At 30.7% G+C, this 72,089-nt stretch overlaps 10 protein-coding genes across 10 annotated transcripts in view; all 10 read left to right on the plus strand.

Annotated features, from left to right (window-relative positions):
• Nucleotides 1–2,751, plus strand: part of TRIADDRAFT_50999 (uncharacterized protein) — a gene marked incomplete at both ends in the record, with an annotated part of 6,691 nt that extends 3,940 nt beyond the window's left edge. The window contains 7 exons of the mRNA XM_002117034.1: nucleotides 200–306; nucleotides 1,009–1,066; nucleotides 1,225–1,287; nucleotides 1,385–1,424; nucleotides 1,535–1,677; nucleotides 1,767–1,988; nucleotides 2,107–2,751. Of these exons, the coding sequence (XP_002117070.1) occupies nucleotides 200–306; nucleotides 1,009–1,066; nucleotides 1,225–1,287; nucleotides 1,385–1,424; nucleotides 1,535–1,677; nucleotides 1,767–1,988; nucleotides 2,107–2,751 (1,278 nt within the window). The remainder of the gene's footprint in view (nucleotides 1–199; nucleotides 307–1,008; nucleotides 1,067–1,224; nucleotides 1,288–1,384; nucleotides 1,425–1,534; nucleotides 1,678–1,766; nucleotides 1,989–2,106) is intronic.
• Nucleotides 2,752–7,344: 4,593 nt separating this feature from the next.
• TRIADDRAFT_64322 (uncharacterized protein) lies at nucleotides 7,345–8,535 on the plus strand. Its single transcript, XM_002117035.1, has 3 exons — nucleotides 7,345–7,385; nucleotides 7,724–8,027; nucleotides 8,168–8,535. Exons 2-3 carry the CDS (start codon nucleotides 7,733–7,735, stop codon nucleotides 8,404–8,406), a joined length of 534 nt encoding a protein of 177 aa, XP_002117071.1. The 5' UTR covers nucleotides 7,345–7,385; nucleotides 7,724–7,732; the 3' UTR covers nucleotides 8,407–8,535.
• Nucleotides 8,536–15,532: 6,997 nt separating this feature from the next.
• Nucleotides 15,533–17,515, plus strand: TRIADDRAFT_64323 (uncharacterized protein; the record flags this gene model as incomplete). The annotated part of the gene is made up of 2 exons (XM_002117036.1): nucleotides 15,533–15,797; nucleotides 17,277–17,515. The coding sequence occupies 2 exons, from the start codon at nucleotides 15,533–15,535 to the stop codon at nucleotides 17,513–17,515; spliced, it is 504 nt and encodes a 167-aa protein (XP_002117072.1).
• A 6,927-nt stretch (nucleotides 17,516–24,442) lies between these two features.
• Nucleotides 24,443–26,116, plus strand: TRIADDRAFT_64324 (uncharacterized protein). Its single transcript, XM_002117037.1, has 3 exons — nucleotides 24,443–24,509; nucleotides 25,024–25,298; nucleotides 25,744–26,116. The coding sequence occupies exons 2-3, from the start codon at nucleotides 25,034–25,036 to the stop codon at nucleotides 25,983–25,985; spliced, it is 507 nt and encodes a 168-aa protein (XP_002117073.1). The 5' UTR covers nucleotides 24,443–24,509; nucleotides 25,024–25,033; the 3' UTR covers nucleotides 25,986–26,116.
• A 13,795-nt stretch (nucleotides 26,117–39,911) lies between these two features.
• Nucleotides 39,912–40,778, plus strand: TRIADDRAFT_64325 (uncharacterized protein; the record flags this gene model as incomplete). Its single annotated transcript, XM_002117038.1, has 2 exons — nucleotides 39,912–40,179; nucleotides 40,398–40,778. 2 exons carry the CDS (start codon nucleotides 39,912–39,914, stop codon nucleotides 40,637–40,639), a joined length of 510 nt encoding a protein of 169 aa, XP_002117074.1. The 3' UTR covers nucleotides 40,640–40,778.
• An 8,346-nt stretch (nucleotides 40,779–49,124) lies between these two features.
• TRIADDRAFT_61150 (uncharacterized protein) lies at nucleotides 49,125–51,014 on the plus strand (the record flags this gene model as incomplete). Its single annotated transcript, XM_002117039.1, has 2 exons — nucleotides 49,125–49,398; nucleotides 50,767–51,014. The coding sequence occupies 2 exons, from the start codon at nucleotides 49,125–49,127 to the stop codon at nucleotides 51,012–51,014; spliced, it is 522 nt and encodes a 173-aa protein (XP_002117075.1).
• A 3,154-nt stretch (nucleotides 51,015–54,168) lies between these two features.
• On the plus strand, nucleotides 54,169–56,811 carry TRIADDRAFT_61151 (uncharacterized protein; the record flags this gene model as incomplete). Its single annotated transcript, XM_002117040.1, has 6 exons — nucleotides 54,169–54,405; nucleotides 54,620–54,679; nucleotides 54,928–55,126; nucleotides 55,442–55,446; nucleotides 56,032–56,236; nucleotides 56,372–56,811. The coding sequence occupies 6 exons, from the start codon at nucleotides 54,169–54,171 to the stop codon at nucleotides 56,809–56,811; spliced, it is 1,146 nt and encodes a 381-aa protein (XP_002117076.1).
• A 2,998-nt stretch (nucleotides 56,812–59,809) lies between these two features.
• TRIADDRAFT_61152 (uncharacterized protein) lies at nucleotides 59,810–61,317 on the plus strand (the record flags this gene model as incomplete). The annotated part of the gene is made up of 3 exons (XM_002117041.1): nucleotides 59,810–60,043; nucleotides 60,823–60,901; nucleotides 61,217–61,317. 3 exons carry the CDS (start codon nucleotides 59,810–59,812, stop codon nucleotides 61,315–61,317), a joined length of 414 nt encoding a protein of 137 aa, XP_002117077.1.
• Nucleotides 61,318–63,365: 2,048 nt separating this feature from the next.
• TRIADDRAFT_61153 (uncharacterized protein) lies at nucleotides 63,366–65,629 on the plus strand (the record flags this gene model as incomplete). Its single annotated transcript, XM_002117042.1, has 5 exons — nucleotides 63,366–63,608; nucleotides 64,126–64,185; nucleotides 64,333–64,539; nucleotides 64,754–64,796; nucleotides 65,100–65,629. 5 exons carry the CDS (start codon nucleotides 63,366–63,368, stop codon nucleotides 65,627–65,629), a joined length of 1,083 nt encoding a protein of 360 aa, XP_002117078.1.
• A 4,568-nt stretch (nucleotides 65,630–70,197) lies between these two features.
• TRIADDRAFT_64326 (uncharacterized protein) overlaps nucleotides 70,198–72,089 on the plus strand; it is a gene marked incomplete at both ends in the record, with an annotated part of 4,125 nt that continues 2,233 nt past the window's right edge. Inside the window, one exon of the mRNA XM_002117043.1 lies at nucleotides 70,198–70,428. Coding sequence (XP_002117079.1) covers nucleotides 70,198–70,428 — 231 coding nt within the window. The remainder of the gene's footprint in view (nucleotides 70,429–72,089) is intronic.

Raw genomic sequence — 72,089 nt, forward strand, 5'->3', positions numbered from 1 at the left:
CGGTAGAGGATACAAATTTCATCCCATTCAATAAAGATAACTGCGTCAATGTTGCATTTTCTAGATTGTACATACTAACAATACGTATAATAGTGCTTGACTGCCAGTTGTGATGGTATTCTAATCCATTATTTGTGTGATCTTGTCTTATTTAGACGTTCTTACATGTTGCTTACTGATTTCCCTGTCAAATGTTGAGGCTCTGTATGATGCATCATCTGATGTACAGATCTTGACTGATGCTGATTTCAGAACTCGTGTTTTACAAAGTGATCAGTTGTGGCTGGTGGAGTTTTATGCCCCCTGGTAAGTAACAGCGCACTATACTCCATCACAATGTGTTTAAAAAGTAGTATTTCATCATTATCATACTGAGTAATCCTATTTTCAACGTGCAGTATAACAAGTCAGCTATCAGTACTACGTAATGTATATGTCACTAAATTCATCATGTCTGATAAAAATACTAACAATAAATACGTTAACTTATGACTGCATCATATTGACGTTCTCTATCACTATTTGTTATTAAGCAAACATGTTAGCTATCAGTAGTCCATAGACATTATTACCCAATTGGGGATGCTATCTGATGGAAACATGGGCGACAAATAGCATAATAGACTAGCTTACTTTTACATTACATCAAAGGCTATTTACGTGTATGATGCTATTAGCCTGTTAGTGTGAGAATGGGTCTGAATTTTTTTAAATCGTAGTCTTTATCATCTGTTCATAGTTTCAACCAGAGATATATAGCTCTAACCTTATATCTCAATACATACTGAACGAAAGAGTAGCTAGATTTGAGGTGTATACCGATTCTAATAAAATAAGCTCATTTAGTAATACACAATTTTTATTATATACTCTTTTAAGAGGAGGTCCTCTTTAGACTAACATACTGTAGAAATGAGCTGCTTGGAAATTCGCTCAAGACTGAATATCGGTTGTATAGCATTTGTGAGCATATTGGTGTTATAATTATCATTATTACAACTAATGCAGGTGTGGACATTGCCAGAGGCTAGCACCGGAATGGTCTAAAGCTGCAACTTCACTAAAGGTAGCTATGATGAAGAAGCACAATTTTCTACTTTTACCCTTAGTAGGATTTTGCTGCTTGAAAAAATTGTTCGGATTAATTTTATCAGAGTATTTTATAGATTTTTTAATTCTAATTATTAAAATTACTTATGAATTGCTTTTGTTTTGTTTCATCAGGGGATAGTAAATGTTGGAGCTGTTGACATGGATAAATATCCTTCTGTTGGGGCCCCATACAATGTGCAAGGATTTCCAACTATCAAGGCATGCTAAACTTTTTTGCTATGAATTTTAATTTAGATAACATGAAAGTAAAGCTAGTTATGCTCTATTGCAGATATTTGCAGCTGATAAGAATCACCCAAGCGATTATAATGGTACATCTTCATTATCACCATGTTTATCGTATTACCGTATTTAAAGGAAACGTAAACTGTAGTCGTGCTCAAAACATGTTCAGAGCTAATTTTATAACGATTTTCTATAGGAGCTAGAACTTCACAGGCTATCGTTGAACATGCATTCAATGCACTTCGAGAAATGACACAAAAACGTGCTGGCGGTAGTAGTGGTGGTAGCGGTAGCAGCGGCGGTAGCGGCAGCAGCGGTGGTAGCAGCAGTGATAGCAATGTTAGTAATTATGAAATAGATTATGTACAGCTGTTAAGTGATTTCCGACAGCATTTCTTATAGCATTTCTTTATAATTAAAATATAAAGTCCTCGGGATCGAACGATGTAGTTGAAATCACTGATGGTAACTTCGAAGAAAAGATTATCAACAGCAAAGAGATGTGGTTAGTAGAATTTTATGCTCCCTGGTGTGGGCATTGTAAAAATTTAGCTCCAGAATGGGCTAGGGCTGCTACTCGTCTAAAAGGTAAAGTTAACCTGGCTGCGGTTGACGCTACAGCTAATACTATTGTGGCTAATAAGTACGAGGTATGGGCAATTGCAATTGTTATAGCCTTGCAATATTAACCTTAAATGCCAATTACCTGTGTGTAGTAAGGTAGCTGTTGTACATAACTTACTTTTTGGCGCATTTGGACTTGATTAGGTCAAAGGATTTCCTACTATTAAGTTCTTTCCTGGAGGCAAGAAAGACTTCAGCAGTGCTGAAGACTATACTGGTGGTCGCACTGCATCTGATATTGTCAATTGGGCTGAAGAGAAATATGCTGAAAATGCCGAACCCCCTGAGATCATAGAATTAGTAAACGCAGAGGTGTTCGATGAAACTTGTAAAAATAAACAATTATGTGTAATTTCCTTCTTGCCAAATATCTTGGACACTGGTGCTAGTGGACGAAATAAATTTCTTGAGCTGATACATGGACTTGGTGATAAATTTAAAAGAAAGCAATGGGGTTGGTTATGGTGCGCTGCTGGTACACAATCCAAGTTGGAGAGCGCTGTTGGTGTTGGTGGATATGGCTATCCAGCAATGATTGCGCTTAATCCTCGGAAAAGTCTGTTTGCGGAATTGAAGCTAGCATTTAGTGAGCAGACTGTTAATGAATTTTTAAAAGAATTATCATATGGCCGTGGATCAACTGCAGCCCTTCGTGGCGAAGGACTACCCGAAATTTTGACAATTGATAGTTGGGATGGCAAAGACGGCCAATTGCCAGAAGAAGAAGAATTTGATTTAAGCGAACTAGGCATAACTGTAAATGCTGATGATAGTAAAGATGAATTGTAGAACACACTGCAGATCTAGTACAATTCACGAACAAGATGACTTATAATAGTTTGTTAACAGTTACTCATGTTTGTGAAACTTCCCATCGTAAATAAATACTGTACTTTAACAATGAATTAATTCAGAAATCGATCAATTATTAGTTTGATTACGTTTGTTTATCAAAGGATTTGTAACGTCTCATTAATGCTAATATCATCTCTTTATTCGAAATTTTAATAAACTCTTCCCTAAATAGGAATACTCGTATTTCATTGCTTTATCATACTTACCTTTAACAGTGATCGTATCCTAAATGATATATCTCATTTAATATTATTTTACAATTTCGTGATAAGAAGCAATGCTGAATACCTTAAAAAAAGTGAGCTTACAATAATAAATGCAAATTTCATCAGCAGACTTTGCTCGTAGTTGGAAGGCGATCCGGTTTATCACATAAGTTGGTTGGGCACCTGTGGAAACATGGTGTAACCAATCTTGATGTACAGGAGTAATAACAAGCAATTAAAAGTGATAAAGTATTTCATTCTTATAAATTCTTTTGGAGCTACAGTCAAAAAAGGCATGTCATAAATTATATTTGGTAGCGTTTAGGCAAGCGTTATAAATATGGTCGTATGGCTACGAATATTATTCTTAATACGTCGTCACGTTAATTATAAGCGTGCATATGAGGTTCGTTATTTTAAATACCTGAAATTAACCGAATTCCTATGTATCGTAAAGAATAGAATATCATCTATAAATTTATCAACAATTATTAGACCAAGTATTACACCTAATCTCGTTATCTACGAGTATCAGACTATAATCGATAGATTATGCTAGTATTATCCATACGACGGTACTTTATACTGTCATGAAATCAAGTTCTTAAATTTTTGCTTAGAAAAATATTAATAGTGGATGAGATTTCGCAAACCTTGAATTGCGGATTTTGTATTTTGTTTGTTTGCTTATCTAAATTAATGAGACACTTTGCAAGTGGTTGAAAAACTCGGTAGTAAACCCTAGATAGGATGAATTTTAATTCTACCTTACGATTAAACATTGTAGTCTGTTTATTTTACCTGATTTTGGGCTGCAATACTGTGAAAATATGCTTACATACAAGAAAATAGAAATTTTGAATTGAATATATGAAAATTTGTTCAGTTTAATAGCGAAATAAGCGAATTTTAGTGGCCTACGAACTTAATAGTGGTAAGAGAAAATGCTCCTGTAAATGCAAATATTGTACTCACGGCTTTCTTGTTTTCTATCAAAAGAGTCAAAATCGTAAAGTAATAACTATAGTGCTATGAGCACATTGTATCAAAATTTGTAAGATATACATAAAACAATGTAAAATTAATAATGCTGTTTCTGTTATATTCTAACTATTCTACACTAATATTTCTATTATACATATAATATTAACCAAGTGTATCATATCCATTCTGTGTTGTATGATTAGATTTACAATCTAGATTTAGTATCTGAGATCTTGCGAGAGGAATCGATTCTGGTTATCTATTTATATGAATCAGTAATGTAAAAAGATACGAGAATATGTATCTTACCTGTCAAATTAATTTATTAAATCATTCAACACAGTACTCGTGGATAATATCAAGAGAATTTTGCTGAACCTTAGTAATGATCACCATATTGTTACGGTCGTGCTGTGGAAATAATATACTGTACTCATTAATGACAGCATTTTTGTGATGGCGAACTAAAATTACATCCTGTTGTACTTGGTATACATGAGAAATTAATCCTAGAAATTTCGAGGGTTTATCTTGTATTACATCAATACCTTTAGGAAATATAGGAATTTCTGAATGTAGTTTCGTTATCCTTGATCTTAATTAATGCATGAACTATTTCTTTATTTTTATTGCTTTACACCTCTCGAAATTGTTAGAAGCAAACAATTTATTCTGTGTACCTGATGTGAAAGCCGAATATTGGCGATAGTGATCGATTCTAAAGACTTTGTTCTTCATCAAATAGTTGAAAATAAACTAGCTATTGCTAAAAGTAAGCTACAAGTAAACATTAATAAAGGTACTATTCTCGTAAAGAACTTTCCTTGTGTAATGTAACTTAGTATTGTAATTGTAGACTGTTAGCCATGTTTAGTATAATGTACGGTAGATATTTATCCTAAGAGATATTTGGTAGCCATAACTATAGACTGTAGTGGTATAGACTCTATGCTAGAGTACATATGATTATATACGGTAAGGTGTTGCGTTACTAATAAGGTTATAGGTAAAAATAGAACTGTAAATCATATAGTAGGATATGGTTAATGCATTGTACTTTGGCTGGTGTGAATAATGTCTACGTAAATACTGCAGTCGTATCCATATTGGATTAATAATGGTCCGCAGTAGAATAGTGTTGCTAAGAATAATTTTACTATGTGTAAAATAAGGTGAAAGGTTGCCATGCGGATTGTAGCTGCGAATGCTACGAAAAGTATAAAAGTATGCAACTTTAGATTATTCTGTTAGTTCGTTCTAGAAGTCTTTAGTAGTAGTATTCGGCTAAAGTAGAGCTGTGTGTAGTTAATCTTTGTATAAGATTCAATAAAGCCCTTATTTTTCTAAAATTTGGAATTTCGTGATTGGTATATCTCACACCTTGATAGTATTTTTAGGGAAAGTAATTGCTAGGGAGATATTAAAATTGTAATTTATTAAAAGATAGGTACGGTATCTTAGGGGTAGAGAATTATAAATAAATAAAATGGAAGGATGAACAATGGTGTACGCAAATACTATGAAGCCTAATGTATTCTGAATGGGATGCTAAATATACGAGTACTTTAATTACTTCAGCTTGTATAATAATGAATCCGCTATTTTATTTAAAGCAAACTATTTAGGAGAAATTTTATTAAATCTGCTAACTGTACTCTCTATAGGTGTAGATTATACACCTTTGATAGTCAATTTTTAACAGAAAAAGTTACGCGTGGATATTATTAATATAGGCGAAAATTTAGTAATATTCGATTAGATAACTCTGAATTTCCATAGTTAGCTTAAAAAAATCGATATTTTAACTACATTGTTTCTATAACGTAATTCTAATACAACTTGGCAAAATGAATGTCTTCATTTCTTGAAATATCTTGTTGACTACCTTTAGTATTATTGTTTAGCTTAGCTATCCCCAGGTATTAGTTCTCTTTCATAAATGTTAGCAGCTTTACATAAACTTAAACAATAACTTGCAATATCCTTAAGTAATTACTTATTAACCGTTCTGTAGCAAATTCAAAATGAATGATGGTAAAATTAATAAGTAGTTGTATCCTCTGATGCATAATTTACTCGCAGTACTAGGTATCATCTTATTAGCATAGATTGCTATTTATGTAACGCTTTTATGGCTAGCTGTCATAACGAGCGTTTTTGTTAGAAAGTAGTTTTCTCTTTGAATACGTGCTCTTTAAAAATGCACAAGTCTGTTATTTTCTAAGATTACTTTGCCGATTGCTATTCTATAGGTATAACTTGCCCTTACATAAGTAGTAGTAATCAGGATGGAAAACAATACAGTACAAATAATATGAAATTGTCGTCACCAAGCACGCAAGATTGCTGATGCGTGGTAAATGTTATAATCAATCTTGGCAATGTCAATATTATGGCTGTTTTAATTACATTAATTCAACATCCCTCTAATCAATAATAGATGGCATGTGGATAGTGTTGATTTTTTAGCCATTGAATCAATAAAAATACATTCTATGTAACCTTTAATGGACTAATTTCAAAAGTAAAAGATATTACATAATTTTTAATAGGGAAAGTAGATTATAATCCATTCCTATAGAAACAACAATAAATTCATGCCCTTATGTCTTCTTACTCTTAAGCTTTGAATCAGAAATATGGTTGTAAATTGGAAAAAAATTGGAAAGTTAACTACAAATTGTTCTTAATAGAAGCTCTTTCTATTTTCAAGTACTGCATCAAGACTACTCTCTTAAAGAAATAAATTGATAAGTTAAGCATCTATAAGTAGCAGTACATCATTACGGGTACTTCTTAGACAGGAATAAGAAAACTAAGATTACCTCTAAGGCAGATCAATGTAGAGGTTATTTTAATGAATACCATACCCTAGTAACAACTAATACTTTTAATGTAAATTAATAGGGATAAAGCCTATACATATTAATGATAAGAATTAGTTATTATCCCTGTATAATTGGAATGAGCATTAGGTGATTTGATATCATATTGAATAATTTATTAGCCATTATCTTTATGGAGCATGATTGTATTTGATCACTGAATTAAAATGGAAAATTATGAGGAAGTCTATTTGAGCACTAATGAATCGATGCACCTGTTACCTTAATTGATGATATCAATGTTATTTTTGTTCCATGATCCAGATTTGAGACCTGGTCACCCGTCTCTGGAATATAAGCAGATTGCATAAACAATAAAATTTTTATACTTATTGACGTTGGAAGATTTTGGTCATTAATTTTATATTACAAAGTAATAACATATAAAAGCCATTGATTTACTCTACTTTCTATCAATTATCATTACACATCTGAAGAAATTAAGCCTTCAGCTTTAAGATAATCGACAAATATCTTGCCTACATTAAAAAGGGTACGTGAAGGATTTGATTTTTAGCGTAGATAAGATACAAGAAAAAATTTTTGTCTAGTTATTTTCAACACCGATATTATCTGATATTTGAGCTTAAAAAAGTATTGGTATATTTGTCAGACTCATCATTTTCTCAATTCATATTTCATTAATTTTTATAGGTAATGTAAAATTTTTTAGCTAACTAATATAGAGAGCTGATAAAATTTGCATTTTTACTGTAATCGTTAACATCATTGATGATTTAGTAGGATAACGTGAAAAACTTATTTAAAAGAAACTAGTACTATGGCGTTATATCGAGTTTCACAGAGTGTATTTTGTTATTTTACAATTAGAGAGAAAAAATGGCCGGCAAATTTGTATCTACACTCGTTCCACTTTTGGCTCTAGTCTGCGTCGCAGCAGCTTTAAGAACCGCTAATGATGATTTTGTTATTGGTCAAGATGATTCTAATGTTGTCTTAAATTGTGCTGATTCAAAATCAATTGCTGTTAAATACTGGAATATGTGCGGTCTCAAAATCCAACTGTCATCTTGTCCTCTTCCATCTATTACCAAGAGATTTGCTACCGCTGAAGATGATGAGAAATTTTACAACGCTTTGGAAGCTAAAAAGAATCGTGATATCAAATTTGATGGTAATTTACTTAGATTATAATTTGTTGACATTGTATTCGATAAATAGCATAGCCATTGTCAATATTACGGGCTCGTAAAAGTTATATTCGATACTTAATGATAGCAGTCTAATAAGAACTCCTTTTTCACGTTCATTAAGGTATTTTGGAGTCCATCAAGGCGTCGAATACTTTCTTAATGCACAACAAACGCGCTCATAATGCTAAGCTTCGTAATATCAGGCGTCTCTGTTGTAAGAACACTATTATCCCCAACTGCAATGACCGTAAATTCTTGGAAACATGCCCCGGTGGTTCTAGATTCAAACAAAATTCATATGATGAAATTATCTTCATCGGTTGCGGTTTGGCAGCTGACGAATTAGCCCAAGAAGGTTAAATAGAATGCACGCCATAACTTTGCAGCATGCGAGCAGGACTATTCAATTTACCCTATTAACTTATTATATTCTTGATGATTGGCTCTCCAAAAAACGTGTAGATTATAAGATGTGAAGGCAATAAAAAAATGTACAACAAAAACTGTGATACGAGTATCTTTCTTATTGTTCAAGTATTGAATCTTCCTCACTGCTCATATAAAGACTTTCTAATGTGAAGATTAAGCAACTTTCATTTTTTCTAGTAAAAAACAATCTGGGTAGATCTATTTTATCTGTTAATTTACGATTAGCTACTGTAATAAGATTGCCATAGACCTTTAGTAGCGAGTAGACAGTAAAACGAAAATTCATATACAATTTAACGTCCGATGGGTAGATACGGCAAAAAATTTATTCTATAAACGAGATTCCTCTGTAATAATACTTGAAACTGCCATTAAATGTATAAAGGTCGATATTATAAAATTTTTTGATGGATAACAGAAATCTATAAAATTTAGGATAGATTACAGACACAGTACTTATACATATACCGCTTGCTAATTTTCTTACTCCAGTATCTGTGTATCAAAATTATTACAGTCAATGTTACTTTCATATCCAAACATCCAGAAACTAGTTGGATTGAAAAAAATGACCGCAATGCTCACTAGTTAATCTTTCCATCAGGTATGTATTTAATTTAGTTACATCGTGCTCAGGCAGATACTTAACTGCTACTTTATTAATTAAACGAGATATTCAAAAGACTGTGTCATAATAGCATGCAATCAGAGTAAGAAAGAATTGTCATAAGATATATATAGATCGAACTCAGATCTCGTAACTTCGCAAGATTACAGCCTTAAGGTGATATTGTGAAAATGAATAAAATTACGATCAGTTGAAAAGACAAGAAAATACTTTATTTAAAATCATGTTGATTACAGCTATACGGTATAGGTAAATTGCTGTAGAACTGTAAATTTTTGTATCTTCCATTCCATTTTGAGTTCAATTCAGCCGGAAATGGACTACTAAAAATACAGAAGTAGCTGTATAGATCCAATTGCAGTAGTATACTATACATTTTTTTTAACTTTAATTTTATTTTGAGTTTATTTCAGCAAGAAATAGAGTATTGAAATATAGAAATATATTGTTTCATTGCGTAATAGTCATCTTGAAAGCAAATCAGCATAAAATCATTTCACTATTTCTTATTATATAGCGCAAAATATGATCGAATGATCTTAGCAGAATGCATTCATCTTAAATTAATATAACAGCCGGTGCTGGTGCTTTTGCTCGATTTTTTTTTGGCTATGACAACTACATCATGAAAGAAAAATGCCTAATTATATACTATTACGCTGCTTTTCTTCCGTATTGGCTAATATTTGATGAAAAATATTAGTAAAAGAGCAAATGTAGTATTGAGAAATATTAAGAACTGAGTGGGTATCGAATAGATGCTCTATCGTCGTAAACAATATAATTATGATCTTAAGTCTAACCGTATTCAAGATTAAATATCCATATTTTACATTTAATTGGATACCTAGTGGCAAAAGTCATACCCAGAGTCTATAAATGAAGGCAGGAAATGGCTCATTAATGTATTGATTGCTGTGATATATTTTGCAGCTTTAAACTAAACGTTTGATTTTAATTAATAATATTCTACGTACTATCTTTCAGTTATAATTAGGAGTATATTCAGTAACTGCATATATGTGAATATGAGTAATATAATAAATACTAAGTATTAAGTACTAAATAATTGAACCCGCGTTTTAATAGTAATATTTTTAGTGGCTAAATGAGGATTGAAGATTATTGTTGTAAGCATCTTATTTATTAATTAATAGGATAGGCATTTACATCCTTTTCCTGATGGCTTAATTATTACTGTACCATTAACGCTTGCTATAGCAATCTAGCTAATCAAACGCCTACTCTTTTCTGTTATAAGCTATTGCTAGGAAAATTTAGGCCACGTGTGGAAGTCTCTGAATGCCTAAAGATAACAATTTTTAGATAGGATAACATCCATTACCATTTCAGAAATTTTACTGCTATGACTTCTGTACGCTTTGATTGTTAAGGAATGCATTAACATCGTTAACTTTACCTCAGTCCTATATTTTAGTGTTCATTCGATGTAATACAAATATCTCGATAGTTTCAAAACTAATTTATTACCTACATAATGAGTAATGAAATTTCATCAACATTGGGCTTTTAATGGTGCGAGAAAAATATTACTTGACATTTGAAATTTTCGATTCATAAATTAGGAAGTAAGAAATTATCCTATTTCTAAGTCAGAATTATTAATGCCTAAAGCTGACTATCTTACCTGCTATGGTAATAAAGTCTCCAATTAGCTGCAGACTTCGGTTACGTATAATGACAGTAGCAATTTTAAATTTCGATTTAATGGATGGTATATATTACCGAAGCAAACATTTTAAACTATCTAGAAATAGTTTTGTTAGGCATTGCAGTAAATATAATTACATAGTATAAATAATTTACGAAACAATTAGTAAATAAATTATAATGATTCATGATTAAAGTAATGCTTCATGATTATTTATTACCAATTTTATCAGTTTAATAATAAAGTCAGAAATGGTTCCCAATTTAAACACATATTAGAATAGAGACTATAATACGTATTGAGTAATATACTTAATTATGTTTCATTAAAGCTTAGAACTGTGGTTTATATTTTTGGACGTAGAATGTAGATCTGATATTATATCATTATCATTATTTTGATTTGATGTCAGTTACTATCGTGATCTTTCCAAATATCACTTTGTCATAACTATCCAGATAATATAAAGTTACAGGAATATATTCGTATCTTTTCTATTGTTGACACCTCTAAAACTACCCCTCTGTAGTTGCCTTGCTAACTACTAATCGTTACTAGAGTCTCAAAAATAATTGCTCAAAACAACTATTAAGGTTTTACTTACAAATAGATTATTTTTAGGAAGGACTCGCTCTCACAGTAACAAAATGGAACTCATTTAACTTTATTTTACTCATCATTTTTTGGATTATCCCTCTACAGCATACGAACTTAAAGATAAGATTATAAAAAGTAACCTAATAGGAGGCACCGGTATCTAAATATAGGACGACAATTCTCAAAAAATTTTTTATACATGATATCAATTTAGCACAATCAAAGTCTATTCTTGACCTAAATTGAGAAGAATTGATCAAAAATCAAAATAAAGCTTTATGCATAAGCTTATCTTCCATTCTTCTTGAACAGACAGACATTCTATCTCAAAATTAATAAACTACTGCCATTTAATATTACTGACGGAATACCTACAAATGCCTATTTAATAAAATAATAGACGTGAATAAACAACAGTAGCATATATGATTTGCTAGTGACGGAAAATGTAGTTTCGTTACAAGACTATATAAAACTTTCTGTCACAGCCATAAGAAGTATTTATACTTTTAATAAAGACTTTATTACGTGAATTAAGATAGAAATTAACTGCGATATATAGAAATCATTAGTGCAAGCATTAAGCTTATTTACTGATAGTTACACCTTATTGTAGATAGCATCGTATTATCAATACACACTGTATAAATATTATGAATAGATCCGAAAATATATAATGCTCAAATATTTATTGTCGATTGCAGATGCTTTATAAGTGATCGAGACAGTTTTAGAAATTTAATGTCGTAGAAGCTATTAATGACGTGAAATGTCATTTAACGTGCATTCAAAGTTCCTATATAATGCCATTTTAAGAATAAAATCTAGGTCAATTTAGTAGGCGTGGGTTAAAATGTGATTAATAGTTTACGCTAAGAAAATAAGATTAAATTTGCTGCTTTAATTTTAAATTATAGCATTATCATAAATCATTAGTAACTGAAGGGAAAAAAGTTATCAATTAATAGCAAATCTGAAATTACTCCGTAGTCTACTTTTAACAGCGACAGCTGCAAATCCATCTTAGAAGATTAAAAGTTGCTGAATTAAACTTTCATGAACTATAATGGGCAGCGATATACTCTTTAGATATGATGATAAAATGAAGTATGATATGACTGAACTTTCATTACTAGTAAACACACAAATATAAAGCCTTTTAAATTAAGCCATTAACATACTGAATACATCAGTCTCGTATATTATAATTTTGCAACCATCACTATAGTACGGTTTATATGGATAGCAGAATCAAAGTAGCTAGGCAAAGACACAAATTACTGGTTATAATTGGACACTTCAATATTTGCTATATATGAGAATAGCCAAATGAATTTTATGAGATAAAGCACTTGATCAGATAATCCATCAATCAATGTATCAATTAATCTTGTTTAAAATGATTTTATCTATTATTTATTATTTTGGAAATTGGCTATTAAATTCGTGAGCAATATTACTTGCTGCATATTTTATTATTAATTAATCCGCGTAGCCATGATGCATCCTAGATATTACAAAAAAATAATAAAAAACAAGACGATATCATTACGAAGGGATTGCTCGAATTTAAGCTAAACCTTATCAAATTCATATAGATTGAATAAATTGCAATTTAATAGAGACGCCATTTAGTCATCTACCTAGTATGGGGTACAGAATAAACCATGATGCTAATTTAAAAATATCAAAATCATTACAGTCCTCCAGGATCTCTTGTGTACTTTATAATGATAATTTCGTTTTCAATCAATATCATTTCTACTCTTGCTTCGATTAGGTTAATAAAGAAAAAGTATTCAATATAATACATTCAACATTCTATGTCTTATCTATGTGAAGGAATTGATAATAAAACATTCGATTGCTGTTGTAAATCATGAAATTCGTATCAGCCAACAAATTGTAGAGTTGCAACGTTCGGATTTATATTTTAAATACTGTACTTAAACTGCTCTGCTAGATACGACAATAGAGTCTGGTATTAAAGTATGAATAGTTTAAACTAGCTAGCTGCAAGTTTAAAAATCAGTCGACCGCGAATTAATGTTATTTTTCTATCTCAAAATAAACAAACTATTAAAAACATTATTAAATATTCATTTATTTAAGGCAAATAAATGAAGTCGACCTACTTCTATCAATTCAATTACATTATGTCCTTGTAACAGTATAAGATGGTCTTAAGAAGGTGATACTAAACAATCTGTTGATTAATTCAAGTTTATTGGGATTTATATATTACACCGATTGAGCTGAGTGTTGGTAATTTTACATGGAGACACTATAGCTTGATTTGAATGTTTGTAGCTTCCTTCCGTAAGTCCTCATCATAGAGTGAATTTTAGAGGAATAAATGATTATCTGATGAATATAGAGGATATTCGAATAGGTTGCATGAATATGAATCGATATCTGTAATTTTCAAGTTTAGCTAACGAGATGGTGTATCAAATAATCAACAGTTACTATCCATGATAATGCTACTAAGACCAAAAACGAGGTCAATGAATTAAATTTTTTGATTGTTTATCCAGTTCGAATATTGCATAAAATTTTGATGTACAACTCTTGATTGACTTTTACTTAGAACCTTCTAATAGCTATAGGAAATGCATAAATTATACAATAGTTCCATTAATATTCTACAGAATGAGATTTGCACCTGTTATTTTATGATATTTATTTGTTAATTGAGCTCGGTATATTTCTTGTTAACAATAGAGTTATTAATGTTATATGGCTTGCGGAAAACCTTTAAAAGCTTAAGGATTGACGGCTTAAATTATTGTCTTTGCTTTTCTGGAGGATTGCAGCTTCAGCCAGAAGAATTATTCCACCCATCTTTTACCTACAGGTACCGATAATCTTCAATTTTAGCATAGTTTCTACTAATACTTATGCTATCTAGCTTGGTTTATTTGGAAGATGGTTGTAAATTGTAACTTGCTACATGTGATTTACAAATACGATGACAATTTATAGTAAAATAGTGTTAAACGAGATACTTTGTAGCTTATTTATCTGCCAGTTACTAAACTGGTATTTTAATGTATTACAATTTTATTACTTTCGCATAGTCCTATTTCTGCTTTGATTGCCATGATTACAAAATAAGATAATAGTTAGTAGTAGGATGTTGCTAAAACAGAATAACTTACATCGTAGCGTATTTATCTGTCAGTTACTTAATCAATTTAAGAAGGTATTCTATTATTATAACTTTAATGGAATGCTACTTCCAGCTTGACTACTACAATTACTATAATCAGTAAAATAAGATAATAATTTTAGTATATTGTCAATTATTTAACCGGTATTCTGATTAATTATAATTTTATAACATTAATGTAGTACTACAGTTTGGCTACTAATATTAGTAAAATATTAGGAGGATATGTAGCAAGATGTTGGTAAAATGAGGCACAATATAAGATAGTCTAGTCATCGGCTAAATAATCAATCAATATTCTCAAGCATCTTAATTTTATGATTTTAATGTAGCACTACTTTTGATTCGATTACTATAATTAGCAAATATATCGTGACAATTTGCAGCAGAATGTCGATAAAATGAAGTCATTCTTGTACATATATGCGCCTGCCAAGTAATCGATCGCTATTTTCTTGCATTATTCATCCTTTTATAATTTGAATACTACTTCAAAATGTTCTAAAATACTGTATTAGCTCGAAGCTTATATTCAAATTGTTCGTAAAATAGGTGAATTTTGTGCGATAGCTAGTCCATTTAGGCTGTTTTTAATATAGCTAAGGAAATCCTTTATAGAAAATTCACAGATATTTTCTAAAATATGTACTAATTAAGTTGTGCTAATAACCACTACTTCATTTCTTTTCAATCAACTATTAACTGCCGATATTAAGTAATTTGCTCTTATTGCTACCAAAGCCTTAATATCTACGCAAAATATTCATTCCTCATGTTATTAATACACAACGACCATAGTTAGTGGTTCTCAATTTAATAAGTCAATTTGAAAATCATACTTGAAAAAGAATTAACAGTTCTATTGCTATAGTCCATTAATATTGTTTTATAAATCAGTTACCAATCATTTGTTTACAATTATAAACTCGCTGCTTAAAAATTTACACATTGCTATTTCATCTACTCTAGTTACTATAGGCATATAAGAATGGCCAAATTGAATGTTTTATCGTTGATTGCCTTTTTGGCTGGCTTAGTCGTTGTCATTGAAGGAACGGATTTTATCATCTTTAATGAAATCCCGCCTACTATTCACGTATGCGGCGATCAGAGGCTACAGATTTTAGATTATTGGGCAGAATGTGAATTGAACGTCCCCTTTGATGACTGTCCACTCAAGCGTCGCCGATCAGTTGATGTAAATCTCATTTCTGATTTCAACAAAGAGCCATCTTATAGCAAATTTGATGACCGTAAGTATAAGTCATAATTACTGCTAAATTCTTACTAGTTGTTATTATTCCAGACGAGGTAAACTTGGATATGGTTTCCATGAGTAGTTGCCTTGATAATGAATTTCCAATTCAATTTCAAGATGGTTTAATAAAACTTATTAATTAACTGTATTTTTCTGTTTGTTTAATTATGCATTTGCTACTATCTGTATTAGAGAAAAAAATTAGCAGTGTTTGGCCATTCCATTTTATGGATAGCAAATTTTGTCTCATTTCTTTATAACATGTTATTAATCGTTCATTAGAAATATCTCTTACAAATTGATATTAGTTTAATTTAAAATATGAGTACGGCATAGTCTTTCATTTAATTTCCAGTATACACGGTACGGTATAAAGTTACAGAACCTCTGTTAAATAGCTAAAAATGGAGAGTTACTGTAAGATTAGAGAAATGCGGTATGTATATCAGTATATGTCATATACTCAGGCTTTATCAACCAATGTACAAATGCTGTAGTCGTTACTACTACACAGTACACGGTATAAAGTTACTGAACCTCTGACAGGTCTACGACAAATGGTAATACTATCTGTTAAATGAGCACATTATCGTAAACCGTCAGCAAAGCGACGGGAGTTTGCACTAGTAATAATACGAAGTAAAGCACATAGGACGTATAACAGTCAGTTATACTAAAAGACTAAATATAGATGATAGTAAATAAGTTCTTTATTGGAGTCATATACTGACATGATTCTTAATTCCTGGGTAGAATATTGTAAAGGAATATTTAATCATTTTATGTATAAGTTTTATGGAATGATTAATCTAGAGTTTACAGTAAGTTAGTATAATTATCCAGTTTATCTTGATCGTTTCCAACTGTTCCTATGAGGAGAAAAGGAGTGTAATATTCTCCGATTGACAGACTTGAAAAATGTTACTTTTAAGGTTAAAAAGCGGTCTTGATAATCAAATTAGGGAATTATTCTGTTTAACAACTTAAATCTTGAGTTAGAGGATCGAAAACCTTACTGGTTAAAAATTCATCCATCAAGATTACTTACGCAATGCTTGATTAGATTAATTTGTTATATCATAGAGGCAGCAATGTAGCCTTTAAAAGTTACCAAGGCCTTTACGTGATTTGAAATGACATCTTCACTCGACGTGTTCATTAAATACTTTCGGTATATTGCAGTTGTAAATTCAATTTAGCACCCTTACATTTTTAAATCCATTTCTTTTATATATGTATGTATTTATTTATACGTATTGTCATAAGAAATATGTATCCATATATAGTAAAGCATACAGTACATTCTAAGAAGTAATTTATCAATCTTAAGCAGAGTTTGCTTGATAATTCCGATTCCTGATGGATATTATTTAACATATAGCTAACATTTACAATTTTATAGTTAATTTATGTAGGTGCAGTCGTATAATTAATATTTTTGATTTATCGCTGATATGTATCATTTACTATACAGGATTGATTGAAGCTGACAACGTTAATAATTTCTTAAAATTTGGAAAAACTTTATATGCGCGTCTTCAACCTTTGAATCTTGAAAAAATAGACGAGAAATGCTGTATGCCAGCACCCAATCCAGCGACTGAATGTGGTATGTTGCCTGATTTATGTCCTGGCGGTAGCATGTTTGATGAAACTACCAGAGAACAAGTTATTATAGGTGGTTGCGAAGTTTTTATTGAAGAAAATCTATAATTTTTCTCGCTATCAATCGTTGATTTAAGTAAGCAGAACTATCCAATTTACTCCCTCAAAGTATGATTGCTTACTGCGATCAAATATGTAGACTGCAAGATGTGAAGGCAATAAAGATGATGTTATAAAATCGATTCTTGAATTTCGCTTTATTTATTTTTGTTCCGTTGATTTAAATTTTGGATCATGAGGCTATTTATTTTAATAATAGAGCCTTGAAATAGACATGTTCCATTTCTATTCAGACTTAATCTAAATTAGACTAGTGTAACTAACAGATTATGCAAGTTAAATTGAAAGCTATTGCTGTAGTTTGTACAACAATAAAGTTTAGCTTGCTAAACTTTATTGTACAAAAGTAGATTCGACTGCCAATATAGAGAAAAAATTTCTTGACAGTTGGGCAATCTCAGCTTTCGTGCTTGATGACTGCTAGAATTTCTCGCGGACACAGTAGGTAATTTTTAAGTTCTATATCTATTAGTATATTGTAAATTAAATTACCATAGGAAGAATAATACCAATAAGAAGAAATAGGTCAAATTTGTGATACTGTCAATAAAACTATATTGCGATAATATTCTAATATACCTATCTTATTTACTGTATATGTACGTGTATCTAAGTACAGTATATGAATTATGATCGTCAACTACCCAGTATAAAAATACTGTTGTGCATTATTTTGCTAGCTGGGATCATAAATTGTGAGGTTGATAGATAAAAAATCTTCAAAACTTTAGAAAATATAAGATTTATTGAACAAAACCTCGTTTACGAAGATACAACGTAACCGATTAGCTGAGGACCTCTAACGAGAAAGAACTTTCTTACTATACTAGACTACTCGCTTAATACTTTTCCGCGTTTACAGTCTTAGCACCTTACTTACTACACACTTCAGTATTAGCATCTCAAATACAGACTAGTTTACATCTTTCATGTGAAGCTCTAGTGTGAGCACTGTAGCACTCCTCTTCAAAAGGATTACAGTTACTAAGCTAGCTATATTTAATGCTTAAGCCTCGAACGAGAATATCTATCACATGTTGAACACAACGCCTACGGTAGACATTACTAAATATATCATCAACTTAGAATACAATATTACACTGTCTTATATAAATAAACCCGTATGATAGTTAATAGCCTCTGTTATTGTAGCATACTTTCCCAAAATCTTTTTAATAGTAGTTATTGTATTATATTTATTGGTATATGTTCATCTCAGTGACGAATAGGAATCTCACGTCATTTCACATTATCTAACATCGCCAATAGGCCGTAAATTTATCTCCTGCAGCTTATACCATAACTAATAGATAATTACCATCAAAATTGCCGTTACTTTTCTCTTATAACATGTCATACATAGTATAAGACCAGCTGATTTATTAGTTTCCTCTACTAATAAATTGGTAATGTTACACTGATTATGTATATTCCCTCTATATTCCAGTAAAATGGGTAATTTTGTCTGTAGGTGGGGGCTACTTTTACTCTCACGTTGTTTTATATCATTATCATATTATTTCTTAGTATTTCAGAGCACAAGTATAAATATATAGAAGTAAAAATTTTAGTAATAACTCTCGGAATAGCATATTTTCAACATTGTGGGTTTGAAGTCTAGCTATAGTAAGAATAATGAAATTCATTTCTGAATATCTCTATTCTGTCATTTGCAAGGTGACTCAATCATAGGTGTATGCTATTAAAAATTGAACTTCTGAAATTTTGAATCGGCCTAATCAATGGTATTTGTTCTTTGCTATCGGTCGATAAACATAGTAAAATCTTAGTGCATGTTAGTAATTTGCATTCAATTACTATTAATGAAATAGACATTTCGGAATCGTGCGTTTTTAAAGTTATGGAATTTAAAAGCCTAAATTTACTAATCATTTAGGGATAAATTGTGGGATTATATTCAACTGATACAAACTTAAAATAAATCTATTTTCCGCATAGAAAGTAGTTGCTTGTATAACTTTAATATGATTGATTATAAGAAGGGTACGGTAGTAACTATGAACTTATTTAATCGTATTTTGATAATAAAAACTATAGTCTTTGCCTTAAAAGTATCATAACGAGTCTTATGCCTGATAATGGTAAGCTCAAGCTGAAGCGTTATATTTGTGAACTACGTTGGATAAATTTTTACTAACTTTAGCTATAGGTAAGAGCGTAAACAGATTAGTTTCAGAGGACATATATCACTTTATTAATACGCGAAAAGATTTGAACTTTTAAAAGAATGACTTTATAATATTGTAGTATAGCTTCCTTATGCTAGTATGAGGAGAATTACTCGCCTTACATCAAGCTAAGTAATATTAAGCAACATCTAAGAATTTAAACTGACCTTAATCGGTGCTTTAATCTTGATGTTCGAGGTGAAATGCTCATTAAAATTAGAGCCTATTTAAGAAAGTTAAATCGAAATTTTAATATTCTAAATCCGTAATCACGCTTTGATTCTGCCTTTATATAGACAAAAGTGTTAAAATCTGCAACGATAAAGACTAATTGGTTTAATTGATGCGACACATTAGGCGTGCGCTATATTTAAATTTTCGGCTAATTATATTTTCAGACGGATTAAATTGTAAATAAGCTCTCCGCGAACAAAAGTAGTAGAATAAATAGAGATGAGAGCAATAAAAATGCTAGCAAGTCATATTCTTTTAACAGATAACATCATATAAATAGTGAACTGATATAGCTGAAATTAGCATAGAATCAAACTAGAAGGAATCCAGTTTAGTTTCTAACTCAAGAATGATTACTATTAGACATGATACGTTGAAACAGCTAACCGTTATGCAGCATAAAACTCATCGACGTAAAATAAGCAATCGAAAATTTCGAAATGCGGGCTAATATTTTCTAGTTAATGCCACGCAATAATTAATTAGTAGCGTTATTAATTAATTATCACTTTCTAGATATAATGCTGTCGTTAAATTTATAAAGATAACCGGTAACCAGTATTGCTCTTAATGATAAGTAATATTGTTTCTATTTCGTAATATAAAGCGTTCATGTCCTATTATATAAGAATGCCAATTTTTAAATCATTACCTGCGTAAGAGTGTTGAGATACAAAATGAAAATTATTATGATTTAACTGCGGACAAATTAATAATACCGGTACTCTTCAACAATAGCTAAATTTTCTTATGGCAAAGCAATAGATTAAATTTTAGCATGAATCTTCGCTTTGCAATAAATTTGCAGATAATTCAACAGCTAAGAAAACAAGGACATTCAGAAGGAAAACTTACTATTTTAATAATGGTTTCTATATTATGATAGTAATAAATTATTAGCAACATGCTCTACATAAATACGGATATCTAGGAAATGGAATTGCTTCGGATATTAGGTAATATAATTATATTCATTTGAAAGCATTCAAGCATGGTATTATTTCAGCTCCTTTTGGAATATTTTATCTTTATGACACTCTTACAGATGATCTTCATCAGAATTCTAAACATTGCTATAATAGCCTTATCAATATAATTACTTCTCTCGCTCTGATTTAATGAGTTTAAAAATTCAGTAGAGATCCGCCTATTCTGACAAAAATCTCTATTATCTACATGGCTTAATTATTAAATATATCATTTTAAGCATTATTACAGAGATTATTGACTAATATCAAGTGCTGTAAGTTCATCAATTAATTATCGCCTAGCTATTTGCTGCTAGAGTTCAATTATGTAGTAGATTATTTTGGTTAGAAAGTGGCTACAAACTAGATTTACAATAAAGCTGGTATGATTTGAGTAATGAATATATGCCACAGTACTGAGCGCTACTTTTAGCAATCCGAATTATTAGCCTTAAGGATGTGGCGTTAATGTTAGTCTTGGGAACTGAAATATCTCTATGTTTGTGCTTTATTTTTCTATCAGAGGTAATTGTATATGGTAATCATTAAGCATCTTACAGCACAATAAAATAAATCATTCAACTGTTTTAAACTTTAATTCGTCGCTCAGACAATATGTGACAAAATTCTGCTAACATCAATATCCTGCACCTACGACGGCGACACTAATCATAACATTTCATGTTACGCAGATAGTTCATAATTATCATCAATTCTGCAAGCTAAAGAATAGTCTGATTGGATATCTGAAATCAAATTATAACAAAATTATAATACGTAGGTACCACCTTTCAACTGAAGTATCTTCATAAATGATTTATAACGTTGGAGTACATGGACCAATACTTTAAAATGCAAAACGTATCAGTAAAGTTTAATCACTACTATAAGTGTAAATTTCTATCATGAAATTTGTACACTATATTAGTCAAATTGGATATTCTTTCATGATTATAAGAATTTTTGTATAGCTTTAACAAATATTTACTACACGAATTCAAGTGAAAATTAATGACTATGTCTGGATGCTATAGAGAACTTATGACTATACGTCAGAACAGAGGGTAGGAAGTTGATCTAAGAATTACATCATTTATTTATGGCCTATTGTTTATTTCTATTTCATTTACACTTTGGCCATTCGATACTGCTACCTGCATTAAGTGCAATAGAAGACGTCAACGTAAAATATAATATTAATATGCCGTCAAAAATTTTTACTACATGATACATTATTAACAATGGAATACCAGTACAAGTTAAATTTATTTGAAATGTGTTAATAGGCGTAGTAAAAAATTAACACTAAGAATAGTGTGTTTTAATTTTCAGCTTATTAATTTTCACAGTGTTATAGTGCTAACAAAACGACAGGAAACATACTATATAGGATATAGAGCTATTAAATAATAATTGATTTGGTCTTACTCCTTAGTTGAATTCTGATTCTGGCAGCTGTAATTCTGTGATTGGAAATGAAGATTTGATGAATTAAATTTTGATGAATTATAGAGATTATCGCGATGAACTTACTACACGTTTTAAGATAAAGAAATACTTTATAAAAGGTTTTTCGTGGACAGTAGATATGAAGTTGACTGTTTCTCTATTTTACTGTGTCCAGTATATCAATCTAAATTACATTATTGCTAAGAATTTGCTGTATTACGATAGTTCATAGGATTAAAAGGTCAATATGAGTACATGCAAATAAAAATTACTGAATATAATAATAAACTAATGCGCTAATACGATATTTTATATCTACTAGAATAAAGTTTGATATTTATTCATCAATAGTTAGATAAGCCAATTTATCAATCAATATATCAATTAATCTTGTTTAAAAATGATTTCATTCATTATTTATTCTGCTTGAAGTGACTTATTGGATTCCCAATGGAAGGCACTTAGTGCTTAGTTGGTGTATAATTATCTAGATAGAAATAAAGGTGCATCCTAGGTGTTTCAAACAAATAGTAATATCATTGCTACGATATTATTCGATTTCTTGGCTAGACAATATTTATCAGATTCATTTAGACTGGATTGCTTAGACATAAACAGGGATAGTGCTATTATCTATAAAGCATTAATTATTGAAAAAATCCGTCAAATTAACTTAAAACTAAACAGCGTTACTAATACGCTAAGGCGTCCCACTTCCTATTGTTACATTTTCCTTCATAAGCCAATGCAATATCTATTTTTGACTACGTAGCAATTGAAATGTTACTATCAACATTAAAAATTTATCTTATTAATCAAACGAACTGATTATTTTTATATTAAAAATAGGTTTATTATTTTTTAAAGTGCACAGCATATCGATTAACCATTGCATATAACTGATAAACTCTTTTGGTACTTAATTATTAAGCTTTGCTACCTAGCGCATTACTTCAATGTTTAAGATTATTAGTCATCCTTTATTGCAAAAATTAAATGTATCACTAGCCACTCTTCTTAATCGAGATTACGTAACTGTATTAAACATTTCGTTTCTCTGTTTAGCATCTTTATAAAAGTCTATTTCGATACATTTGCATTGCCAAAATATTATATTATTCAGTTGGTATTTGTCATCTACGCTAATTTTGTACATCATCTTATAAAATTTGAACTCTTGTAATACATAGATTGTAGCAGTTGAATGGCTTAACTAGATAGATGATGCAATATTATATACTTCGGTATGGCGTTAAGGCAAAAGGTGTTCAAGTCTACCCAAGCGAAAACTTTAATGGTGATCACTCACTCAAGTGTGGAGTGATATGTGTCATTTTATATGTCATCGTAATCAAAACATTATTGAATATTTATAAATTTACGGCAGCTATAGGAAATTGATCAAATTCTATCGATCATATTACTCCAATTGAATATAAACATAACGCCTTAGGGCGAAAAGAATTTTAAAACAAATTATTGATTTGTTAAAGTCCGTACGAGATTGATACTTTTATCACGTTAGATATTCGAAGCGATTTTATGTAGAGTTTATATATCTTGGTTGATACAATAGAGCTTCTTCTAGAAAGTTCTCTGCATCTTAAAATGAGGTATAAAAAATAGGATAACTATCTAAGGAATGTAATAGGAATCTAAATAACACGACACAGTTATCAACACCGTTAGTTATCCAAGTGGACTGACGATATCGAATTAAATGATTTACAATTCGAATGATGATGAGACCAAGGCACTAAAATATTAGTTTCGAAATAAATTTCTTGATTGTTTATTTCTGAATACGTAATATTTTAATATTCATTTCCCTATTGGCCTTTAGTTGGAACAGTCCTAATAATTATAATCATTATAATCAGAAGGAAATCCATAAATTACAAAACAAATCGATTAATATTCGACAGGACAGGAAGATTTTGCACCTGTTATTTATGATATTGGCGAATATGCTAATTGCGATTGATCCACTTCTGTTATTAATAGAGGCCATTAATTTTGCATGCCGATAGCTTAAGGGCAACCTTTAAAAGCTAGCGGATTAACGGTTTTACGTTATTGTGTTTGCTTGTCTGGAAGATTGCAGTTTCAGTCAAAAGAATATTCCATCCGCTCTCACCTAAGGTAATCTTTAGTTTTAGCGCACTTTCCATTTGCATTTGTACTATGGAGTCCTTGTCTGTGCTATAATAGACAAAATAGAATGATAATCTGCAGAATGCTATCAATTGAATAGGGCTATAGGTGTATGTATTTTGATTTTTAAATTTTACTCCTACTTTGCATAGCCTTAAATATACTAGTATAATATTCAATAATCTATATTCAAATAGTTAATAAAGCATATTAATACAACAGCAACTTTACTCAGTGCAATATTAGTTTAATCAAATCTTGATAATGTAGAAAATTTACTCGTAATCTTCATATTATCATTGAGTTAACTTACAGCTACTAGAGTACTTAATCTCTAAGCAAAGTAAAATCGAATACCAAATAGTGTTTTATGTTATTAAGATATCATGTAATAGTTTTACTTGAAAAAAGAAGGACTATCATAGCAAAGTCTATTCAATGGTAGAATAAATTGGCTTGCCAATATTTTGTATTTAAATTTTATATGTAAAAATTATTTTAGGTAGATAATAATGGCCAAATTGAATGTTGTATCTTTGGTTGCCTTTTTGGCTGGCTTAGTCGTTGTCATTGAAGGAGGAGATTTCATCATCTTCAATGAAATTCCTCCTACTGTTCACGTTTGCGGTAATCAGAGGCAGCAGGTTTTAGATTACTGGGCAGAATGTGAATTAAACATTCCCTTCGATGAATGTCCACTTAAACGACGTCGATCAGTTGATGTAGACATTGTTACTGATTTCAAGAAAGAGCCATCTTATACCAAATTTGACGACCGTAAGTATAAGTTGCAACTGAAAGATACTACGGCCTCAATGATAATTGGGCTGTATACTTTATATTTATTTAACATCTATCTAATAATATCGCCAAAACTATAATTCCTAGATAATGTGTATATCAACTAGGCATTTCTACCTCAGATGATGCATATGTTGATAGTGTCTTTCATTGTTAGAAAATTATTGATCTATCAATTTAGTAACAGAGATTGGTAAATGGACATTAATTCAATTTTATTTCAAATTAATATACAAATATAATTGTTCTATTAGCCTACTTTAGAACATCTACCCAAAAAAGTATTTAATAATGTAGAAATTGAATAGCCAAATCATTTTAATTCTTACTAGTTGATATGCAACATCTTGCCAGTAACTTATATACAATTCTTGATTTTTCAAGGGGATAGCGGATAATAACTTCTTTCTTTATTATGTAGGATTGATTGAAGCTGGTCACCACACTAATAACTTCTTGAAATTTGGAAAATCTTTATACACCCGTCTTCAAGAATTGAACCTTGAAAAATTAGACGAGAAATGCTGTATGCCTCCACCCATGCCTGCCAAGGAATGCGAAATGTTGCCTCAGCTATGTCCTGGTGGCAGTATGTTCAATGAAGCCCTTAAAGATGATATCATTAAAGGTGGTTGCGAAATTTTTATCGAAGAAAATCTATAATTTTCCCCTCTCCCAATCATTGATATGAAGTAAGCAGAACTATCCAATTCCTCCCCATGCTATGATTGATTGCTGTGATCAAATTTGTAGATCATATGATGTGAAGGCAATAAAGATGATGTTGTAAAAGCATTTCAATACTGCGTAGTTGTTTGTTTCTATTCTATTTCTAATCAGGGTCATTGGTCCATTTGTCGAATGCAGTTTTGAAAGAACTGGAGTTAAAGTGTAGTTTCACATTACTTAAATCTTAATTAGCGCAGGCTGATAAATTTATAGATTGAACTGATTTTCGTAATAATTGTCTATGCTATAATGAAGTTTCATAAAGCTAAATTATACTAATCAAGGTTTATCTCCCTGCTACAAAAAGCTACTGCTGCGAAATAATTTTGAAAGATGCGCGTAATTATTAGTAGTAATCACGTCTATTATCTGTACCAACATAGTGTAATTGACCCTTTTTTAATCTACGATATTTTTTAGCACTCTAGTAGCCTTAGCTAGGTGGAAATATTACCCTACACCGTGTACTGAGCTAATAGTGGGCCTTAAGATAAATATGGTTGCCCGTAACTGAGTTGATATGTTTTGTTCCATTTTAGTGCATACTTTCCTAAGATTACTGTCATTAATGAAATTTATCGTAAATACAGGTGGATTTATACCTTTCTGATAGGCGCTAATCTCTCATCCATTCGGCGCAACTTATAGACTTAGATTAATTTTATATATATGTTACGGTTAAAACCCGATATTAACCTATATATAAATGATAATACTTTCATTTAGCAAATTAGTCGTAAAGATATACTGTAGATGAGTGGATGTATACCTTATCTGGTAGGTTATAATCTCTCATACATTCGATATAACTCATCAATGCGAATCGATGTAACTGTCGACTCAGAAAAGAAGATAATTTTGCATGAGTATATGCCTATAACTGTGTCTAACGGTAAGTTATCTGGATATAATACTCATAAAATATAGGAATCTGACTAAAGTTTGAGAGTGTCTTTCATTCAGTGCTATTTTCATGTAGACATTACTCCAACTTATCTAATCAGGAGCTAGTGTGATAGAGTGGAGAGTTTTTGTGAATGAGAAGGTAGTTTGGCTATGTAAATACGTGCTGTTTCGCTTTTGTGGAGCAGGTGCAATATGATTTTATATGATATCTAGGAAATATCCTGATAATGGGTTTATCTGTAATGCATATATATTTTTATAGATAAGTGAGTACTTTAAAAATTATACAAATATTGATAGCGGATGTTTAGGAAGCAATACTACGTCAATTGGTAGACTTTTATTGAAGTTTAAACTTAGCTTATCTGTAGATACTTATAGCTTATCGTAATTTCCTGACGATAAAGAGATTGCAAGTATTTAGAGTCGTACTATACATGGATACTGAGAGGTTAAAACTTACACAAGATAGTCTTTAATTTAGTGATTATAGTTAATTTTCTAGCTACAAATTTCGATTTGTACTCATATATCATTCTCAAGCCTATCAACCTTACTATGCTAATAATGGAATAGAGTAAAGGATAGCACAATATAATTGCTGCTTGTAGTTACTACTCTAGATAAGCTTTTCTAAAACTATGCTTCGAGATTGCGCATCCCTCAAAGTCATTCTTTCAACTATTAAAAATTAAATGTTGGTACTATGAAAAAAAAGCTAACCCATCATGAGTTTACTTTCAGGTTTATCCTCTTTAATAATTGCATACATTACGATTCCATACTGATTTTTATCAGCTAGAGACCATAGTAATGTTACAGAACTACGTTTCCGATATTAAGGTTGTGTTATGTCCGTAATTTATGATACGTAAGACGATTGAGTCATTACGTAGGTGTAATAGAAATTCTAATGTCCGTAATTTTAAATGACAGTAGATAAGATACATTTTAGGCAGGAATTCTTGCCTAGCTCATACTATGAGCTATATTTTTGAGTTAACATGTAATAATTCTTATAGTACTTAAGTTAATAATACGGTTCGACTAAGTTACAATCTATCATGTTTGTAAGGCTTTAATTGCGTTGACCTCCTTTAATTGGATATCTGTTGTTCACTTGCTTTATACAATCTTATTTTAAGTCTAGGTATAAAAGCAAGTTCTTGTAAATTGTTACTGCTCTTTCTTTTTTCTTTTTATTATAGATTGCTAGTGAGAACTACTAAAATAAAGTCGTAACCTAACGTAAGTTGCACTTTTTACGACTATTCTTTTGAGTATATCTAGGAGGGCAATTCTAGATAGTTTATGCTACTTAGACAGTTGTGACAAGTAACTACAAGTTTCTCTTGAAGTAAATCATGAACCCAATTTTATTAAAAAATCAACCCATTCATGCGTCTCGCTAAGTAAAATTAACCGTCGTTACTGGTATTATGTAAACAGGCAGTTATTTATACAAATAATTAAAATATCATAGATAAAATGGTTATCTGTAAATTTCTAGATCAGTTATCTAATGGTAACTACTACCTGTTCCGGGTAATTAAATAAAAAAAATTGCTTTGAGGTAATAACTAGTACAAATTTAATTTCATTCCTTTGAAAATTTAGACAATTATTCAACTATTGCATGATGGATAATCATAGCAAAGGCAACCTGTAGGCATATTAATAGTCAATAAAGCTGATTATAATTATTAAGCATGACGTTAGTTTACTATTGACACGCTTAGTATTATAATAATGTAGTAGTTTAAGCTAATTACAGTATTAATTGCAGTACAGTAGCATTAAAAAGTAGGATTGTCTACTATACTTATAAGGTAATTTCATAGTTGCTGATGATGAAATGATGTACTTATACTAATCGTACTATGTGTGTGTGTGAGACCGCAGTAATCGGCTATATTAGGCAAAATTTTTGTGTAATGTCTTAATATAACTGTTCGATAATATGAAATTACCATCGTGGAGACGAAGTCGATTATTCGGTTTACCTTAACCACTTTAGACTATTATTATAAGGGAAGAAAAGTGGATTCTTCTCTAGTCAAGCGTTTTATTAATAAATGGATACATTTTAAGATTAAACACGGTATTTGCCTGATCTTGTGTCAAGTCATGTTAGAGGTTTGCTCAAATTTAATAACTCAGATTTTGAATTAGACGATTGCGAAACTAAGGGGTTGTAAAACTTAATTACTACAAATAAAATTTAAACTTCATAGTTCAGTATGACTGTGGTTATCTTATGATAAGAAATCATTCGAATCCAAGTGACATATCGAATTAAGTGATTGAAAGAAAGTATCAGGCTTTAACTACCTTATTCACCATAATTACAAAGCTACATTCGTTAACAGAGAGATAATGTCTGAACTCAACTGTCAGTAGCATTTCTGGGCCTATTTGATACCTTAGAAATAACACGATGTAATATTAAATATTTATTGCGATAATGGAATGGTATAGATTAAAATGATAATGAATGATGTTATTTACATTGATCTGGTATTTTCAGGATGAAATTGGAATTAATGGTAGCTAGGTAAACAACATTTATTTCTTTTATATAAGGAATAGGTCTAGAATAACTTCTAATTGTTAGCCATAAGTTGTTTAATTTATTTAAAGGTGTGTGACAGCTAAAAATTCTCATAGATTGTACTTAAAGGGATAAAAATCGTCTTTTATGGATAGTCAGTCCAAATTATTGTTACTGTTACAGAAATTTCGATATTTTGATAGAAGAACGGGAAAATTAAAATAAGCTAGAATTAAATAAACCGAAAAGCGATCTAATTGTAATATAGAATATTAAGAATTATGACCATAGTCTTTGATATTTTTTTTGTGTTTCAATGCTGAATAAATCGTGATGACTAAAGTGCCGTAACTATGTGAAGGGAGTTGTACTACAATTTCCTTTAGGATATAATGGTTATAATAACATCAGAGCTGTTAAAGTTGAACCTAAAATCTAAAATAACCATTATTCTTAATTACGGTACAGTATGGATTACGCTTACGGTAATATGCTGATGTAGCTGGACATTCTATTCGAGTTACGGTATTACTTTAGATCATTACCTTTTATTTTATGCAGAATTGAGTACATTAAAAAATCAATAATCATATCACGGGCAATTTTTAATTTTTAAAGGGATACTATAGCAATTTATTGTTTTATGATAAAAGAAAAAATGACTAATTATTATTTACAATTTACAGATTCTGATAAAGATCAAAAACACACAATTAATTCTTGTCTGTAAGTATTAGACTAAGTAGTAAGTAAAGTATGACTTTTACTCCATGAAATTATCAGATAATCAAGAGGCTAAGTAACATGAAAACGTTGATGGTTGACGAAGTTCAGTTTCTGAATTGCTATGCCATACAGTTATGTGTTTACATCTTCTGCGTATCTAATTAGCTCAAGATATGTGCGAGAAATAATCATATCTGGCTATCCTTATATGATTCATAATAAAACCAGACAATGTTTATGAAATGATACGATGACCTTTTTAAGAAAGGCTGTGTTATTAGGATTACATAATATTTATATTACGTTGCATTACCTCAATTTGATCGAGGACGGAATTAACAAATAATTTATTTTCACCAATAAATTGATTTCATTGCATAGTTTTCGTGTAAGGAATTTTTTAATTGTTTAGCGATTAAAATTAGATATCGCATGATCTCACTGTAGTAGATGACTAATATCCTTTAATATCCTTAATCAGTTATATCATTTTCATCTGGAGCCTAATCATTTCATCTTATTATAGCAACACGTGCACGTATTTTGTTTTGTCTTTACAATTATTACAATATTACAATACGGGTTTTATGATGTTAAACTTCGACAGTTTATAATTATTAGCAGTTCTTTCTTTCTTTCTAAGTATTAAAATCATAGTCTAGAGATCATAGGTCATTTTAACTATAGACGATTAACGTTTAGTATGATAACAGAGCAACAATAATTATTTCTTAGCAATTAACAAGGGCAATGAAACGAAGAAATTTGTTTCTTACTATAAGAGCTAATGGATTACTTTTTAAATTTTATATGTTAATAATAGTCAGCGCTATAGTGAAAAAAGAATAGGGTGAAATCGAAGCTCGTGTAAATACAGTTTTTGAATTTATTGATAAAATGTTTACTAATCCCTCCTCTCCAATATTGTAGATTAAATTTTCGAAAATAAAAGAAGCAAGATGGGAGTTATAACCGATTTCTTACTTTTGACATGCGAGATTCTATACTATAGATTTAATCCGGGCCTTTTGATAATCTTGGATTGAGCAATAAATTAAGTCTATATTAACGATAAAGAGCGACAAGGATGAAATTGGAATGCTTACAAATTAAAAAAAAAAAAAAACTGTTCTTACGTGACTTGAAGGAACCTATAGTAAAATCATGATCATATTTCAGTTATTAATGATGAAAAATATTTTCTAACTAGTTTTTAATTTGATAACGTATCGTAACGTATCATCTGCGGTGCATATGTAGAAAATATTATAATCACATTGATTTTTTTAATTGTAATTGATTTTTACGATCTTCAATAGATTTACTTTTATAAGATTATTAAAATTGTAGCAGGATAGTTGCTTTATTGTTATTGCAGGTAGTAAATACCATCAGACACTGATAATATAATCAAATTCATACTTGCTGATTAAGTGTCTCATTAGTACTGGCAAATGCTTCATTCAATTTAGACAAAGAATATTCAAAGTTATTTATTTATGCAGGATTGATTAATGGAAATCAAAATCAGTTTTCATCACGATCAAATATGATTCACATATGTGCTTAAACGATAAAAATGGGCATATTCTAAATAGTTATAACAATTAATACAGTATTGTAAAATGAGTCTCACGAAAGATCATTTATCCAATATAGAAACTAAATGTTGCAGGCTGATAAGTTTTATTAATTATATCACCGCAACTATATATATACAATCTAGAGGTTGTAGAAAAATACGGAAAAAATTATTATTATTTATTATAGAGCTATGCATAGCTACCGCAATTGTGCTGATTATTTTATCCCAACTATTAAATCAGTTTAGGATTTTAGACTTAATAACTTCAGGTAATCATCTACTGGTCTATACTCTTAAAGAAAATCGACAGGAAAATGTCTTATTACTAGGTTTTGCCAATGTATGCACATTTAAATGGCCAGATCACTGTTGAAAACTGTCTGACATAGATTAGTCATTATGTTATTGCTTGAATGTAAAATCTAAAAATACTGATGTTGTTTTTGTGTATCATATTTTCATATCTACCTAATAATGCTTTATCATGAACAACGATTAATTGCAAATTTCAAGTTTTCTGTAGGGAGATGAAATGCTTATTAGATATAAAGTGAAATATGTTTTCAATTATCGGCATCGGTAATAATTGGATTTCTGTATTAAAATAGAAATTCTATTGAATGAATAGCGAATATTTTATGTTTTATAATATAGAATCACGATAATTGATAAAGGATTTGACCTTTGCTGTACACCATAATTGATGAATAGATTTTTAAAATAACCGAAACGACATTTATATCTTTACTTATTAATAGCACTCAGTGTTTTTTCAGAATTACCGCCGTGTTAAAAATATAGTAATTCTGGACTTCTCAAAATTTGTTAATGTTAACCAAGTAAATCTACTGTAATGCCGGTATAAAATTAGAATGGTAGAGCTTAACTGCTATTTCATAGACAGTTGTAGGGTTGCATGATTTACGGTATCTGCGATGTGATGCTAATAAAAGTCGAAGCCATATTAGCAAAAATTTTTTTTCAGAATTATTTTTTAAAGATTTTATATTTATAGCACCGAGATTAATATTTTATGCTTTAAAATGATTAAAAATTAAGGAGGAAATAAAAGTAGCAAGATCTATACGGATCAGATATTTTAATGTACATCATGCATCTGTTACTGAAAATCCTTGTCTCAAATAATCAAATAATCAATTTGAAACTATTTCGCAATTGCACACATAAAGATACATAAATATAAGCGAATTGAGATACCAGCAGTATTGCTTAAATTATTTGAATACATTGTTAGCTTAAAATTTCATATCGATTGTTTACATAGAATCAGTAAATGCCATAGAATTGGTAGATTTTTAATGATTTGAGGGACTGGATTGCTAAAGCCCCAAAGCTGCGATTTTTTGCCTAGTTTTGCAAGGAGTTTATTTTTGTTCGGAAACAAGAATTTACTATTGCAGATAATGCTAAGGAATTCACAGCTTAATTTATTAACGGTAATTCCCAGCTAAGCGTACGAAATTGGTAGAGATAAATCGATTAGGAAATAATCGGTAAAAAGAAGTCAATATGATTTTAATCGATATTTAAAGATCGATAATATTTTGCCTAGATTATGAATATCGCTGAGATTATCATTATTTGTACGTATAGAAATGTTTGTAAATATAAATTGATATTGGTAAATTACTTATAGAAATAGTAGATGGTAATAATCAGTGTTAATTTCCTCAACGATTTACTTGAAGCAAGCTGATGTAATTACTGTACGCGCATAAAATTCGAAAATGATAGGATAGTGTTGCGATCATAAGCCGTTATCAAATATAAATTGATATTGGTAGCTAAATTGTGGAAATGGTAGACACTTATAAGCAGTGTTTCTTTCTAAAGGATTTATATCAAGCTAGTTTCTATGCTTACTGTATGCGCATCGAATTTGAAAATGATACGATATAGTTACGATCAAAATAGTTATTGCATATGAATTGATATTGTTAGATACCTTGTGGACATATTAGACAAATAAGCAGTGTTACTTTCTGCAAAGATTTAGTTAAAGATAGCTGCAATAATAACTGTATGTATACCAACTTTGAAAATGATAGGATGGTGCAAAAATCAAAAACAGCTGGGTATTCTCGACCCCGTATCAACATGTTAGCGAGTATCTAATTGTAATAATACGAATAATTATATTAATTCTGAGATCTTTTCACAATCCTCAAGTGCGATAAACTACTTAATACTACCATAACTCAGAGTTATGCAGCTAAATGCAGCGAGTCTACTGCAGAATACGCTCATTTCAGCGTCTTGTCTGCCGTAATCAAGTATTCATTGAATTACGTAATTAGGCGATCTCAATCAAAATTTGATTCTTAATCTCCGTCATAACTCTAAAGCTACGAAAATATAACTAAAGTCACTATTTACAAAGTGCTGCTGAATTATATGCAGCAATCTAGTTATGAATCATTTTTTAGGTAAAATTAGGTAAGAAAATTGAAATTTTTCATCCAAAGTGATATCTGATATCGTATCAGTACAAGAAAGCATGCAAGATGGTAATATGCCTCTATTGGGGTCAATCTATGAAGAATACTCTGTACTCAGTTAGCTAATAGTAAGTAGCATATTACCCTCCGATCAGTTTTGCTAAGATATTCCATGCAAATTGGTAAAGCCAAGGCTAAGGATCTATTTTATTTATGATCAGAATTGTTCCAATAAGTGGTCATAAGACATTTTACATAAACCCGCAAGTACAATTTTGATTTCATAAAATACTATGCTAATAGTGTAGGCTGTAGCATGTTTAACATCATATATTTAGCATTGTTCTATAAGCTAAAAGAAGACATATTTTTGTATAAGACCGATGAAGGCCACTGCATTTAATTTGAAATTTTGAATATTAATAGATTAGTTTACTAGATAAATCCGTTGGATGTAAAAATTTTAATTTATAGTCGGCTAATTGTACTCATGTATTTCCAGATACGGCGTTTGTAAATCACTAGGCTTTTTTTAGTCACAACGGCAATTATCCTATAAGCAAAATCTACATTAACAAGCTATGTTGACTGATATATTTAGAAGTGCATACTAGAATTAATAAATTATTGTTAAAAAAATTCAGTTGAGGAGACGTACTCTATAACGAAAAATAAAATTTCTATGTAACTGTTGAGTATTTATTAAATTCAAGAAGCTTTTTATATATGAATCGGATGTAAAGATTATCGTTGATCGGATGTGAAAATCGCTTTCTATCGATAGCGTTTTATAAATAAAGTAATATTATACAGATATGTAATTATCTATTAAAAATACGTAAAATGTCATAGATAAATTAGTACCAGCACTTTCTTAGATAAGTTATATTATGTAAAATTTGTTACAACAGTTATACAAAAGTTTTTCTTCAACAGTTAATACAACATTAACTTGATATACAAGACCTTTAATGATGGGCTTTGCCACCGTCATAAATAAATTTGAATTTATAAAAGCTATCAAACGCCCCTTCTCTAAGTAAAAGGAAAGGCAATTGGTAACTCGTGTTTTTAATGAAGTATTACAACTAAAATAAGTACAATATTTTTTTTAGTACTGACTTCATGCGTATCTAATACTTAATTATCCCTCAGAAATTTGGTAAAAGTTAACCTGGCTATTTATATGTTATATTTCATAAATTTAGCTCTGAATGGTTATAAATTATTGTGACATGTATTCATGCACTACATTTACTTGACTTTAACTTAGTTCTCGATACTGTTTAAGGTAAATTCTTTTTATGGAGGTTATGTCTATATTGTAGTCGAATCCATTAGCTATCGTTAAATCTACGCTTGCATTCTGCTTATGAATGCCAAGAACTATACAGTATACTTGAAACAGTCCTCTTATCACATATTATTAACGTAGTCGTTATCATTTCTTACTCTGAGAAGCATGTGTGGTCCCGATCTGATATCCCTTGACATTTGTAGATTAACCGAATTCATGATTGCGATAGTTGATTTATTACACTCGCAATGTGATAACGTGAGATCTAACAGATGTGACTATAATTTTAGTTATTTGCAAATTTTGCTTTACTAGACAAATTTTTCTTCCGTAGAATGGTTTGCTAAGGCTCAGAATATGCATAATGTATAGCTACATAGAAATAGTGTTTATTTCAAAGATTAAATGAATCAGTTGGTTGCAATAATTATATAGAAAAGTCGTATCATTGATTATTCTTATTGTTAAGACTCAGTTTTTTATTAGATAAATTTGCCACTAAATCAATACTCGTTATTAACTATCAATAAATGAAATCAATTTCACTTGTATCAAGTAGTAGTTCTTTATTACTATTTTTCTTTAACTACTTTTGCAGTATTTAAAGCCTATCAATAGATCAGTTTAAAACCTCTGCAATAACTTAATGTCTGCGCAAATATACTGACATTTCTTGTATCTTGATCAGGTATCGCGTGTTTACAATTTTATGCCATTATTTTACTATTTCGTTATTAGAATGTATAGATAAGTTCATTCTATTTATGCTATTATATAATTTCTAGGAAATATGCAACAGCTATCTGGTTGATAAAGGTAACATTGACTCATTGAGATCTCCTGCACTTGTATTATTCAACAATACATCTTAAGTAATCTTAAAGCTATTATTGGAATTCAAGGTGATAGAACTAATCTCAGAGGAAGTTTCTTGATTATAATACTAAAAATAGATAGATATATCCATATTATAATCAGTAAACTTAATCTCCCTATTGATTATCATTTTGAAAATTTTAATAAATATTGATACATATTTATTATACCAGTCCGTAGGCCGGCTTTCCTTAAATGAAAGTATACTAATACAAACGTATTGCTTACCAGTACCAGTTCTTGAAAACAGTCTATTATGGCTCTATCAGATATTTAGTATTTTGTAATTCTATGATCAAATATCAATGAACTCTTTCTGTCAGGAGCTATAGATTTTATTACTGGCTAATCTTGGAATACCATGGTACAATCTTGATAAAAGCTTTAATTATATTTGATCCCTTGTCTATTCTTTAATTTGAATTTACTGCCAGATGATATACTTGACTTATTGCTTAAAAATCATCAAATATCAATTGATTAATCTGCTTTAAGCCCAAGACCATACTTAGCCATGTAATTAGTCAAATACAACAGTTTATAACTTAGCGAAGATAATAAATTATCTATTTATTTAACTAAAATTGACTTTCGACCTTTTATGAGTATGTTTAGTGTAGGATTGAAGGGGTTGCGCATTTATGATGAGATAGTAATTAATGTCTTGGAATCTATGAATTGATTCTATACTTCAATGACTGAGAAACATTCGTAAATGAATTGTTAAGATTTTTTAATTTTTTCTACTAATAAATGAACTGACTCTTGACCTCTTTATTTACTCTGACTAGATTAAATAGACTATCCTTATCCTAATCATGCTGTTAGCTCCTTTTGATAAACATTACTGGACCAATATTATGCTAAATCAATAGCCATATTTATTGGATAATGGAATACTTATTTACAGGTTTTGTATTTTGGACTATTCTTAGTGCTAGCGTCACGATATTTAAATATCCAGTTAATTTGTACCAAAAATAAAGATATGTTCGTTTTATGATTGGGAAAGAAAGTTATTTTTCTGTAAAGGCCACGTATTCTGTTTAAATTTTAAAAGGAAAAAGTCGTCGAATTTATTTTCTTGATATTGATTCTGATCAATGAACTTGTTGCTATGAGGTTAAATTGTTTATTTACATCAGTCCAAGATCTTACTAGTATAAATCAGATATCGTAATTTATCATTAACATTTTAATGAGGAATTATTCTGTTCTAGTTAACTCAACACGTAAATGCACTAAATTATTCAACTTACAAGTAACAGACACGAAAATTACAGTTGAATAGATGTATAATTATTAATAATATACCATTAAAATACAGAATCTTCAATAATCTGTATGCATTAAAAGAATCTATGACCTATAAGTATTAAACAAGATAATGATTCCATATGACTTAATTAGCAATAGGTATTACGCCAGCTTTTAAAATCGAATTAATATGTATCTTACGAGTATAGTACTAAAATTGATATATGCCAACTGTAGACTTTATATTGATGTTGATCGAATGCTACTTACAGTTGTAAAGGTAATTTTCATGCAATTCATGATATGACACTTTGTTAACATCAGTAGCATTAGATTTGCTATAGATTAATATCGAAAATTAACGCCAGCCTGTATATTTAGCTGATAAAATTCAGTAGCAGTACAGTGACTAAAGAGCACCTGTGTGGATATAAAAAAATTGATAATTTAATATTTATCATGTACGAAATGGTCGTGATTAAATGAATGAATCTCAGCTTCGTAAAAGTATCTGTTGATGATTCTTTTAAAACTATTTAAAAACATTTCAATTATATTGCTACATCAATAGCAATCGAAGTGAATCATATTCATTAAATACCATGACAATTATGAGACCATTGAATGAACATTTATAACATATTCATCGTTAGTATATTGCTTAGTAATTCAATTAAGTAGAAGGAAAGGGTTATACTACTAACTCCTGCATTAATAATAAATATATTTTAGTGGCCCATAAATTATATTTCCTTATGATAATTTCTTTAGGCAATATTATCCAACTCAAATTATTGCAATGTACAAAACTTAGCTTACTAAATTTTACAATCAATTATTAAAGAAAGCCAGATACAAGAAGTATACTTGTTGTAAAAATAGAAATCAGTAGAAATAAGGTAAAGATAGGAAATATCGTTATAATGATTACGTTAATCGTTATAAGTAGTAACACTGATTAACCATACTCTCTGTTAAGATGGTATTTTTTTCTATAACAATGCTGCTCTGTTCCTATCCGATAATATTTAGTTGTGGTAAATGAGCGGCAAATTAATTAAAATTTATAGCCAAGATGAACAGCAATGTTTATGCTATGAAATACGGAAATTGTATGTAGTTAACCACTTATAGATTATTATGTAGTACAAATCTCATTGAATCAAGCTTAATTGTGGCCTTCCTTTAGTTGCAATATCTGGAGAATGTTCACGTTGTCGATATTCTGCAGATGACAAAGCTAAAATTTAAAATAGAGGTAATAATACAGCGTAAATAGCTTTATTTAGAATACTGGTAATGCTCGGCACTTACAATATACAGCTTCTCTAAGATATTTTAAGCCTCATCAAATATGGATATTCTAAAATCGCTAACTTATTATGCAGATGTTATTATTAAGTATTGTCGTAAATTAAGGCTAAAAATTTAAATAAACGATGCTACTATGTTATATGAGTTAATAATACTGAAATTAAAATAGGATAAAATATTAATAAACCCAAAATTTTCCAATTTTTTAAACCTGACGACAACATGATTAATTTTTTATGCTTTAAACGATAACAAATTAAGGAGGAAATGAAAAGTATATCATTTCACAGATCAATTTTTTTACAAGCCTGATGCACCTGTTACTAAATCAATCAATTAATTAGGCTTGAAACTATTGTATTTATCTACTAAATACATCTATCTATAAATACTAAAATACAATAATTAACACCAAACGCATATCTTGATTAGTTAAAAGAGTATTTGCTTTTATGACCACGTCATCTTGTTTACATAGTTTTACCAAATAGTATTTAAATGCGAGGTTGTTGGCGATTCGAAGGATAATAATACTTAAGCCAGGCTATAGTTTATTAACCAAGTTTGCAAGCTGATCATTTTTTGGCCTAAGAATTCACTACTGCAGGTAAATAATTTATTGCCTTGTACTCTATAGTTTAATTTGTTGGTTATGAAGCAGACTAATGATAGACATATAATTTGGACGCATTACTTGATCTAATCAATGTATCTGTTTTAAATTACGATTGAGAATTGCTATTATTTTGATTTTTTTGGAGTAACAGTCTTAGCTATATGTGTATATTGATGTTGAGGAATAGTTTAAGAATGTTTGTACTGCGTAAATACCAATCACTAGTACTTCCATTAATTCAGTGTACACATTTTAATTATTTTAGATAGAGAAATGGCTTTCCAATTCAAATTTATAACCGTCATTGCGATCCTGTTGGGATTATCTGCTGTTATTGATGCTTCTGATTTCATCATCTTCAATGAAAATCCCATAAGTTTCTTGGATTGTTCCACGCAACGAAATCAAGTTTTAACGTATTGGGATGAATGTAATTTGCAGGTTCCATTCGACGACTGTCCTCTTAAGAAACGACGTTCTATTAGTGATTTCGATCTGGACACCGAAAATAATCAAGCACGCTATACTAAATTTGGATCAGGTTAGCTAACTGCAGTAGCACCGGTTGATTTTAGTGCTACCTATTCTATTTCAATATTTAGATCAGATTTTGCTTTAAAATATTAATCTGAAGATTAAATATTGATAAATGAGCGTTTACTTATAGCTCTTTTCATTTATAGTGCATACAAATATATACAGAACAGCTATCTTGTTTATTTGTTTCTTATTTCAATTTTCTTTTCTCGCACTGTGAAGAATTAACTGCAGGCCGTGGCTCAGCTGATTCGTTTTTGAAATTTGGTCATCCAATGTATGCTCGATTGGCCCCGTTAAATTTGGAAAGATTAGACGAAAAATGTTGTATGCCTGCTCCAAATCCTCCAGCTCAATGTTTGGCTTTACCCTCTCTCTGCCCAGCTGGCAGCAGTTATGATGAATCAACTTATGAACAAATGGTCATCGGTGGATGCGAAATTTTTATTGAAGAAAATCTTTGATTGTAACGCAGTATCACGTTGTAATCGAAAGCAAGCAGACTATCTATTTAGTATAGCTATAATATTCCGCTATAGTTTGATTGACAGTATTAACTTGATTAATAACCATATAGCATGATGATGTGAAGAAAAATAAAATACTTGAACCAAACTGAAAAGTGGTAAATTAATTTTGTTGTTTGGATTTGCCTTTTGCAAGAAACTTGCTGCTAGAAATAACGTTTAGTCATTTTATCAATATTAAATTTTAATTTAAGATATCGACATTTTGATGAAGTTAGTGAAGTTCGTTATTTCTATAAAATTGTACGAGAAATTAATATTCATTCATTAGTTTGGGCTATAATACTATAGTTGTTCATCAAAAATGCCCCAAAATTTAATTTTGCTACAATAAAAATGCATTGATGAAATAGCATCGAGGTAAGATTTTGGATTTATAATAATGTGTGCTGCTATTGATTTATTAAGTACTATTATGATTGATCATAAGTTATGCAAAGGTAAATTGAGAACCCTCAAAGAAAACATTGTGAGATATGTTTGCACTACAGGAAAGAGCGAGGAACTTCGCTATATAAACCTGCGATGAATATAAGCTGAGCACGCATTCGATGTTACTTATCAATTCCTGTATAATGAAAGTTAATTTTTAGAATTTTTAGAATTTTCTTTGATAAATTTCTGATTATAGAAGTGGTAGCATATATGAAGCAACAGGAAGTAGTAATAAACATGATAGCATAAAAATTCGAGGTTTTAACTAGTTTAGTTTACTGATTAAAATAAAGTTTATCTAGTAAATGAGTATACCGTATGATTAATTAATAACCTGACTACTTTATCTGCATCCGCATTTATCATTCTTTATATAGTCGTAATTTTTGTTAAGTATTGTTCTTACGAGAAGAGGGTTACCGAGGAGTACGTAGAAGACTAATTTTATTGTTAAAGATAAAAGGGGGTACAGTGTCTTATATTTTCCTTGTTCACAAGCTGGCGATACAAGTCACAAGCTTATAGAAACTAAAAGGAGCCTTTCTATTGCGCGATAAAGTAAAAACGCCTTATTAATCTTCTCTCATCAGAATAATTTATATTATGAAATAAATCAAGATAAGAATATTTACATCTAGCTAACTTTAATCTCTTAATGAGCAAATCTGCATCTGTTATTACAACTTCTGTAATTCGTATTTCATAGCAAATCATAATTCGTTATCCACTTTGCACCAGTTAACACTAATTAAGATTATATGAAAGAAAATATGCTATTCATAGTAATACTGTTACATGCAAAAATGATATTAAATAAAATGTGATTTAACCGATAAACGTATTTAGATAATGCTTTGAATATGATGAGTTTTCATTAAAATGATTTTCGTAAGATAATTTTGTTGATGAACTACGGTAAAAGTTACTTTACCCTTCCATAAAGTTTAATTGCTAACGCGGTTACTTATCTGTGTTCTAGATGAAGATTTTTTGTCTGTCTTAGTCTTTTCTTTGAACACTATATGCTATTTTGATAATTATAGGCAAACTCTAAAATGAATGCTCTCTTAAAAATACATCTAAAGCTTACAATTGGCAGTAAATTGAAATAAAGAGACATTTTCTCTAAATTGCGTTGCTTTTAAAGTACGATTGCTATAGCGTCACGGTATGAACCACCGTGAAGAGTAAATGACTAAATTTAGTGTTTTACATTTATATATGGAGATAACTAACAATGACTTACGGTAAGAACTACGATAGTTATTATTTTGTTACTGTAAATTATGCTTTATTGTAGTAAGAATTCTCATAAGGTAACTAATATCAATTGATTATATAGTGTTATGACTTTGAACGCTTGTGATGAATATCGTGAAGATATCCAATTATAGATGATACTATAAATAATTCTGTTAGTGGACAGACATACTGTTGTCTAATTATATAGAATCGTTCAGTGCATGTCCAAAATTATGAATAATGTCTGTATTAATTTAGCTGTCCAATATGAGCTAAATTTCATGAACTGTTACGACTCATACGTGATAGCTGCTGCCGAAGGGTATTTAAGCTCGGCAGGTAGTTGAATAAAAGAAGAGTTATATAGTTGTTTTAACAGAAGCAAAGGCGTCTAAATTCTTGTGAGGTAGTTAAGGGATACTAAATCCCGGAGACTATATTTAGAAATTTATTTACGTTATCTTTATCTTTGTTACGAAGCTGGTTTGTGACATACAGTTTCCTAGTAAAGATTTTAAGAATTCTGTTCCAGTAATTCTCATCCGAGATATGCATATATTTAATCATAAATTTTTAAATTGCAGTCATTACATCATATCCTAGTGTCACAAACTAGCTTCGTGACAGGGATAACGTAAAACAAATCTCTAAATTACTATAGTCTCCGGGATTCAGTATCCCTTAGCAACCTCATAAGAATTTAGACGCCTTTGCTTCTACGTTAAACTCAACTAGACAATTGAGAACTATTTTATTCAACTATCTGACGGGTTTATATACCCTTGTACAGCAGCTAACAATCATAAGTCATCTTATAAAAATACTTAGTTGAGAACATCTAGTAACTAATTTTTCACAGTCGGACTACAATATGTCCATTCACAGAATCATTTCAGTGCACATTACAGCACAGCATTAAATTTACTGTAACATATTTATAATTAGAGTAATTCCTATTGTCAGTAACTAGTTGTAATATATTATCGCTATATTATATTAACCAAATTTAGATAGCTATTTCTTCACGGTAGTTCGTACCGTGACACCTAGAATAAAATGTATCTTGCAATGTCATACGATATCACTTGTGTAGTTAGAGTTACGTTATTTATTATTTACTATAACTGGAATTAAATTGTAGCAAAGGCACCATATTTTAGAATCAATATTGATTGAATGTGTTTTTATATAAATTTTTTGTCAATCCTGTGGATTTAATACCTAAAATCTTGGTCGCTCGAATACGAAAGATTTTGCATCGAACATAGCAGTTTTACTTTACCTTTTGGCATTGATTGCAACGGTTTGATAATTAAGAATTATTATTGCAATACAGGCGTAAAAGTTTAAAAATAATCGCTTTTCTTAGGTAAACTAATTTTAGATAGAGATAAATCGTTGCATATAAAAATGGCTCTACTTGTCAATTTCTACAATGGATTTCAGTAAATGAACTAGATATTGATTAACTATAGTTCATCAGTCATAGACAATTATTCTGGTCATAGTGTAATTTAATCTGTTATTTATTTCCCATTTCAATAATATCAAAGACTTATGGTATGTAATTTAACCAAACTATGATCGATAATAGAATCGAAAATTATGTATATCAAATGATTAATAATTACCTCCGCATTTTGACATCGTATGGTCTTAAATTCCAAGATGTAATCTAAATGACTGACTCCTTAAAACGTATTTCTTGCTGTTGGGAATGTTCTAATTCTAGTTCAGGACTTTAACTATGCTAAGTTTTTGAGTGAAAACAACCATATCTTAGGGTATTCCGATTGATGAATCTTAAAAAAATCGGTCTAAGATCACATTTTTTTAATTCTAACATTTCAATCTAAAATATATTACTTGCCTAGTAATTGCCTCTATAAAATAATGACTTATAAACATCGATTTTTTGATAGTCTCGGTAGCCGTTAGGTTACTGCAAACTGAATAAACCATAGTCTTCTAGATTACTTTGGTCTCTTTAAAACTCTAAGGTAGTACCTATAATTTTAGACGAAAAGTTACTTATTTAAATCTTTAAAGCCACTATTTGGCAATTGATCAATGACAAAAATTTACTTAAGTATTACAGTTTGAAAATTGCAATATCCCATCTTGAAGTTGATTTCTGTTCTATAGCCATAGGCAAAATCTGAAGCGTTATACTTGTGAAAATTGTAGTTGTTTGGGTTCCGGATTATGTTATGGTCTGCTAAGTATTATCTCTATTTCTAAAGTATTCCTAGCATACATGTTAAAAACAAGAACTATCTAGATATGTTAGAAGAATATTACGTCATATGGCGTAGCGGCTAATTACTGAAGCACTTTAAATATTACTGTTAAATACAGTGCAACGGGCGGCATTAATGCTAGCTTTAGTAGTGGCATAATTCAATCCTAATTCTAAGTCAGGAAAGAGTCAAAATTTAAGATATAGAACGATTTTTAAAACAATGACAGTAATTTGCACTTTTGCGGCGTCATGTTCGTAGTTATTACAGTAATTATAGTTTAAATTAAGAACAGGTTCCGTATTTATTTATTTTCGCTAGTTTATCTATCGCATCGAAATAGAGCTATGACTATTTGAATAGGGTTACTTATTCGTGCTATAAAAAGATTTGATGAGATAAAACTTTGATATTTACGAACAGAATCATCAAATTATAACCTTTTTTGATGTGATGAGTGTTCATGAAGTATTATCTAAAGTAATTAAGAGGTATTATATCTAAAAAGGAGAAAGCTAACCTAGAGCAAATTCTTGAATTATTATACCATGTTTTGGCGATGGCATAGCTTTCACAGCGGACGGAAGTTAATAATGTCAGAATATTTATTGTCTTGAGCAAAATCTAGGATAATTTATTTTGATATAAACAAATTAACGATCGCATAATTGTAAATTACCGTAATGTTTGCATAAAATTTCCATTAAGAAAAAAGAATTTTCAGGAAATAAAAATATCGTATTAAAAATAGAAGAAGCCTAGCTTATTACATTTCTACTACTCAGGAACATCAACATGAATAATTCGATCTTAGATTTTATCAAAGTTGAAGGATTACACACTGTACTTCATTTAATTACGATATCTATTAATTATGCTGACACCGATATAAATTTGAATATAACATAAAAGATGAATTAGAGTAGATATTAGGATATAGATAAAGTTACCAGAATGTTGTAAACAGTCTCGTTCACATTCCTGGGCAATTCTGACGAAAAATTTGTTGCAAATCGAGACTTTAAACAAGGAAAAATTAAATTATTACTTGAAAATCAATGTTTAGAGCCACTGCCAGGTCTATCTTTTTAAGATCTACCTATGGTACAAGTCTAAATATTGACGATTTCTCTTCAGAATGTTGCCGTAAAGCGTTAGAATCTCTAAGACAAAAACTGAACCCAAACTTTATTAAAATGTCAGCCATTTTATAGTAGGGGTTACAATAATATTAGTTACCATTAGATAGATAATATCATACAACTATTCCCTTATCTATAAAGTAAAACTATGTATAACACCGTTCTATAGATAGCGATATTACAACAAATACTAACCTATTTTATGTAATGAAAATAAGATAAGTATTTGTGCAACAAAGATTCACTTTGTAACAACAATTTAATTGAATCATCTGGTATTCGGTAAACAAAATCTGTACTGCTATGTTTTAAATTTCAATTATAGGCGTAAAAATAGGTCGCAAACTTTCGGTTAAATATTCTATTAACAAACAGGCTTTGTGGTGAACCGTACATTCGAATCGATTTTTCGATTCAATCTTCTAATCCGACATACTATTTCTGTCTAGCGATAAAGAAGTCTCTAAGGCTATTGATCATGTTATTCTTGCTTAAGTACCTCATGACAACAAAATTAGACGATGGAAAGAGAGATTATAATGGTTGTGATTCTAATCAGAGATTTATAAATAGCTATTTTGTGATTGATATGGAAATAACTAGAGTCTACCTGGTGAAGTACATTCGTTAACGTATGGATTGCAGAGTTATACTCCATTATAAGACATTCATTGGAATGAATAATCATTTATAGGTTTATGTTAATAGAGTTAAGATAGCAACCACAATAGCTTCGAACTTAGACCCTCTTTCAAGTCAGATTTTCCAACGTACGCTTATCGATACCAAACCTGAAGCGAACTCCGAATTACTAAATGTGCTATAAACTACAATTTTTTACATGTGATTAAAAATTTTTTATTCGCACAGACAACTAAATTTAATATCCAAGAGTAAAATTTTCTGTTACAAGATATGCTTCTATCTAAGCATTACCTTTAATATTAACAGCTAACTTAACTAAAGCGAAAACGCATCATGAAATGATTTAAGAAGAATTATATTACTGTATCATGTTATAATTACGGTAATGCAATATCTATCAGTATAATCCAATATCAAAGTTATCAACAAATAACTTCGAAGTAATATACCTGCTCTATTCTCGGCTGGTCAGTTAATCAGATCGCTAACTGCCTTCTTGCAATTGCAGCAACATACTAAATCGAAATTTGTTTATTAGTAGTCACCATACAAATGGTGCAACTAAGGTTCAGGCTATCTCCGATATCGATAGATGTGTAAAATATCACCTATCTATAGAAGATCTCAGAAGAAATTACATAATCACAATACTCATTAGTCTATGGCTATCGCCTTAATGGCGAATAATTGTTATGGTATCTACAGAAGTATTTAAATAAAATGTTATACCCGATTCTAATGGGATTCGCTCTAAAATATTTTCCATGTCATCGTAGTCATTTTATTAATGTGTCGTCAAAGACTAATAATGTTATGATTTTGATTCATGAAACAATTTGAAATTAACTCGATACTTGACAATAATAAAGTTTCAATGTTATGGCTAATCATAATCCACTTTTGACGTCATTGAATGACTCTATTGACTTACCGGCATCGTAATCACATCTGGCAATAAATTTAAATTTTTTTACAAGAATATTTTTCTTCATCAAATTGATTAGACTTAGCAACTATCGATACCATTTGTGTAAAATTCTCAACTAAATGACTTTAAAAATTCATCAGCTTCGCTATCTTCCCCTGATACGATTTAAAATTAAGACCGTATAAAGCATGAGTATGGATCTTCTAATTATCAGCTTTTCCAATTTTTTAATAAGATGAAGTTAATTTTTCCAGTTAAGATGTTTTCATATTCCTTGATAGATAAATGTTTATAAACATGGTTACTAATAAAAGGATGAAAAAACTATTTATTGGTTAAATTACTTTTTCATCAAATTTATTATAGTCAAATTCTGTTTAATTTTATAGCAAGGTTTTTGTTACTGTCATAAACTGGAATTAATTCTATTTAAATTATTTTGTTATATTGTAATAGTTTAATTAATGTAATTGAAAGCTAAATCACGATTACGCGATGGATGCGGACTATAAATATTTTCAATACAGGTAATGTCTCTTTAGCCAGACTGGTAAAATAGAGCGTACGTGATTAAGTAATAAATTTAAAAAAGGAAAAAATAAAATAGGACCGACTTCATTCATGTCTATAGTTTCAATGTATCAATTTCACCGGTAGAAAGTTTATATTGATATATCTATGAGCATTAATGCTATCTTCTTTGTCAATACCGTTTTATGCGGCTGAACGGGTCTATTGATTTCTTCCAATGGCTCAGTATATAATCTAGGCTTCTAAACTTCACTTCGTATTCGGCTATAAGCCAAAATTTTTGATTTACAAATAATGACGTCTTTAATATGTTTTAATAAGATAGCAACGATAATAAATAGAAAATGATCATTTAATGACCACTTTAATTTTGATTTTCAATCAAAAAGGTCAATTAAATTGAGCAATTAGAATGTAAGCAATTTCTTGAGATTTCCTCCTATTTTCAGAAATTATTAGGTTTGGCTCTAAGTAAAAGTGATCTCTAGAAGATAGAGAGGTTCTAACTTGGAAAAATTTTATTTATACTTCGTTTTTAGCAGATAAATTGATTATTTCTACTAGAAACAAGCTGATTAGTAAGATCGAATAATGATAACAGAAAGAGTTTTTTTATGGCTTTTGATGACAGTAAAAGAGAAGTTAATAGAAGAACATAAATAAATATATTGTATTATTTCAACATGAAACAGGATGGGTTGATTGTAACCTAGAGCACACATTTCATCAACTATGTCAATAAGGCCGGTGCCCACTTGCACCTGTTCATCATAACATCAATTAGTATTTGATTGATTCGAATCGTATATTTTTAGCTACAATATAATTCGATTTCGATTATGGGCTAGAAAACCCAATTATGGTGGTTGAATTTCTATTAAATACATTGTAAAGCTGACATGTTACTAAAATAAGATAATGAAAAGTTTTAATGAAATCAAAATACCCTGGCCATAAGTATATAAGGCACTCCATAGTCCATTGCTGGCTCAATTTTGGCTTAAGCGACAGACTAGGCGTAGCGTTACGTAAGTTGAAATTTAAAAAATACAATATTATTGGCAATAGGTCTTGTTCTAAACTACCCACTACATTACATAAAAATAATTATTCTTGCTGCATAACTATATTGATAATGTATAAATGGAAATAAATAGCTTTTAAAGGTTGATAATCATTTTCTGAGCGATATTTTTTCGTTATACTTGATTAGAATTTAGTAGAGAGGTTGAGTTACATACAACGATATCAGAAATAAAATGGTTCATTATACTTCAGTGGTGATTTTGCTCACATTGGCTGTCTTATGTGCTGCAAAACCAAAGGCATCTACAAAATGTCTTCTTGAAAACTTTTACATTGGTGAAACCGTCGAAACAACACCTATCGTATGCCATGACGATAGAACTATAGTGGCGCGCTATTTCCACCTCTGTAACATTAAATTCCACTTCATTGATTGTCCGGTCAGCCAAAAATGCTTAAGAAAACACGGTATCACAACTCGATTAGATGAAGAATTGAAAAATAATGGTAAGCTTGTAACAGAATAAAACTAAGTGGCTTTCAAGCACTAACAGAACCAAAGAGTCATTAATTTAATTCATTTTCCTTTGGTAAATTATCAGCTTGACTTTCAGTTCGAGGCTATCTATTGAATATCTAATTTTATCATGCCTTCGACTTCCTATTTACAAGATTTCTTTTATTCATTTCTGTATGTTTTGCAACGTAAGAGAAGTATATGAGTATTGTACATCTTTCTATTTATTATTTAACAAGCGCACATTACTGTATAATCACTTATGATCAATAGCTTCCGTTCTCAATTAAATATGGATAGATATTGGTAGACATTTTGATTACAATGATCATACTAAAATTCGATTGCAAGTACGTTTGACACAAAAAGTGAAGATCTTAAGATGCTACGCTACTTTTATATTCGTTGACAATCAAAAAGGTGGATACTTGCATTTTGTAGTCTTATTGATTAATAGAATTTGAAGGCTTGTATCATTTTTATGATTGGATAGCAAATGTAAATTTTAGAATTATTGAAGACGTTTCATTATTATAAAGCGAATCAATTTTTTTACGCTATATCGCTCTGATTATCGATATACTCAGTAATAATGTATGACTGGATGTGCGAAAGCTTACTAGTATAGTATTATTTATGTAATAGTGATTGTCATATTTATTTAGCATGAATTGAAAACTTGATGGATATAGTAAATTAGCTCGATTTAAATCAGCTTTTTAAGTAATATAATATCGATATTATAAGGAATATTTTTGTTATATTTTCCGTTGGATTGTGTAACCATAGTTTAATGTATCATATGACGTTATAATTATTGAAAATTTTTCCACGATTGGGCTTATTTAACAGCAACTAGATTTCAGTTAATTAGTAATCAGTCGCTTTACATTATAGGGTTAGTTTTTCATTTTAAATTACCAATAGCGGAATAGATATCAGGATTTATAATATATTTCTTACTTGAAATTTGGGATTTAGAAAATTGTTAGGTTTTGATTGGTAGGTATGAGATTGCTTTTAGACCCAACTACTATAACGTAGCAGTATTATAATTGTATATACTTTACGGTAAGGTTCAGATATTTCTAAAGCATAGTATTTAATGATAATTTTTCCTGTGCTACGGTATCGAAGTTTTAACAATAGAAATCTGACAAAATTACCTTCGTTCTACATTTTATGTTATATAATATGCGGCTGTGGTCTCTTCAAGTATTGTTCAGAAAGGAGTTAAAGATTAAAAATATATTCTACTTGATAATTTTATGAAGATACGTTGTTATCTTTTATTCAAATATTCAAGGCTATGCGCTAATCCTAAATCATTACTATATTTTGCAATTTATATCATGCAGAGAATATTCAAGATCGGGATGAAGCGCTCACTTTCCTAGATACCTATGACAAGCGTGATTCTGCTAAGACAGAATTTAACAAACTGAAGGGAAAGTGCTGTAAGAGTAAGAAAAGCAAAAGCACATGTACTGATGATGATGTCAAAAAGACTTGTCCTGGTGGTACAAAATATTCTGCAAAAGCATTCCAACACATTACTAAAGTGGCATGTGAAATGACAATAGAAGAAGCTATTAATGAAGGCTAATTGTAGATGAACAACTTGCAGCCAGTTATTCATTTCAATAAAGCGAGCAGTGCTATCCGTTATTTCACCCTTTGCGAAAATGTAGTCACATATAAAATGCAAAAAAAGCCAACATAATAAAATTCCATAACTTTAAGATATCGTTGTCTGTTATTGAGTAAAATTATGCGCAATTGGATTTTTTATAATAATTTCATCCAAGGGTAAGAAGAATTTTAATTTATACAATCGTCACATAATCTTATCAGTGCATGCTTTTATAAATTTGTCTATACCTTCTGCAAAGGATAGTTTACAGCTCATCTTAAGAGATAAACAGAAAATTCGACAAAAATATGATGACACAGGTACAGCTATCGTGTAATTCTAGCGTATACTATACAAATTTACTTAGTATTTAGCTTAAGATTGGATTATATGTTGTAAATGATCTAGGTACTGAGTTATACTTCCGCCTGAATAAATCTCCATTAATAGAATTTTTTCTGTAATTTCCAAGCACATACAAGTAGAATAGAATATCAGCCTCTAGTCTATAGAAACTAAATATAACTACGAGAAGCGAGATTTAGCAAAATTGATTAATGAGCAGTACATAATTCTATGAGTATAATTTCTTATTTAGATATAAATTTGTTATGACTCAGTCTGAATTTTATGAAAGCGTGCTCAACTTTCGCTGAGTGTACAACAAATAAGGTTTAGTCCTTTTCTGAAGGTGGACGAATTGATTTAATTTTTTGCTTGTTTGAGAAAGAAAAATAGTTCTTCCTTCTTTTTGAAGGAATAAAATGCACCTCTCTCTATATATAATTTACCATTGGTGTGAACACGTGTATCTTATCTAACATTATGATAACATTCTTGAGGTGCTTTTTTACAGCATAAAGCAGTTGACTAATAAACATATTTGTACCACACAAAGGCAATTTAACAAGACCGATACGGCGATACGAAATAGCAGTAACAAACTATACAGGGCGATTTAATTTCTCGTCTAAATATCATATTATTGTAGTACACATCGGTGTCACAACCCTCACTTGTGGCAAAGGAAAGTAAAGAACTCTAGTGTAGTTACTTAAAACTTGGGCTATTTCTCCCAGAACTTTCAGTTTCTATGAGAGAAGTATTTGAGAACTCGATTTCTCGGCTGATCTCCACAGACGACTGACTAATTATTACACTATTCTTCACGATATGAGTCTTGCCGTTTCTTGAGCAATTACTTTCTTTATTCTACAAACACACGCGCTTAAATAGGTTTCTACAGTGAATTCCAATATTAACGAGTGAGAATTCATGCTTTACAAGTTACATTAATTAGTATAATACCATTACTAAATATACATGTCGATATCCTCAGACTTAGATAGCTACAAGCTATCAGGTGTTAAGACGCTTAACCTTCGTCCATATACAGCTCAATTTTTAGAGATTAACACAACTTATAAACCTACAGTAAATTAACTGCTAACAACTTCTATTTTTATCTCATTTCTACATCCTATTATCAGCTACAAGCGCATTAAAACATAGCACATAACCTTATCTTATCTATTCATAAGCATTCATTAATTTACAGTTACTTAATTAGTAACGGCGTACCGTGACAATCGGCTTCGTGGAAAAACCTTTCTCTTGCGGCATTCTAAGGAGTAATAAACTAGCAGACATCCACAATTACTGGAATAAATTAAATAATTCAGTAATAAGATAGAAATTCTCCAAGTATAAATTAACTATTGTTAGCATCGCTATGGAAATATGTATTCTTCCTATATTGATGCACTATATTACTAGATTTTTACTTGTAAGCCGGTTATATGGCTAGTTTAGTTGATTATGCTGTACATTATGGTACCATAATTTCATAATATTGGTGAACACCAATCGCCAATATAGTTTAATTTATCTGTAGGTACTCCAGAAATGCAAAACCAACTATAGTATCACCTGCATGTAACGATTTGCATGTCAAGTACATAAATTCTACTTTGTTAATAAGCTTGTAGTTGGAAATAAAATCTAATGCAATCATCCTACCGGTTGGAAGAAAGGTATTACTTATTGGATTTTAAGCCCTTTAGCATCATCAATACTAAAATTAGTTTATCTACATTACCGTACAGCAGTAAATTGTTTTATTATACATACATACTTCTAATTTTTATCGAGTAAACATTAAGTACATTCCTTAAATATTGAAAATAATCAAATTTTTTTGATCGTCATTTAAGACAAAGCGTACAAAGTACAAAGACATTTCAAGTTTTATTTGCTAGGTAAAACAATTGAGACTTTGAAAACTTCAGCAGAATTACTGTTACTATTTACATGACATTTTTTAGGGTGGGACACTGTATTATTTAACGGTTCTACTTAATTTAATGGCATTAACTGATACATCCGGCCATAAAATTGCATGACTTCATAGTTAATGTTAGTATTACATCTTTATTTATTGCACTACTATCACCTTAAAAGACGAATAGGGCGTATTGCAAGCGTAATGTGATCATAACATTTGCTGTTATACAGTAAATTCTCAGAGTTTGTTGTTTGGTCTACTGGCATCCTTTTGCATGCTAGTTGGTTTTCCATGATCGCACTAACTCTGTTGAATTATCCTTAAATTATCAATGATTTAATCATAGATTGATCATCAAAAATTGATCATTGATACCTTTTGGCTTAATAGAGATACAAGCCTTCAACGTAAATGAGCCAAATTTGATCGACATGCTTAAATAGAAGCACATGATATAGTGGTAAAGTCATATATCCAAATTTAGAACTCCTTACTTTTCGAGTAAGTCTCTACTTTCAGCGAAATAGGACAATGTGATGTTAACTGTTGAATTTACGAGCACGTGATAGACAATTATATATATTATAGACTTGGGCTGGAAGGACTATGATGATTTGAAGCAATTGCTAGGGCCAACACCATAGCTAGATACCTGAATATACTTATTTATTGTTAGCAACAATCACAGACTGCATAGAGCGGACGGTATAGGAGCTAGAATTATACGTTTTAGTTGATTTAGGCGCTCGTCGATAATATTTCTTGGTTGGGAAAGCTAACTTAATTTCCAACTGATTTTATAACTTTCAACTACTAAACTGATAGGAGCTATGTTATAGCGCTATGTCTACAATCCCATTGCATTCTCATCCATCAGAAAGCCTTGAAGGTTTCCAAACATACGCTGCTATGTGGTCCACTATACCACGTCATCTACGGCGGCATTTATTTCGAATTGGCATCGCTATGTTGTTATTTGGTTTTCTAAGTGTTATTTTTGGTATTGTTGGATATTTCTTACCTGCTTATCTGCTGAATGTGAATATTGTCATTGGCGCAGATATATGGATGGGAGTATTTGTAAGTCTATTGAAGTTAATAGATTTGACGAATGATTGAGCTATCGTGCTTTCAGAGTAATAGTTAAAGCGATAAATTCTTGACGATTGGCGTGAGTGTGGAATTATTAATTACTTTAATTGGTTTAATTTATATGCCGTGTGATTTAAAGAGAAGCCCTTCTTTTAATAATTTATATTAGCTAACTGCTGTTTTTTCCTAAATGATGCTCTAGTATATGATTCCTGGTACTTTTGCGATAGCATCCGAAATACGTCGAAACGTTCGAGCTCTGGTAAGATTTTAGAATTTTAAAAAGAGCAGTGATAATTATTGACAGATTTACTGTGCCATGGAAAGTTGTATCGATCTCTTAGCATGAAAGTAGTTCATTTTACGTAGTTTCAAATTACTATTATAGGCTTCGTAGTACTTAAATGTAGCCTTTTTAGTTCGAATTCAGTCATTTTAATTACAAACTAAGACTAACTGAGGTTCAATTTGCTTTATTGTTCAACAGACTCATTGCTATTATGCGTTTAGCATTCTGATTTTTCTAATGTCTATCGCTCACTTCGTACTATGCATATTGGGCATTCTCAGTCCTACATTTTGGCACAGCTTGGTGTCATTATTGATAGCATTTTCGATGTTTGTTTTATCTTTGACGACGATGATAATACTATCTGCGAGCATCTATTGCAGTTGTTGTCGATGTGCATCTTGTACGGCTACCGAATTGGTAAGTTTTTATATTTAATTAATGATTCTGCTGCACAGTGCTCGTTGCGTAACTAGTGTAAAACGATATAGATTGTTAGTATTTTTTTCGTAGTTTGATTCTGATGTGCTATGCATCTGTTACTAATTCAGTTTCACCATCTTCAACATTATCGATCATCATATTTGGTAATATAAGTTTTTGCTATTCTGTATTTCTTTATTGCAAATCCGAAATAGCACAGTACCAACTTTAATGATTGCAATAGCGTTAGTTTCAGACTCATAGTTGGATACATGATTTAAGTAGTAAGACTCATTACGTTGTCATGATTAGGGAAAGTAAGACTCATTATGTTATCATGATTATGAAACTTTGGTTACTTTTAATAGACTGTCGTACTATTAATTTTCGCATAGAAGGATATGATATCGTTTAAGGTTTACTATACAAGTTAATGATAAAATTAGAAGTACTTGCAAACATCACATTGTTATTTACAGTTAGTATTAACAAATTCAAGCATGGTCATGTTGTTAGTGTGATGAATACACTAGTTTTAATTTCGTAGGAAACGATGTTAATCGTAAAATTCGCTCATATGACGAGTCTAGTAAGTTAATAGATGTTATTCAATAATATAGTTTTTGTTTATCATCTTCGGGTTGTAAACAAGCTAAGGATATAAGTAGTTAGGGTAATGTAATAGAGATTGCCTTCGTGCTTGAATTTTAGTTTGCGATCGTAGAACCTTTTGTTAACGATAGGCCCTGCAATAAAGTATTCACCCCGAATCATTTATAATTAGAATTATTGAAGAACGAAAAGAAGCAGATTTATTTCATGAGGATTACAATCTATAGACGAAATGATTCTCACAAGTATTTATATATATGGATTTAATGCTTACCGGTATTCAATTGTAGGACAATGCTAACGATGGGGATTATTCGAATATTGCTCGCAGTCAATCTGGAAATACAAATGATTTCGGTGCTTCCACTCGAGGAATTGACCTAATGAAGAAAAAGCCTGAATTTAAAGGCGCATTGGATGTAAATCCTACTGTGACTTTACCACAACTTTCAGAGAAAAATAGTAAAAACTATATCAAAAATATCAACGATTACAGTAAGATATACTCACAACTACGTATAATTTCCAATGTGATTGCCTTTATTAAATAATTTATATGAAATAAATATAAAATTTGATGATACGACATCGCAAACATGTATTAGTAAAGCAATTCCCTTTGTTATCTAGATAATTGGATTCCTCAAGCTAGACAACCAATATTATTACGTAGAGAACATGATAAAATGTACGCGTTGGTTCCTCAAATTGTCTTAACCACTGATTCTATAGATATAGGAAATATACTGAAATCAGGGAATTATACTAGATCGAAATATGATATACAACTACAACAACAGCAACTAAATAGAATTACAGCAGTAAACGTACCGCAGTCACAGCAATTAAGGAGACCAGAATTACAAGCTCAACAGATACAACAACCCTTGATGCAAGGACAACAGGAACAATTAGAACAACAACAAAAGCTTATTAAGGAGCAGCAACAACTCATTGGCATGTTACAGAAGCAGCAGGAGGAAATAAAACAACAGCAATCACAAATATTGCAACAAGGATCGCAGGTACCATCCCCGCAAATACAGTCTCCTCAGCAGGAATTTCAATAACTGCTTAACACAATCGCAAATATTGCAACAAGTACCCACTTCTTCTCCCCAACAACTGCAAGTGCTACAAGAAGCTTCCTATTTAGTACCTTAAAAAACGAGAGATTATAATAAAGGACGTAGCCACTGCTGCTACTTCCGTATCAACAGTATTCTTTGTAACCTTGCAAAGGCTAAGTTGTAACTGTAAAAATTTTAGGTTATCAAGATTCCTTTGTATACCAATAGTATATAAGCTTAATTGAAGGATGACTATATTGATGAGAATTTTTTGATAATAATTGCAATATTTTGATATTATAGCACTCTATATGTGTAGTATATTTAGTTGTTACTGTAATTTTTAGATATTTTCTTAAATATAGACATTTTGTTATGTTCCGAATATAGATATCTCCATATATTCTATAGTCTATTTCAACTATGTTCAAATATAGCTTGTCATGTTTAGTTATTTATAGCACCTACAGTCTTCGCTATTTCCTTCAATCATTTTCTATTATATAGCCTGTTTATGGTATATGATGTATCTAATTCTACAATTCTGCTCTCTGCAAGTGTTCTCTATCTAAAACTATAAATACTGATGATTTCTGCCTCAGATTTGTTCTGTTGCACTTATTAGTATTACTATCTACACACGTTACTTCACGACAGCTTACACACTGATCTACCAATAACTTCCTCACTGTACCTAGTTATTCTCTGTAATAAATATCTCTTTTGCTAATAACCCCTCGTATCATTATTGTAGAATACCTAAGGAGTCCACGTCCGCAGACCCTTCGAACCCTCTATCACAATATGTATAAGTGCAGAATATATCGATCGATACGTAGAGTTTAATATACTAGACGTTGAACAAACGTTGCTTAGAAAAATAATTCGTGCAAGTGAGACTCATTTCTGTTATCTCTCTTGAAGTCGAAGATGCATATATATATTTTGTAGTAATCCCCCTCTCCCATTTGATTGTATCGATAGCTATATTTGGTATATTCAGATTTTTGAGAATAGATTTTATCATGATGCTACTATTTGATAATTGCTAATTACGATACTGGAAATTGCTGATTTTCTAATACTAGCCACTTAATCAATTACGGTACAAGATTTATGTTGTTTTGATATACGCTAATTATGAAGATGTCACGCACCACACGATGTTGGAAATTTATGATAGAAGAGAAATGAGATTTTAAGCAGATTGGTTCACACAATAAAAATATTAATGATCTACTTAAGCAAAGTCTTTTTTTTGATGATTTAAGCCTAATTACAGGCAGTTTTGTTGGCGTAAATAGATCGAACAAAAGGCATATAAGGACTGGAGAGAAGCGCCTCCAGTAAGCTTCTTATTTTTAAGCTCAGGATACATTAAATTAGATTCTTGATACAAATAATTATTACTCTGCTATCCTTAACTCAGTAATAAAATCAGTTTTTTACCTTCTATACTGACAAAAACAAATATTTTGTGAGATACTTGTATTAAAAATTATTATTATACTTATATCATTTTTCGTAAATGACTCTATTTGAATAAGTGAAGCGAAATAAATCTTGGTGGATAATTTGCTTCCTGGAAAGGATTTGTTCATGCTAATTTCATTTACAGAGTATTACTCTACGACCAATGTAATTGAAAGTTGTTCGACCTGATGTACCTTATTGCAGATTTCACTTTTTCAGTTCTTAATAAACATTTTTACTGTTATTAATGGAAGTACGATAAGAAGTTCTTCGTAAAGATTTAGAAGTAGTTTGTGAATTGCACAAATCTGATTTCAAATTATTTTACTGTCGCTGTAATTTTAACAAGAAATTTAGAGTTGTAATTCGTACTTTAATCTTATAAAGATTTTTTCATCTCCTTTAAATATATTTATGATGATAGCTAGCGGTAGCGATCATTCTTATTCTTATCGCTACCATCCCCTGTCTGAGATTGAACTATTTGAGATTCCTTCTATATGAGGTGATTTAATATAAACTACCTTGATTGGCTTGATAAAATATTTCAAGGGTGCTGGAAAATATGAGTTATGGTAATTTTTTCAGGTTCTGCGGCTTTACTTTATATAGTTAAATTAATTTCAATAATACAATTAATCAGCTATCTTCATGAACTATAAGAATAGTTTCTTATAAATTGCACGATAACATTCCCTTAAGGAAGAGTGTATATAGATTGTGATTGTGATACAGTAGCATACTATTGAGAAATTCGAAATTGTCAACGGTATATAATTTTCTGCATAAAGTTATGATAAGCTGTTGCTGATATACGTATTTACGTTCTTTAGCGGAATAGTTATCTCCTAACTTTAGTTCAGTCAGGTAGTTCTCTTAAGAGCTGTAATTATCAAGAGATGGAGAAACCTGTTAATTTTTGCTAATTCAGTAGCATAACATACTCGTACAACTCAGGTTTAATTCCTAAAATTTTGAAGAAAGATAATTCTTGTAACGATATTTCCAATGTCATCTAAGATTACTGGATGAAGCTTATCATTCAATAATTGCATACTTAAGCTACATCTGTATTTATAGTTTAAAATAATGAAATTCATGCAAATTAGTGCGTTAATATAAAAGTTTGGTAAATATTTCATCGGTTTTGTCTTTGTTTTCTATATGATATTTACGCATATGTGATTTACTCGCATTAATTATTAGTCAGTGAGTTTAATAGACTTAATTTGTCGACTGCCGCTTTATTACTGAATTATTGGAATTTACAGTAAAATAATTACTATAGATTAAGGTGTAACACGTGATACCTGTAAAATACGTGGGAAACTTGTTTGTTGGTTGCTAAATCCCGAACGTTGATAATCACTATTGTCAGAATAGGTTGTATTGGTGAATCAAAAGTTGCATAAAGTGGCATTTACTGCTAAAGAGCATTTTATACCGTAGTTAGAGCATTAGAATAGAGAATCGAAATAATCCTTGTAATATTCACGAGCTTTTATAAAAGATACGGTAACGAAGTATGGCATCGGATAGCTTTCAATACGGACAGTTAGAGGAAGATCTAAATCAAATATCAGGACTGAAGAGCCTCGTTCTAGAAGGCCGATATCGTCATGCTTCATTTGGTTTAGCAATTAGTTTATTCGTAACAGGTTTGATAAGCAGCATTATAGGTGGAATTGGATATATGATGCCAGGATACGAAACTAACTTCAGCATCGTTATCGGACAAGACGTTTGGATCGGATTGATTGTAAGCATCGCTCTAAAGGGAATACAAAACTACCATCCAGAGCATGCATAGATTAATGAATCTGGAATTTTTGTGATAAATGAAGTCGGTGAATTTTTTACTAACGCTAAATATCGTCTATTAGTATTCTATGACCGGACTGTTTGGAATAATAACTTACTACAATCAAACGAATCCACATCTTGTAAGATATTTATCGTCATTTATTACGATTTAAAAGATATATTAATCACTTTAACAATTTAAACTTTGAAGTTATAAGGATAACAATCACCATCAATTTTTGTTATTTCAGATGCATACTTATTACTCATTCTCAATCCTGGCTTTCCATGCTGCCATTGCCCAATTTATATTAGGCCTAATTCCATGTTTTGGCTATATATTTGTGTTATGGCATAACATCATAACTATGATTTTATCCCTTTTCGCGATCAGCTTTTCTCTTGCTTGCGTCATAATACTCTCAAAGGCTATATATTGCTGTGGAACAACGGTAACGTGAAATACATAACGAGATATATATATAACGCTAAGTATAAATATGATACATACGATTAAGTAATATACGAACGCAAGTTAGTTTATAGATAGATTTAACACGACTACTAATCTATCTATTAGGAACCGCTTTAGGATATTGAAACATTACATAAACATTACATAAACATTCTCTGATTACCTGCAACAGTTTATTAGATTGCATTAGTCTTTTCTCTTGAGTAAGGGAACCTTAATTTCATTCTAAATGAGTATCCATCTTATCCGTTATAATTTAGAATGCTCGTACGATGTACTATGAAAATACTACAAATCCCAACCAAGCCGCTACTTTACAACAGCCATCAGGACAACCAGGTAAAAGTGTCATATACTCGTACGGTATCGTTTTATAAAATATATTTACTTATCTAAATCAGTTTAGTGGATGATTAAATGATTTTAGTAAAGTTGAATAAATTTCGGTATAACCACGTTAAAAAATTTGAATATGCATACAGTATTTCTGTGCTATTTAAGAACAGCGTAGCATAATCATGACCGGTACATTCTGCTATTACTGTTATTTAATTTGCTCGGTACTTAGTTTATATCAAAGTCAGTAGTTAAAGTTCAAGTGAATTGTTCTTAATCCAAAAATACTAATTAAATATATTTTATTTTCGCCAATAGGAGCAATAATAATGCCTTCAAATCGATTAGTAAATTTAAATCAAGAAACTTCAGGCGCTTATACCATCCTTTCTGAGGCTACAGATAATTCTAATTCATGAATTTGATTATACTATTTACTAGCTATTCAAGTTGTCGAAATAGAAATATTCTATACTAGATTGAAAGACTCACATGGAACTTTATATAGTTTGCTGAATCATCTAAGTAATTCTTAAATAAGTTCTTAATCAAATTCACTTAGTACGGTACTTAATCAAACACATTTATTGAGCAGTAGTTAACTAAAAATGTTGCCCAATCAAGGTATGCAAAGGATAATACATATGAGATAAAGGTGTTGAACACAACATTATAATTTATTTATTTCTAATTTGATGCCATGAATTATAATTTTACGACAAAAAACTATATTGTGCAAATTTAAATCAACTTTATCGTGAAAACATTAGCTAGCCAAGTAAAAATTATCAAAAAATTAATTATTTTAGTAATACTCGAAAATTTAATAACTAATGAATCAGTTGTTTTAAAAAAAAAAAAGAACACATATTAAAACTTGCTTAGACAGTAAAAATTCGATGGTGATAAATCTCGTGGCCGCCCAATCTATTTTGTACACTTTGCGATGGATTGTAAGTTTGGTTGTTCCAGATATTGGACACTATAGATTAAAATTTATGAATGCATTCTACTAGCATGAAGATGTCTTATACGAAGGTAATTAAATTGAAATTGTGTACCTAATGGTCACTTCTTGGGCATTATTAATCATATTGGAATACAAGAAATTTTAAAGAGATAATAGTTTAATGTCTTAGATACCGTATACTATGGCAGCAGGCTTTTGCTAGAATGGAAACATTACAAGGGATCTAGTTCTTTTTAATTGTTAAAAGAGTCTCAATATATGCTCTGAGAGTATTCTTTTTTTCATAACCTTTTAGATAGTAAGAAATTATTCTATTCTGTGCTGCTAAAATAATACTGCAGTTAATAATAAGCTTATTGCCATCTAAATAAGTAGAATGCTTTCTTGCATATTGAGGCTACCGACATTAAATCATGCTGCTGATGCATTTCAGCTTTAAGAAAATGTATATGTAATAGTAAAGAGAATGATAGTATTAGCGTTTATCGACGATATACGCTATATGTATAGTACTTATGGGTAATTGCTATAGCAACCGAGTGTTAACAGAATTAAACGCGGCCATAGGTTCATGATACAATTTTTACTCTTTATGATTATACTGTAAGTAGTTCATTATATTCTTCTTGAGTGAAATCTATTAAACTAATACTGTAGATTCTCATATTAATTATCTATTAAACTGTTAGAGTTAATCTAGTCACCTAGCATGATATACATAACGATGGTAATTTTAAATGCTAAATTTTAGTAACTACCATGGGCGAACGAATAGGTAGTCGATGATAACTTATCCTTTTTACGCAGCTTATCTGCGTCTAAATTACCATTGATCATTTGCAATTATAATAATTGAATCTATTAGTAGTCATAAATTGATCCTGCACTACTTATAATCAAATCAGAGGCGTGGCTAGTAGGCTTCTTGATATGTTTGAGGTTGATTTTCTTCATTATATTTACATTCCTTTTACACAATGAGGGTGGAAAAATTATTGTGCAACTAGTTACCTTAGATAATATATGGTATGCTTTGTTCGTGCTCTGCCTTGTAATTGATAATTTAAATAATTTTGACTTCATTAGCGTAGAAGTTGATACTGAAATACTTTCTAGTGCATTGGTTTAATAACTTTTCCTGTAATTATAATTACCACTTTTGTATATTTATGCAGAATAAAATACACTGTAGCCACATATACTCAGACTTCACATGAATATTAGAATTGATTGACTAATAAGTCTGTGTTGCTTAGCAGCTGAGCACGACGTTTTCGTAGGCTTTTGATTTCGGTCCGTTATCAATTGTTCATCCAACATTTTAATCTTTAATTAGATCTTGCACAGTAGAACAACAATTAATATTTTTGATAACTCTGGTATACGTGTACAGACAACATTAAAGTAGCTAGAGATAAAATATTAACAATTATAATAGATCGAAAGAGTCTATAAAATCTTCAGTTGACTAATCAATAGGTGAATATTCTGGGTACTATGCCGTCTTCTCATTCTCAAGCATTTCAACAGCAGCAACTGCAACAGATGCTGCAGAATCAATCATCAGTAAAAAATTACACATTGCCAACTGGTTTACGCCGCATAAATCTGGGTCTTGGTGTAACTACTCTTATCTTAGGTATTTGCTCTATGGCTTTTGGTGGAGTTTCGTTTACAGCCAGGGCAGTTTATGGAAATATATCCATTCAGATTGCTCAGGATATCTATGTAGGATTATCGGTAAATGTTAATAACAGATATCTTAGATATTCATAGAGCACTAAAGTATCAAGTAACAAACATAATGATCACAAACAATTTATTTGTATGTAGTTCTATATCATAAGTGAATCTCTTTTTAACATTTGATAGTTTTAACATATCAGTGTTTTTATAACCTTGTAGGTAATACTGTAGATAAGTGACAGGATACACTAAAGTTGTTATTTTGTAGGGGGTATATCTTGTTGCGTTATGTTAAAAAAGTTAGGGGGTCATTCTCTAACTTAAAATGCTGTCTGCTGCTTCTATGTACTAGTAGTTTAGCAATTACAGTACGATATCTCGATATAACTGTAACGAATTTACACCCAAACGTCTAGTACAGTAATGTCGATAACGGCGATGATTTCTTGATATAATCATCTGGTACAGACAGTAGTTTAAATTCAAACAAATATTAATCTGTAGCATTTTAGCTCTCGTTTGCGCAATCATGCTATTTATCTAAACTTTTTATATTTATATTTGATTAAAGTATTTTCTGGCAGGAATCTTTGCGCTTGTTGCACATTGTAATAGGTTAAACAAAAAATTGGTAAGTTTAAAGCAGACATGTAAGAGTAAATTATAATATGAGAAATAGCCCACTTAGAAAGAGATAAATAATGTTTTACTCCTTGTTGCCCTTTTCCTGCTATCAGAAGCTAACTTAAATTCAATTTTTAAATTTTTGAACACCTAGTTACATGCAAATTATGCTTTTGCTATTCTTGGTTGCGTCTTTTCCATTAGCCAGTTTTGCGTAGGATTAATTAGTATCCTTGGCTATACACCAACATCTCGCTGGCACAACATTGTAACTATCGTTATATCCTTCGCTGGCTTCACATTGACTTTATCGAGTGTCATCATGCTCTCTGAATATGTATATTGCACATCCTATTCTACAGTAAGTAGTAGTATTAAGAAATTGATTGTAAAATGTTATTCACTATCATTTCGATGGGAATAATGCATAATATTTGGCTATTTATATGGACAAAGACTTACCTTTCAAACCGTTCTTATATAATTTGTAGAATCTTTATCTAGGAATAGTTTCTAAAAAAATTATTATAAAGCCAACTAGAGTGATAATAGTGTCTGCTTGTTATTTAATGTAGGACGATACTGCCGTTGAACCACTCGTTGAGTCAAGAAACATAGGTAAATTGCACTTCAAATTAAATTACGCTTACATCAGAGCAGCGCCCTATATAATTCATTGTCTTATATTAGATACGATAAGATATCGTATTGATCGCTAACCATGCGGATAAGTATTTGTAGAGATTAATAGAATGAAATTGAAAGAGTAAAAAGAAAAAAAAGTAATTTCTTTAGCATTTACATGCTAATGCCAGTTATGAGCAAGATTTAGACGTACTGTATTAGCTGGATAACAGAATATCTGAGTACCATTTATTTGTGTTGCCGTAGTTAATTACAACAATGTGAATTTTTATTCAGAGTTAGATACTGTAGCGAGTCCATCACCAGCTAATATCCAACAAGGATTAAACAAACAGGACCCGAAAATATTTTCACCTCATAATATGGCCATGACCACCAATGCAGTTCAAGTAGCTACTACACAACAGGTAGCTCATCCACAGATTGTATATGCACCTCATGCCATGAATACGATGGCAGCAGCATCGCCAACTGCAGTGCATCAGATTGTAAATTTACCGCAACGTGGAAATCTAATGGTACAGCCTGGATTTCAACAGTTTATACCTAATACTGAAGTAGTTGGCGTACCTACGATGGCAACGGTACAACAGGTTATTGCTTCACAAACGCCAAGTGGTCAACTTGTAATTACTCCTAGAGATGCAAATACAATGATGCCAAAACCCATCGATAATCGATCACCTTCCCATGGCATAGAAGCAGTGGTGAGCAATCCATCTATTGATATTCAACACAATTCGCATGAAATGAGTACAGTGGAACCTAAAATTGATATCACTTCCGAATCAAAAGGAAGCTTTTAAGAGACTCTTACAGAGCATTCCAATAAATAGAACGCCAATCCAATCACTTAATTATGTTATCCGAGGAAGATTCTGTGTATTATTTCCGACATATTAGTTACCGTTTAAATAAAATGACGTCTTAGAAATTTTGGATGTTATTGTAAAAAAGTAGCTAAGATATTGAATGATCAAATTTTATTTCGATTTCTCTTTTCATAAATAAATTAATAATATAGACTGTTTGTATGCAATATTATACAAAATACTTGTGCAAAAAAGCTAGACGATTTTATCGAACGTAGACTCATAAGTGCTGCGCCGCGCTGCAGTGCATGAGTTTTTAACCCTATTATGTTCAGACATACAGTTCTACGCTGCATAATATCACTGTATTCCCTAACTCATAACTCCTGTGATTAGATGAAATCATTGCTTACCTCTATTAGAACCTGAATAGAAAATGAATTTGTATTTTTCTTACAGTTAGAAATAACTGATTTATGCCAACCTCAGGCAATTAAAACTATACGATGATCCATGTAATCATGAAGCATTGAACTGTAAGCAAGTCTAAGATAAGCTTTCCTTAAATCAAAGTCATAAGCAGTTACTTCGGGGTGTATGCTTGCACTTGAATCTCTATTTACAGGTCTTTGCACTTCTAGCCACAGCTTAATCTAGTTTAAACTGACCGTCATACAAATACAGATGATTAATTATCGCTCACAATAGCGTGTACTGCATGATCCAACGATATCATCACTTATTTCAGATAATATTGATTAATAAACTATAATAGATTAGAGCTCGATAGCAGGAAATGCAATGTAGAATGATTTCAGTTGCAACATATCGTATTCCATCGTTGTCGTAGAAGTTAGTACCGTTTAATTTAGAATCATCGTTATCATCCTTATTTATATATCGTTACTATGATAAGATTTTACTTTTAGGCTTAATTTTGATTTAATTGTGGAAGATTTTGAGCTCAAAGACAGAATAATTTACTGTATTATCAATAGGGCATATCCTTAAAAATACTAATACTAAATTAAGCATATTATCCTCAAACACATTGTAGAATGATAATAGTTCTAAGAAATAGAAAGGTAAGTGTACGAAAGGTAATAGCAAGCTAAGATCAATTCATTTGGAAATTTAAGTTTTAATTCAATAGAAAATTAATTAAAGGATTTACTACCTCCCACGTACCGTTGTGTTGTGAATCGCAGTAATGTAGAATCCAAAAGAATTAGTGGCAGATTTCCAGCTCGATTGAGCTATAAGAAAGCATCTCAAAGATAATTTGATTAGAACTACAGCTGCATGCTAACTGGACTGTATTGCATAAATTAGTTCTCTATCAGCAACTTACAATCTAATCTCTAAATACGATTGTAATAAATGCATCTTACAATAAATATCTTAGTCAAATGATATTTTCTTAGAGGCTTTTATTACAAGGTTTTAGGAATAGTAGAGCAATAATTAATTACTGCAAGAATCTACTCTAACATCTAAGGTATTCCGGGCTAAAAGCGAAGTAAAGTCTCTTCTCCTCCTGAGGTCATGTCTGTACTTCTTATATACATTTAGTTAAATCCGTTTATGACAACTTGATTAATCTACATTCAGACATGAGTCATCAAACAAAATATTTTTTCAAATAGTACATATTATTTTCTACAATCTAAATCATTCTACTTAAGATGTCACTACTCTTCTATTAACGTCTAGCCCTTTTCTTCGGAGGACATCTTAGCTACGACAGTGTTTCTAACCACGTAAATCTTATACCATAATTAGTCAACTGGCTACTATTAGTCATTAATAATTTTTAATATAGCAGTTAGCAATCATCTAATATTAGCTTCACGATAATAGCTATTCGAAGAAACCGAACTATATCAAATATAGCTATCCGTATAATCAAATATGGGTGCATCACTACAATGATCAGATTTCTTAACTCGATTGAACGGTGAGAGAATGCCTGATAGATAATTTGACGAGAACCATAGCTTCGTATTAAATTTCACGATATTATATGAGTTAGCTATTTGCTAGCTGTTATATTCATGGTAATCGGTAGTAGGTTTAATTGAGAATCGTTTATTGATCAATCGGAATCGTGTATTTATACATTTGTGAAATTATTTTACATATAGTACAATTAATGTGTGCTTTAATACCTTATACTTGATAGCGGCGACTAACTGATAGTTACCAGACAATGATTTCAAATTATCGTTTGCAAAGACGCTAAGAAAATATGTCACTTGTATTAACGTTAATGTTTCCAGTTATTAAACAACAAATTTTAATAATGGTGATGTTATTGTGTCACTCATGGCTCTTCATAAACAGATCCTGCACTTTGATAGTGTATTCTCGCTAATAATTTAAATAAGTCTGACTGACGATAATACTTTAAGCTATACTTAATAATTAATATATGAATTTACGTTTGTTTAACGTATCTTGACTATTAAGCCGTCCTTAAAAGAATAACTCAAGTTGAACGATCAATATTTAAGGATAACAGCAAGCATGTTCTAGCTAACACGAATTTTATTTATGCGAAACATTATACGATTATATCTAACTTGGATTCAAAAATAGTGTATTACTTATAAGAATATCGGTAGAAAACGAGTTTATATTTTATTTACGGTTAACAAATTAATAAGTATCAATTTCGCTTTATTTCATTGATCCGTTCAGAGTACATTGAACTCCATAGATAGTCTATGGTGGAGTTGCTTAAATCAGAGTCATAATCAGTTATTCCAAGGTGTATGCTAAACTATAAATATCGTCAGATTTCTTAGCTCGATTCAACTGCGGGAAATACACGGTAAAAAGTTACTGAACCTCTGGCAGGTCTATCAAATGGTAATACTATCTGTTAAATGAGCACATTATCGTAAACCGTCAGCAAAGCGACGGGAGTTTGCACTAGTATTTCATAAATTATACCTAGACATTCACATTCATACAAAGTAAGTCACGCAATAAAATCTACCAATTTTACTAATACAATTGGTAACTACTCAATAAATAGAGTCTTGACCTTATACAGGTGGCAATTACTAGCATTTTACATTCCAGCAAACAAATATGATCTAGTATATGACTATACAGTACTACACGAAGCCATTTCTGACAAGTATATTAGGCGTCTACGCAGTAAAAATGCAAAGCTTTTTGTCGCGAAGCGAGTTTTCATGATGATTGTTGATTTGGTTAAGTTAAATTTTCACCGTAGTTCTTTCTGCTTCATTTTGCTTTCGAATTGATTTCTCTATATATCTGTTGAAGTAACTATTATTTTTTTACTGTTGTCTTGAGAATGAAGTTTGTAGTGTGTGTTTCTCGTATTTGATTGCTTTATGAATTTGCTACCATAAAATTCTAGTGTTATTAAAGATCTGTTTTGTGAATGTTTTCTGAGCGATTTGTACCATATTATATACCGTTATTTCCCCCCAGTGTCACAAATCACGATTTGTGACAGCTTTGTAAGCAAACTCAATATATTCGCTTTCATTATATCTACGGCAAATGTTCACTACTGGTAATAACCATAATGTTAGTTTAATTGACTGTATAATATATACTGTATATTGTCGCTCACTCGCCTTCAATTACTATCGATATTCTTTATGTACGTATAAAACTTTACCGGCACTTGGTTGAATTTTAGCAAGCAGTGAGAATAATTATAAGGTCACTGTGATAAGCCAGTACGAAATTTCCAAATTTGTTGAAATTTAGGACCTAATTAGATCTTATACAAAGATAATCTGCACTTCGCTCTACAGCACTCTGGCCAAATACAACTGCCAGAAAGACTTGTAGAAAGAACTACTGAATAACCTAAAGTTGCTTGCTGGAACAGTTTTTCTAGTGTTTGCTGCTACGATTAGCGCTATTACTAGCCTATACTTTATCGTAGTGATCTCAAGAGTAGTTAGGCTTATGCTATTACAACTCAATTGCGTTTATAGCCCAATAATTATTATAGAATAGGCGCCATCCCGGAATACAATTGCTAATTGCTCTACCTGAAATTCAGCTGGACTGTCGAAATGGGAAACTACAGCTTGCCTTTCGTTCATAAATTCAATCGTGAATAAAAAAAATCCTTGTCGATCAATCAACTAAAGGCTAGCTGATTATGTAAGTAGGCGTCTTATGTTTTAAATACTCTCTCCTGGAAATCTGTTGTAATTATGGATTCAATTTTATTTTTGCTATCTTTTATATTATTATACGGTACAGTCAGAGTCTGTCTGTAGATCTACGGCACGGCACGTTCAGCTTTAATAGACTTAAATAGACTCTCCTTATGACGCAATCTCTGGTAGTCAGGAAGTGACTAGAACCATACCGTACAGTATGATTAATTCCCCCTTAGGCCTTGACTAATCAATCGCAGTTATAGCTTGGCACACCCAGGATAAATGAATTGTATAGTTTTCAGGGGCGACGTGTCTTTTCTCTCTCATTAGACGATCTTTACAATAAAAAAATTATTCCAGCAATCGCCATTATCCGTCATCTTTTAGCCTAAAAGAAACAACATGTCTGCACCAGTTAATATGGCTCAACAGCCAAGGCAGTATCCTCAGTCTTATATATTAAATCCCTATGTCTTGCCTGTGCAGTATAGAAAAGCGTCTTTCGGAATTAGTATTACCATGATTGTCCTTGGAGTTGTAACCATGATCATAGGTGGTATCAGCTTTGGCTTTTATGGATATTGGCGATACCTTAGTATCATCACTGGTCTTGATTTATGGGTTGGATTAGGTGTAAGTAATTATGATATTTTTACTATATATAAGCATATACCAATATGTAGTGTATTTAGAATATACTGTAACTATATTCTACTCTTAAATATAGACATGTTGTATTGATCTTATATTTAGACATATCTACAGTCTGTTCGCTCTACATTCAAATATGGCTTACTACATTTAGTTATTACCGTCCTCGCTATTTTCTACAATCATCTGCTATTCTATAACCTGTTATGGTATATGTTGTATCTAATCCTACAATCATGTTCTCTTCATGTGTTCTAATGCCATAGCTATAAATACTACCGTTTTCTACCTTAGATTTCTAAAGTTGCATTATTAGTCATAGTTAGTATTCACACTTTACTCACGGCAGCTACCACGCTGACCTACCGTAATTATCACATTGTACCTAACTACTATCTACAAGAAAGTATCCTCTTTTCTTAAGCTCATTGTGCAATTCTCTGCTCGGCGACTAAAACCACATTATCTGACTCTTCGAACCCTCCATCACACAACATATTAATTAATCGATCTTACTATACTGTACTTAGCCGTTTGATTACAATATTTAATTTTATTAATCTAGTTTTTTAACTTGTATACTGTATCTGATTCAGACTTAGTTTTCAACCATCAGGACCTTATTTTATTTAATTCAACATAAATATACTCTATTATGATAAAATTGGTCTACTCAAAATATTAAACCGGAAAGTTCCGCTACTGAGTCAACAGTTATACGAACTCGAATAAAATATACAGCGCGGTACTCGTAGTGTCTCTCTATGATATTGAGTTAAACCCTTCAGAATGATCAACTGAGGAATATTTTATAAATAAAATACATCGAAACCAGATTAACGGAGATAGAGAAGATCTCCCGTGTAGGTGGAATGACAGTTAATCCAATTGATGACATATCGATCGCTACGTAAGCAACGTAATCTCTTATATACCGTAAGAACGGTAGCAGTTTTGCTATTAAAAAATTAGTGTAACACAACCTCCGTAGAATTTATAAAAAGTGTGTATGAATGCTTTATAGGATATTTATATTGCTATGTAATGTTGCAATTAATACTATTCAATTCGAGGATATCAGCTTAGGCGTATGTATTGTTGAATTAAAATTACTGTACTTGAGTAATTATATACCTGTATAAGTTATTTATAAAATTTACTAAAAGTGATGTAATAGCCTTCATGATTAGAATTTTAGTAGTTGGAGGCGAATTTTCTATTATGATACCTCTAAAACTCCTTTCAAGTGACTTTAGCCCCTATTAATTGTTGGTATTTTTAATTTGTTGCGATACAGTAATACGCATAGATCAATAGCTCAATTCTCTCCTATGTAATACGGGCATAACGGCTGGTTTATTTTAGAATAGATACGACCTGTATATTTAATTTAGAGAATACAATTCGTTATACTTTAGTATAGTATCTACTCTGACTGTAAGGAAATTCTAGCGCGCTATACTTATTGACTTTACAGCACGAAATTGGAGTTCCATCCAAAGTATAAATCTATGCATGCCCGATAGTATTGCTAATAATTCTTGATTGCAATGTCTAGCTATAATTTACCAAGGTAGTGTTAAGTAGATAATATACAAATAAAATAAAACGGTAAGAATTTAATGACGAATATTTCAGTATTA

The sequence above is a fragment of the Trichoplax adhaerens genome, genomic scaffold (assembly GCF_000150275.1).
Source record: "Trichoplax adhaerens TRIADscaffold_21 genomic scaffold, whole genome shotgun sequence".
In the NCBI taxonomy this organism is placed as follows: Eukaryota; Metazoa; Placozoa; class Uniplacotomia; order Trichoplacea; family Trichoplacidae; genus Trichoplax; species Trichoplax adhaerens.

Coding starts and splice junctions, on each gene's coding strand:
- TRIADDRAFT_64322 (XM_002117035.1), top strand. CDS start 7,733: ATGGCCGGCAAATTTGTATCTACACTCGTTCCACTTTTGGCTCTAGTC. Junction 8,028..8,167: donor TCGTGATATCAAATTTGATG/GTAATTTACTTA, acceptor ACGTTCATTAAG/GTATTTTGGAGTCCATCAAG.
- TRIADDRAFT_64324 (XM_002117037.1), top strand. CDS start 25,034: ATGGCCAAATTGAATGTTGTATCTTTGGTTGCCTTTTTGGCTGGCTTA. Junction 25,299..25,743: donor TTATACCAAATTTGACGACC/GTAAGTATAAGT, acceptor TTTATTATGTAG/GATTGATTGAAGCTGGTCAC.